The sequence below is a fragment of the Montipora capricornis genome, chromosome 11 (assembly GCF_036669925.1).
Source record: "Montipora capricornis isolate CH-2021 chromosome 11, ASM3666992v2, whole genome shotgun sequence".
Taxonomy (NCBI): domain Eukaryota; kingdom Metazoa; phylum Cnidaria; class Anthozoa; order Scleractinia; family Acroporidae; genus Montipora; species Montipora capricornis.
In genome coordinates, this window is record NC_090893.1 from 42633296 (window position 1) to 42700483 (window position 67188).

The following is a 67188-nucleotide window of genomic DNA, read 5'->3' on the forward strand; positions in this document are numbered from 1 at the left end:
ACTTCCCATTAATGGCTTGTGTATATAAAAGCATGATGGGATTTTCAATTCCCAGTATTGGTTTTATCGAGTTTATTTCCATTGATGGGATTTAAACATTTAACACAATGGATTGCACTAACAAAGTCACAATGGGATTTTAAATTCCCATTATTGGTTTCATCAAGTGTATTATCATTAATGGGAATTTGTTAATAGACATTAAGAAGACTAAATTTACATTAATGGTTATTGTTTACCACATTTTTATCTTGGAAAATTTCCATTAATGGGAATTATGTAAGAATGGGAGTTTGCTAATTCACATGATGGAAAAGACAAATGACATCCATGGTTTTTTGGAAAATTTTCTTGTGTCAGTCTCCTGATATTCATAGTCTGGTGTATCTGTGGCATGGAGCTCTGTAGTTTCAATCTCCTGATGTTCATGTCTTACTCGTATGGCTATTTCCTCTTGCTCCACAGTCTCTAGCCACTTAATTCTTGTTCTTAATCTGGCGTACTTGATCAGCCAATCTCTTCTCGGTGACTACTGTTAGTTCGTTGTTGATGTTATGGGCTTTCCACAGGTCTAGCAATCTTTTTCTGCACCCTCGCCTCTCTGGTTCACTCCTGGTGTAACATTCAAACAACCGTTTGTTATCCTCCTTTGACCATCCTAATCTCTTCTGTCGTTGTTCAGCAGTAGCAGGATGACGTCATTAGTGTGAAATTCAATATCTGACATTCTCTCATCAAATGAGGTTGTTGTAACCTTAACACTGGTGGCTTTTGGGTTGTTGACACTTGCCAAATGGTGCCACCCAAGACTCTGGTGGGCGGAAGCGTCTATATTCCCATGGTAGGCTAAGGCACCAACCAGTTCTACCCCAGTGCCCATTTATTATTATTATTATTATTATTATTATTATTATTATTATTATTATTATTATTATATTATAGCTCATTTCTTAAAAGTTAAGGTAAATACATCTGATTCTACTGTAGCATTGAGCAAGTACAAGAGAGAAATACGAATTAAAAAGCAGCAGCCAGCTGTTTGCCATTTGCCATAAATGCAAATCTTGATCACTGCAGATGACATACTGTAATTATTAATTAAAAGGTTGTGTTCTATTGGGATCAACCATTTTCAGTTGGTTTGATTGATCAACTTTTTAAAACCAGAGTCAAACTAGGTTGAAACAGTTGAAAAAGCATGGGCAGTGAACACTGTGTGAGTCGTTTACATGCCACTGGGCACTTTAAAGCTGGCTGCAGGCTCCAGCCATGTTGTTTTCCCTCAACTTGTCAATGTGAAGAAGTCTGGTTATAGACTATTCCCAAGGCAAGAGTTACCACATTTCAACCAAAAAAGGTTCAAAAAGTGTTCCATTGGGAAACCTCAACCACTAAGTAAAACTGGTAACTGCCATGCAATGAAATGGTTGGTCCAATAGAACACAACCAAAATCTCTGACTGTATAATTATACAAATGGTCAAACAAACCCTGATGGCTGGCAGTAAAATACAAAACAGGTACACTGTAGCTGTGGCTGTAGACAATATGATACTCATACTTGAAGAATTCAGCATTTACATCTGACTGAGCATCAGAAGACGATGCACATCGCTGTAAAATAATAATAGTTAACAATAATAATTCTTAACTTTTTGTGATAAGAACAACTTCCTAGAAGATGATGTTCAAACTCTGGAGGTCACAGTAAACACTGCTAGCCTCAGCCCTGAACCTGGTGCTTATACTAGACTTATAAGCATCTTCTGGAGTATTAGGGTGGTCCCAATAATAATAACTACTACTACTACTACTACTACTACTACTACTACTACTACTACTACTACTACTACTACTAATAATAATAATAATAATAATAATAATAATGATGATGATGATGCTTAAGTTTAAAAATGAACTATTTGAAAGGCTAAAAATTACATTAATAAGTAAAACACCAAACATTTTTGATACTCTTGGTCATCATCAGGGTAAAAGGCACTCTGCTTAAACAGCATTTTATATCCTAATACTACATGTAGGTAATACCTGATGGGAGAAGTTTTGCAATGACATTTTTTTTGTATGAGTCAATTTCAATGTCTATTCAAACTCCACTTCAATTGTTGGATGATGGCGCTGATGTAAAGATTTGACCCTCCAGAGTATGTGCCAAATAAAAGAATGCAAAGAATTCTTGCAAAGGTGATGGGCAGATTTGTCAAGGAAGAGGTCTACACGTAGATGCTCCTCAACATTGAATTTGATGTTAGGATGGTAATAATGTTTAGATGCTCAAGCCTCATATTTTTTCCTTCTTGGAGAAACAATCATCAACATACCAGTCAGAGAACATCAGGTTAAAGGGTCGGACAATGTTGGCCTCCAGTTTACCCATGAATATATTTGCAAGAACTGGAGACAAGGGATGTGGTATGGGTAATGGTGTCACCCCATCCCTATCTTTAGGTACAAGTACATACAGGGACGTAACTAACAATCAAGATAAATCCTTACATCACCATCATCTTCCTCCACACCCCAGCTGTTGTCTTCATTTATAGTTTGTTGTCCTGTCTCACCTTCAGTCACTGTAAAGTGCCTCAGCTTCACTTGGTGCTTGATCAGGTATTTTACTTTTCGCTTTCCCTGAAAAAGGCATGACACTTTGGCTAAACAACAGTGCAAGAAACAGAACCTAATTATTATAGCAGGGGTTTCAATAATATTGGCCGAAGCGAAAAATACCCATAATACTCTTTGTTTGTCCACCCAAATTTTGAATAAGCATTGTAACAGTTTTTGTTTTCTCTTGGGACCATTGTAAGTCCCATGAGAAACAGGTCAGGACTCAATGCTTACGCAAAATCTGGGGTGGACAAACAAAGAGTATTATCATAGTGATATTTTCTGCTTCGGCCAAGAGAATTTGAAGTTGGCAGCTAAGTTTTAGTAGAGTATGTAAGTTGACGTATCAAGGCCTCTTTCTCAGGAGGAGGCTACGGGCATGCTATTTTTTACAGAACACTCGCAAACGCCACATTTCAAAAGCAAACTCGACTATCACATTTAGATGTCACTTCATGTTGTCAATGCCAAAATTGAAATTGCTAAGATTCTAGAGACTGTGAAAGACTGCGGTGATCTTCGACAATTACACTGGGGTAGCTAGCTTACTCGGTGTGAGGTAATAGACAAATCAAACTCCAGTGATAGGTGGCAATACAGTACGTGCACCAGATTTAATCAAAGTTCAAAATTCTCAGTTTCCTTGAGTTACAACGTAATGACAACTTGTAAAATTGACAATAATCTTACGATAGAACAGTGGTAGTAGTTCAAGTAGATAACGATGAGCAGTAAAAGTAGCAGAACAGTAGTAGCAGTGGTAGTAGTGGTGCTGGTGATGATGGTGGTGTGTTCAAACTGAAAAACGATAATTCGGTATACAATTGATTTCGAAAGTACTAAACTGCCGGTAAGCTAGTAATGCAACATGCAGCATAAACATGCTAACTTGGTGATAACTGAATTTCAATAACTACTTAATAACCAATCCATAATCGGCCTATGGGCATTACCGGAGAATTATAATGCCCTAGTGCTTAGCTGCTCTTAGCCAGTCAGAGTGTGCATTATATCGGCCAGAAACACTAGCCATATAATAATAATTAATATTAGAACCTTAATAAATTATTGTAAGTTATAACTAGCAATAGCGACAAAAACTAACACTAAAATGAACACAATGCGCAGTAAATCATTAAAAATCGATTGCCTTTAGGAAAATTCTCAACAATCACACATCTAGTGCAATTCATGCCAACAGTAAAACTCTAAAAAATTGACCATAATTATGCAGTACTAAACTATGACGTATGAAAAGATAAAAACTTACTTCAGACAACGACTCACACCAAACAATAGCTTGATAGGATATCCACTGACAGATAGCAAGTAGCAGAATTTCTATGATCGCTGAACAATACCTTAACAGTGCACAATTTTATAATAAAGCATACATGAACAAAACTAAGGAGTTGTCCAAAAACATGCACTCTACAGTTTTCTAAACTCCCTCACGGAACATGTAGTAGCTATCGATAAGCATGAAACTGCAAATTCCTAAGGGAAATTGTAGTGTTGAAGCAGGTTAACCCTTTAAGAGACTATTTATAATCACGAGAAAATTCGTGAGAAAAATAAAAAAGGAAAAGTAGGCGTTTCAAAATTAACATTCTGGCTCATTAAAGGCGTTGTAATACGAGCCTTTACAAAACTACATGTATACTACTAAGGTTCGAAATGCAAATCTTACATTAAATTTTTAAATCAATAAAACGGAATGTTCATAAATTATTACTATTCAATGCTCATCATTCTCATTCATAAAAAAAAGTTTAGTCCTTGTTCGACATCTCAGTCTGCACTTTCCAGTAACACAATCTTGTCGATTGGTCACACCAACTCCGTGTACTAAACCGTCTCCCTGGTTGCAGCACTCGTCCCAATGGCCAAACACTGCAGAACGTATTTTCATCAAGCAGTAGTACTATATCATTCACTGCAAGGTTTCTGCGTTGCTTGCTCCATTTCTGACACTGCTGTAATTAGGGGCAGGTATTCTCCAGTCCAGCAATGCCAGAAAAAATTAACATCACTGAGATACTGCACTTGACACCATCTGTGGCAGCTGCAGTTGTCGCCCTTAGAGAAAATTCTAGGAGGAATTGCATTTGTCGCTCATAGTAACAGCAGGTGGTTAGGTGCTAAAGCGTGAAGATCCTTTGGGTCATCCAATACTTTTAATTGGTAAATTTTGGTGTGCCATTTACTATAGATTGCACTTCACACATACAAGTGCTTAAGCCTTTGTCATCCAGGATTTGCTGCTTTTAAAGTAGTAATGCCTTGTTCATGACCTTTCTCACAGACCTGATACATCTCTCCCACACACCTCCATGGTGCAATGCAGCAGGTTGATTAAGTGGCCATGCAATTGATGTCTCGTCGCAGGAGGAATTCATGGATTTTTGCTTGATTCTGGGACATTGTTCAACAGCCTTGCAAAGTTTCTTTTCGCCCTTAGCAGAGTTTCCTTCTGGTTTTTCTCTTCTAGCATTGAATCTATGTAGAGATTTCATGAAAGATTCAGTGTTGTCGTAGAAGGAATAAATTCAATAAGAACAGCTGGAACAGCAAAACAGGTAAAATAATAGTACGCCCTATCTCTTTGCTGTTGTTCTCCCGTGGCGGACAGTAAAAGGACTAAAACAATCTACTCCTACACTGGTAAATGGCAGCTTAGGAGGAGTCACACGATTCTCTAGAAGACTTGCCGTTTTTGCTGCAGGGCAGGTGCTTGACGTTTACGATCACGAACACTTGATCGTGTGCCAATAATCCAGTACTTCTGCTGAATCAATGACAGAGTATATTCCACACCAGAGTGACCGGAGGCTCTGTGGCAGCAGCTAACAATCAGCTTGGAAACGTGGTTTTTCTTTGGAAGAATCATCGCATGCTTCGCATTGTCACTAGTACGTGCTTGCTGGAAAAATCCTCCTAATAAGATACAAATAAGCTTGTAAATAATAATTTTATGACTTGATTTGCTGAATGTCTTACGTGTACTTCTTTGGTGAAGAACAACTAATTCTTCCTGAAAGCTTCGTTTCTGAACAAACTTCAAGATTTCTTTCTCTGCTTCCTTTAGTTTGGAAATGCTGAGGGGTGGGATAACTTGGATGTCTGCATAGTCGACTAGTTGCTGTTGATCTGATTTGCCTGGTGGCACCAAACTTGTTTTCATAAATTGTTCTTGTACTGTAGCATAGCACCAATGCTATGATTTTCTTTAAGCCTGCCCAAGAGGAATTCCTTGATAATTTGTTTGAATTGCTCGCTTGCTTGGTTCATGAATGTTTCAGATTTTTTCTTAAGTTCCAGATCATTGCTCGAGATTTCCCCACTGTCAGTAAGTCATTGTGGCCATGTATCTTCTAGCTGGTTTAGGAAAGCTGGTCCTTGCATCCAGCTTTGGCTATTTAGGAGTGCGTCTACTGTCACCCCTCTGGATGCTTCATCGCATTTGACGTCTGCCAAATTTGATGGCTTGAAACATCGTGGTATTTCAAATCGCTCAAGCGTGGGCAGGTCTTGAAGCCAAACTCTCCAACCTTGTTTGTGACATTCTGGAATCTCGTCATCCCAACCGAGGCCCTTGAGGCATAAATCTTGCAAGATTTGCTTCACAGGACGCTGGTAGAATACACAGTGATACGAAACCCAGTGAGTCGAAGATAGAAGAAACAAATGACAGAATTCTTCTTCTTGTAGTTGGCTTCTCCTTGTTCACGAACAATCTTGTAACTGAAGGTGTCTTCCTTAAGGTTCCACTGAACGCCGCCTAAGGCTCTCTCTCTGAGTGACGAGCTCCTATCAAATCTAAATCCTTGACAGATGGTGCTCTTTCTGATTCAGGGATGGAGCCAATTACTTCTCGTGAATTAGAAATCCACTTGGTGAGGCATAAACCTCCCTTAGACAATAAGTCACAGGGTTAACTAACCAGGCAGACGGCTTTTGAATTGGTTGCGACTGATTTGAGGCAATTGTCAAGACAGAAATTTTGCTTCACTGTGTCGATTGCTACTTCATCAAATTCTTCAGGCATAGTTTATGCCCCTAGGGGAAGAAGCATCACCAAGCAAATGAACAAGCATTTGGTATTGACCTTTGGTTCCATAACTAATTTAAAATCTCCATCTGGCCACCAAACAAATCACAAGTAATTGCAGTCGCTTGGGTGCACTCTAACTTGATAGAACATTGCTTCTATGTCTGACATGAAAGCCATTCACTTTTGACCGAATCGTGTCAGTACACCAACTAGCGTGCTGGTTAGATCCCGCCCTTGTAGAAGCTGGTCATTGAGTGCGGCGCCACGATACTTTGCTGAACAGTCGAACACAATTCACACTTTGTCTGGCTTCTTGCTTAGCAGGTTGGCCATAAATTCCTTGTACTTCTCGTGTAGAGTTGGTTCTCTCAGTCTGTAAACGCTAATCTTAGCAGTTGTAATCTATGTTCTGCTTGAGAATGGTTGTTTACAAGGTGAGGAGGTTCACGTTCTTCCATGGTAGAGCTATTTCATAATGACCACTCGCAAAGTTCACGGAGCCTTGCCTCATTTCAAGTGCACGCTGTTGTTCTGTGACATCGATATTTTAGCTTCATAACTCGAATCATTAAACTCTAGATTGCAATAATCTTCAAATTGCTTGCTCAGTGTAGCGTTAGCATCAACAAAATTCACAGTTAAATCTTTTGGCTCCTTCCCGCCAAGAGGTCCGTTCAGCACCCAGCCAAATATTGTGCACGCCAAGAACAGGCCACCATCTTTACTTTCTCTTGATTCTCTTGGTTGAAGTATTGATGGCACATCACTGCCTATCAAAAGACCAGCTCAAATACTCTGTATTTTCATGCCCTTGAGATGAGGCCATCGCTTGACATCTTCCTGGTTTCCAATGGTGTCAGCTGATACTGGGAGACTGGGACTGGAAAACACATTTGGTAGCTGAATTATGTTACTGTCACTAAGATCGGAAACTTCTAGATTAACAACAAGTATTTTTTTGTGTAAAAGACGCAATATGATGTCACCAGAAATGTCATCAAAAGCTTAATGTTTATGTTCCTTGAAAAAAAAGGACAGTACAGCAATCAGAAGCCATTATGCCAGAGGCTTATGCAGCGTAGGTCAGAGTACAGAAATTACAAGAGGTGCCTGCTAATTAATAATAATAATTATAATTATAATAACATGATAAAGAAAGATTGAGATAGGTCTGTAATTATTGGTGAAGTTTGCTTTGTCATCACTCTTGTAAATTGGAAGAACTTTGCTAATTATTAATTTGTCAGGGACACTGCCAGTGCAAAAGGAGACATTACAGATATTGGAGAGAGGAGCTGCGAGGAGGACAGCAGATGCCTTAATGATCCTGACATGAATTACCTCCAATCCCTTCACTGTTGCTGGTCTTAAGCTTGGAGACAGTAATGATAATTTCATCCGGAGAAGTTGGGGAAATAAAGAAACTATTAGAGTAGGTACCATTAAGACGTACTTTGTGATCAATCGAAGGAGAAGGAATAGTTGCAGCAAGATATGGACCAATGTTGATGAAGAAATCATTAAATTTACTAACAATTAATTGCTAAGGGGTGAGTGATAAGGGTTCCCTTGTTGCCTTTCATTGGCACCGGTGTTGGCCCACTGTTAAGCTGATTGGAAGAAAGTAGGAATTTAATAACAGACCATGATGATCTCAATGAAGAGGAAACAGATGTAATTTTATCATGATAGAACTTTTTCCTAGTGTAGCGGTGGAATCCGTAGAAAACCACGGCACACAGCTTAAACAGACTTTCCAGGCGTTTATTCTCACAGCGAGTACGGGAGGGCTCCGCAACTCCACATTATATACCTAAAATACTCTTCAAAACAAAAACTGACACACTTCGACCACGAGTTATGATTAACCCTTACAGGGGTTCAATTACAATGCAATGCAAGTACCCTAATTGCGTGACCTACGTTCGTGCATGAGTCACGCTTTGAGTTAGGCCTCCCTTTTGCAGTAAATGTTTTTACAGGGAAACAATTCTCGTAAATAGAAGAAAGGATGCTGATGAATGAATCATATTGAATGAATTAGAAGGTTTGGTAGTGGCTATAAGAGAACAATTCATGAAATATGGGCAGATGATCAGAAATATCAGATACATGGTTTATTTTGTCATTGAATTCCATAGAAGTGTCACTGCAAGGCTGCAGAATTTAAATAAAGACTGACTCAGCTCCATTTGTATGGACATTTACTTAACACCGACACAGCGAAATGAAGCACCAAAACACCATGTATGACTCCCACCATACATTGAATACTCGACAAAGGCCTAATTAGACGTAAAACGTTATTGTTCCTAATCTCAGTCTTACTCTGAATCCTAATTTTAATCTCAACGAATTAGGAGTAATAACGTTTTAGGCCCAAATTAGGCCTAAAACGATATTTAATCTCAAATCCAACCTTTGTCCACTCAAGTGTTCAATGTGTGGTGGGGTCATACATGGTGCTTTGGTGCTCCGTTTCGCTGTTTAGTAGCCTGCGAGCAAGCTCTCTTTCGGGGTGGGTGGGCGGGCGAGGAGACAGAGAGAGACTTTCAGCATTTGGTTTCCTTCCTAAACAAAGCTTCTTCGGAGTGTTGTTGGCCATGCGGTTCCCGGGGAAATCCTTGCACAATGTTTATTTACATTGGGTTCATATATTTCCGGTAAGATCTGATTGGTCAGAGTTTGACAGCTCAAACGCTTAGATAATGCGGGGGGTACTGGGGGCGGAATTCAAATTTACGAGACATGATCGCAAGCTCTCTCTCTCTCTCTCTCTCCTCGCCCGCCCACCCACCCCGAAAGAGAGCTTGCTCGCAGGCTAGCTGTTTAGGTGTTTCGGTGATTCGCTGTTTCGTGGTTTAGTGATGCCACATTTTTATCTGGGACTTCCAGATCACATCTTTTCTTAGACTCAAAACCTTGTCGAAGGATTTACACGGTTAACTCCTCTCACTCTCTTTGTTTCTCTGTGATTGGAAATAAAGTTAAAATTATCCAGGGAAGTTATATAAGTCATTTGAGATCTTATGAAGCCAAGTTTCATATAAGGCAATGACTGAAAAAGATAAATTCAAAGCAGAAAGGTATTGCTGTACATCCTCAGAATGCTTTTCAAGACTGCATATGTTTAAGTGAAATGTAGAAAAGCATTCTGCAATGCCGGATATGAGATTACATAAATTGATTAGTATTCACATAGGAAGATTTTTTGGACAGTGAATGTGACCTGGGTGTAAAAATATTAATGTCAGGATCAAAGTCAGAATTGAGGGGTAATGAATAAGAATCGGGATCTGCTAAGAAAGGGTTAACATATTTGGAATCAAAGTAGGAACCATCAAAGCTTGGTGAAAATTGAAGATCATGTATGGCAAAATAGAAATCAGTATCGGTGGGAGTATCAGCATCAGCGTTATAACATCATCAATCATCCAATCCCTATCAATTCTCAATATTTGAAGACTTTGGGGGTTGACAGCCCTGTTTACAGTTCTGTGCTCTGTTACCAGGCCTTTGAGTAAAAGCAAGACTGAAGTTGACCTTGCTTTGATACAAATCTCACTGCTTTTCTAAGGCATATAGAAACTCGTTTATTATTAGCATTACAACAACATGATTTACATCAGAAAGGCAAAGGAACAAGGTCAAGTCCAGCCTCGCTTTTATTCAAAGGCCTGGTAACTGATCATAGAACTGATCATTAACACATGACACCATCGTGAAAAGGTCTGCAGTCATCAAACCTGCGAAAGCTCGACAGTCCAGGAGTCTTCTGCATGCCTTGATCTATCAATGAAGTCCTGTAGCTCATTTTCAAACTCGCTGTAAGATAAGGTGCCAGTTTTCCACATGCATGCGACTAAAAGTGCAAAATGTGACAGGCTTTTTTCATTTGTTAGAGGGAAACTGGGGACAAGTATGGGCTCATAGCAACCAGAGTGAAAACTGGGTAGGAGGCTTTGCTTGTTTTTATTCCATTTTTTTGACAGCACTTTTCGAAACAAGAGGACATATCTGGCAGTGGCAAATGCCAACAACAATAACTATACTTTTGTTTGAGGCCAAAGGCGAGAAAATAATCGACAGGAAAAAGAAAGTGTCGATCCTCAAAAGCACCCGCCTTCCGCACAGGTATATCCAAACGGAAGTGAAAATGCACAATATTGACTTGCAAAAGATGACCGTTTTAAACAAAAGAACAATCACAGCGGAATGTTTGCAATCAAACGGGTCCAAACGTGAATAAAAAATCGTATTATTATGAGCATTTTTCCGCGGTGCACCTGTCTCGTCATGATAAATTGCCGAATTTTGCAAGATTATCCGATCAGAACATGGTTTGTTGTTTTTGCCATTCGAGTCAATGAATGGTGTTTCCAGCGTATTTTAAATAACTAAACAAGAAATAAAATGTGAGCGATCGATCGTCGACTCTCGATCCTCTGCTTGTCTGACCTTTTTCAAAATTTACGGATGTGACGTCACACAGTGGGCTGGCCTATCATTGTAAACAACTGACAAGTCATTTACATAACCAGCTGCCCTATAAACAATGACAGAAGAAAAAAACCGCGCCACACGAAGAATTTGGGCTTCCACTATGATGAGAATCAGTTAAAACTTAAAGCAATTTTTTCTTTTTTTAGAAAGTTGTAAACTTCTTTTCAAAATCTGCTGTCAGCCAAACGAAAGTGCGTGACATTCTACGCGTGAGCAACCGGATATCGAGGTCATTATACGTTATCTGTCTGTGGAACACGAACTGATCGAAAGTCCCACAACTCATTACAAAGTTCGCATTTATTATATATACCTTGAGTTTCTAAAACATTAAGAGAAATCTGAATTCCAGCTATGGTAAAACGGTAGGTAGCCTGGTGAAATTTAAACGACATTTTTAGGAATCGATCCAGTTGAAGAACTTGGAGTTAGAATTCTGTAAAATCACAGTTCGTTTGTTGGAGACACCCGATCGTCGTGGTGGAAAAAACAAATGCGAAGTAGTATCTACAATTTCTCTTCCCTTGGCAAAACTAAAAAAAATTGTGGAAAAATATCGATTTCATGAACTTGCGCAACACGTGAATTTTTATGAGATGTAAGGAAATGTTTAAACCGTACTGGACTTGCGGATAGATGGATAAGGGAGTGATGCATTGCACTTGTAACGTGTAGCCAATTAAATTTCGTAAAATCCGTTCGTTCACCTTTGCTTCTGGGACTGAGACTAAAACGGAAAGTCAAAATTCCACCGGTATATCGCAATTTGAGCAGTTCCTTAAATATTACATTGAACGTCAGTCCCCGAAAAAGTCAGAGAGTGAATCCATACTTGCGTCGCAAATTTCATCGACCCGGCAGTTTCTTTAATTTGAAATAGAATATTGAAAGATCTACTCCGGCTACGGCGACAAAAGCGTCACCTCAAAATATAGTTGCACTATCGTAAGTCTTTCGCGATTATTCCATCTTTTTCACGTCTCACAATGTGGGCGAAGTATCCTAAAAATAGATTGGTATGGGCGGTTTCAGGGTAAAAATATAAAATAAAAAGTTCGCATTTGTATACTCCTGTTGTCGCGAAAACCTGAGATTTGGTGATTTCACTTCGTTGTTGCGCAGAAAACCGCAAAAATATGAGATAAAAAATGCTTGCCTCAAGTGCAGCACGTGAAGAACGATTGTTTTTTTCCTTTAACCAATGATATTATCGTTTTGTGGCTTTGTCGTTGCCGTGGGAACTTAAAAACACGACGACGGCGGGCTGCGAGGATGTCATTCCAAAATACAAGTTCCAGTTATTGTCATCACGAAGCAATTGCTTAAGGTCGTTCTGAGTATAAAATGTGGCAGTTGTCATGTGCTCACGTCCTCAACAGGTCTTTAAATTTAGTCAATTTACGTCGTTGCACAATTGAGGATAGCAAAGAAATGTACCAAAATGAAAAACACACATGATGAGAGTGCAAATCAAATCAGCTTACATCAAATCGTAGGTTAGTTTTTGAGTGGCCTGTTCCACGCTCCCAGACAGTCGGGAAAGCGAAGTTAAACTGCGAGTTTGCTTTCGTTTTACCAACTATCTGGGGGCCTGGAACAGGGGAGTTTTTGAGGAGAGCGGAAAGAGCCAGCAAACACAACCCACATATGATGCCAAGTCTGGTAATCGAGCCCTCGCCACATTGGTGGGAGGCGAGTACTCTCCTTGTGATTCCATGAGCGCGCTTTGGCTATCAGATGGCAAATAGCCAATGAAGCGCATAGTACCGAGTTGGCTGTTATAACCAGTCTGATATCCAACAAGCGCTAATGGAATACTTGTTTTATTGAATTTTCATTAAATTTTTGGACACTTGGAAATTAAAGCCAATCATTTTCCACCTTGGCAACAGTACACTTGACGAAGTCAGTTTCCATATTAGGTCATCCCTTCCTTCACGACGTAATGCAAACATGTCTTCAAGGAGAGGAAGATCGGAGCAGTGGTAACAGCACTTATTTTCCTCCAGTGTGTCCCGGATTCCATTTCTGGACGAGGCGATAAATTGTGGGTTTTCTACTCGAACCCGAGACGTTTTTCCTTGGGTACTCCGACATACCCCCCTCACCAAAAACTAGCATTTCATCTGGATTTGATTTCCAGTCTCCCTTATTAGTAGAGAGGTTTTGCTCTTGTTAGGCTCGGCTATAATATTAATAGGATGACGAGAGAGCAACAAATGCGGCCACTCTACAATTTCTTCATAGACCTCACCAAGGCCTTCGACCTCGTAAGCAGAAGAAGTTTGTTCCAGCTGCTGAAGAAGATCGGCTCCGCTGTCCCCCTCAGTTACTCAGCATGATGTCTTCCTTCCACGAGGATACGGTGGGAAATGTCAGCTTTGACGGCGCATCATCTGATGAGAGTGGCGTAAAAGAAGGCTGCGTCTTCCCGCTAACATTGTTCGGCATCTTGTCAAGTTCTCCCTGCTGATCAACTTCGCATTCAGAAGGCATCCGCCTCCATACCAGAAGCGATGGGAAGCTGTTCAACCTGTCCCCTCTGAAGGCCAAGAACAAGTTACGCACAGTGCTAATCAGAGAAAGGTTGTATGCGGATGATGCAGCTCTGGCCTCGCACACTGAAGAAGATCTCCAGCGCTGGGTGGTGGACCGGTTTGCCCGTGCATGTAGGTATTCGGGCTTACAATCAGCAACAAAAAGACCAAAAGTTATGGTTCAGGACGTCCCTAAACCACCATCGATCAGCATTGATAACAAGGAGCTCTAGATAGTAGACCATCTCACCTACCTGGGTTCAACCGTTGCCAACAACATATCACTCTCATATCACATATCTAGGAGCAGGCGTGGTTCAGTTGGCTACTGCGCGGCTTTCGGAGCAAGAGGTCCCCGGTTCGATTCTCGGTGACTTCAACGTCTGTTTCGACTTTCCTCAGATCCGCGTGGCTATAGCTTTAAATATCCGTGAAACAGAGCACTGACAGAGGGAGGGGGGTCAAAGGTGGACCGTCGGCTTCCATTGATACCAGTTTCGTAACTGAAGGAACTACCAACGTTTAATAATGTGCTATTTACTTTACTGTACTTTACTTTACTTTACTTTACTTTACTTTACTTTACTTTACTTTACTTTACTTTACGTTACTTTACTTTACTTTACTTTACTTTACTTTACTTTACTTTACTTTACTTTACTGCCTCAAAGCGGAAATCTCCACTCGCAATGCCAAAGCTGCCGCAATTATGGCAAAGTTGAGGGAGACAATGTAGGACAACAAACAGCTGACGGTTAACACCAAGCTCAAGGTATACCAAGCGTGCTTCTTCAGAGAACCGTCTGCATGGAGGACTACTACTTTCACTGCCTCAGTCGTATCCTGGGAATCACATGGCAGGATAAGTTCACTAACCCCGATGTATTGGAGAAACCTGGATCTCTCAGCATGCACCTCAAGCTCTGTCAGCGTCGACTGCGATGGCCGGAGTATCTGCACCGTAAGGATAATAGACGCATCCCCAAGGACCTCCTGTATGACGAGCTAGATTCAGGACACCGCCCAACATGTCGTCCAGTGCTACGCTTTAAATTAAGGATGTCTACGAACGAGACACGAAGCTGACTGGCATCGATCAATATCATAGCTGAGAACTGAACAGTGGCAGCTGATCACGGTTGCTGGCGTTGTGCTGTTCGTGAAGGAGTCAAGAGTGGCGAGGGGAAGAAGAATCTTTAGCTGGAGGATAAGACGGCAGAACCAGCTGAACCCCACCCACCCCCCCCCCCCCCCCCAACGAGTCGTCAGTGTTTGAGTGCTACGTCTGTGGAAGAGACTGCCTTGCAATACTGAGCGCACATCAGTCGCTGCCCTCAACAAGACGGTGAACTGACTTACCAGGGAGCTGCCGTTATCTCTCGAGAGAGACTGGTGACTAAGGAAATAGGATGACGACTTTGGGATGCCTGAATTCTCTCCATCGATTAGAGAAAAGTGTTTCAGTGTTGTGTTGTTAACGCTGCGAAAATCCTTGGGCAATTCTAATTATGAGTGCAGCGATTTAACATATTCGGCAATTTTCTACTCAGTCAATCAATCACTTTATCTGTCTGTTAGGGGCCGTATTTACATGAGACCGTGACGAACTCAGACCGGTATGAACATGTACCGGTATGAAATTTTTACATCCTTTTACATGAAACCGGAACGAAATGCTTGGTGCCTGGTTTCGGGATTAAATGATATATTTTGACTAAAAAATATATGGGCTGATCAAAAAGCATACAGGCTTGAAATTTCTGGACGCGGTCTGAGATTTTTTGTCATTTGCATGACACCGGTACGAACTCAGATCGGTGGGTGAATTTCTCGTCTCGAGAAGAAGTCAGACCGGTATGAGAATTTCAGGCTGGTCTCGTGTAAACGCATAAGAAAGAAATGTATAGCTGCCGATGTTGTTTACTCGGTTTGTGTTATGAAGAACTGATCTTTATTTGAATAACTGCCTAATTTATATAAATGTGCAGCGGTAGTGCTTATGCTAATTAGGTGGTTGTGCGTGCTGTGCGATAGGTGCTAGTGAGAAGGTGTGAGATATTTACATGGTGTAACACCGATACGAACTCATGCCGGTCTGAGTTCGTCCGGGTCTCATGTAAATACCCCCTTAGTTAGTAAGTCAGTCACTTTGTCAATCAATCAGCCGGTCGGTCAGTAAGCGTCAGTCGTTCAGTCCTGAGAGAGTCTCACTGACGCCTAAAAGTTGCGCTGTAGGGGATGCGCAGTAACAATCATAACTCCGCTGAGCGAGTTTTAACTCAGTTTTTGTTTCTCTCTTGGAAAATCATGCAGCCGAGGTTTACTCTCAGGAAGCACCAGGGACAACTTCACTTAGTGGTTCAGACCGTGAATCCGAGATGTCCCGCCATTTCAAGACAATCTCCTCAGCAAATCGGCCAAGCGACCTCAAATTTTCCTTAAGATTGATAGGAACCTGCTTATATTTTTTTTAAAATTTTGTGCACCAGTAATGATGAAAAATTTTTAGATTGTTTTGTGTAAACAAAAAGCTTTCCCACCTAGTTACAACTCGAAAAGCTGCACGTATTTTTGCATATACCCGAGATTATCATCATATCTTTCTTTACCTTCGCCGACAGTGTAGAGTACCTTGTTGTAGCTACCATCTTCCCAACCATGATATACCTCAGACAAATATACCACAACACCGGAAACTGCTTTCCCTACTGCCCTTTGGTAACAGCGTGTGGGTTCTTTTACGTCCCAAAGGGTTATGATCTTTGAAGGTATGAAGGTTTAGGAATAGCCAATTTCCGAGTTGCTGCTTGCCTCGGTTTCAAAGTGAGTCCTGGTGCACAACCATTCAAATGAAAATGAGTGGTGTATTTTCGTGCAAATCAAACTCATTGGTTGTGCACGAAGACTCGTTTTGAATCAGAAGCAAACAGCAATTCGGAAAGAGCCTAATGGCCTGTGGTTTATCGTCCTTATCCAAGAAGACTGGAGAGTCTAACCATTTGCAGATGCCACTACAAAGGCAGAATTTTATCCTCAGTTATTTCAAGACCCTGAATCAGTGCTGGTCCGGAGTTTCCTGTTCAGTAGTCAGGGGCACCCAACGAGAATATAGTTCAAAACAACTTAAACATAGCATTGTTAAACGTATTTTAGTATTTAAACGGTAGATATAGGCATATTTTTATCCCCTAAAAATTTTTCACCTGTTCGTATTTCCCAGCTGAAAGTCTAATGATCCGAAAATTATATGGATGAAAAGTTACCTTTTCGAAATTTTCAGCCAGAAAAAAGGCTCCCGAAAATTATAGATGACCTTTTTAGGGTAAGACTCCGTTAAAAATGGGCAATTATACCATTTTTTAGATGTTCGAAAATCCTAGCACAGGCAGGCAAGCAAGAAATTTTACAACAAATTTTCCGAAAATTGACGTTGGGTGCCCCTGAGTAGTCTTTACGCTTCACTAAATGAACCAATCGGCCAGTCGGCGGTCGAGTTAACTAGTCTTCTACAGTACAGTTGGAGCTCTTAGAGTTGTTGTGTCTTGTTCTATTGGCCTTGAAAAGCCCGCGCACCGGTGTCTCAGTTGGTTGAGCACCGGGCTGTTACGCGGGAGGTCGTGAGTTCAACTCCGGCCGAACCAACACTCAGGGTCTTTAAATAACTGAAGAGAAAGTGCTGCCTTTGTAATTACATCTGCAAATGGTTAGACTCTCTAGTCTTCTCGGATAAGGACGATAAGCTGGAGGTCCCGTCTCACAACCCTTCAATGTTCATAATCCTGTGGGAGAACCCGCACACTTGTCGCAAAGAGTAGGGCATGTAGTTCCCGGTGTTGTGGTCTGTCTTCTGTGGTGTATCATGGTTGGGAGGTTAAATGCTCGGAGATATTAGCTACACCAAGCTACTCTAAAAAATCCGAGGGTAAATAAAGATGTATGATATATATGATATATGATAAGTTATCGTTATTATTGTATTTCGGCTGGCCAAACCGGTCTTTTCCAACTACGCTAGGAATTCGCATTGGAGGGCTTTTTGTGGACATTATTTAAGGCGTTACACCGGAAATGCGTAATATAAATGGACAGTTAAATTAATGATGAAGCTACTCATTATTATTATTATTAATATTATTATTATTATTATTATTTATTCTTAATTATGCTATCAGATCACCAGTTTCATAACGGTAACGGTAATTATTATAAATTTAGAAAGAAGCGGACCACATTGTGCAGTTGCGATGAGTATAAGTCCGGAGTATAAGTGTAGTTAATTGAAACAATTTTCTCTTCAGCGCGCGCCTTTTGCCGTGAGTGCTGTATTGTATGTATTGTATGCAAAGTATGTAGTGTTTAAATCGTATTGTTAGTATTGCAAGTAGCGAAGATATCACTCTATAAATAAGACATTAATATATAATAGTGCTACTATTACATTGTAAGTAGTGGAGGTATTGTACTGTACTGTACTGTACGTATTCAAATTGCAAGTTGTGCCTCTGTTTTTGCAATAAAACATGTCATTAATTAAAAATAAATAAATAAAAATTAAATAAAAAAAAAAAACAGTTTATACAACGTATCATGACCAGTAGGATTATTAATTAACCGTACCGTTGAGGTGAAACCATTTTTAAGCGAGTTATGTTATTGGTCATCAAAGCGAAAAGGCGATGCTTAAATTAGTTTTTTAAAAACTTGTAAGATAAGACATACTTGTAGACAGATTTTTATGCAAGGGCCAGCTGAACAAAGTGAAAGAGCTGGATCTTTGGAGATGTAACCAGCAAATAATTTGTAGATTTAAAAAAATATTAATACTGCAAGACTGGTTGTATACGGCTGTGAGGATATATATATATTTTTGATAAGATAAGACATGTAAAATTCAAGAAAGCAGCCTCGGACAATGACGCAGATTTTGTACACAAACATATGTTCCATAGTCCAGTCCTGTTGAATATTTTCAATAGATTTCGAACTTCTTGCCAGTTGGCCAATCAGCGTCAATATACTAATGGTTTCTATAGTTACCGAGCGCTAGGCCCCGGTCTGTGACGCGGACCCAACAAGCCATGACGAACGCAAGTGACACATCTTTGACAGGGCCAGCACAGCATGTACTCCAAAGGCAAAGCGAACACGGTGCCCTCCGATGCTCAGGCACGCGAAAAGTAAGCTCTAGTTGATTTTTCCTGCAAATCTGTTTACAGAAATGGAATCAGCGTTGCCGAAAACGGGGGATGGTGTTTAAAAACTAGGGCCATTGCGGGCGAATTTCCACAGTTTCATCGCCGGGTCGAGCGAAGCTTTTGTGCCATAACTGTCCACCATGTCTGTGCATTCATAAGATGTAACAAGTTTGTTTTCGTCCGTATTTCGTTCTTCGCAGGCTGGCCTTGTACGTCTACGAATACCTTTTACACGTGGGAGCTCAGAAGAGCGCACAGACTTTTCTTAATGAGGTAAAATGTATGGTTCACTTTGGTGAATGTTGGATGCAAGTTGGCTTTTATTGTGGACTCGTACTGAAACATACAGTGTGTCCTCGCGAAATGTCTTGCGTTGACGACTATTGAAGGAGAATTTCCTTCTTTTACAGATACGATGGGAAAAAAATATAACTCTTGGAGAACCTCCAGGCTTTCTTCATTCGTGGTGGTGGTAAGTTCGCCAATGACTGGACTAATTAGGTAGTTGTTGGTTCGAATTCATTACCTTTCTAAAAAGATCTCCCAAGCTATGATTTTTGTAGTCGTTCGTTCGCATCACAAGCGGTTCGTTTTCTCTTGGCTTCTAAATTAAGATATTGGTGGCTTTGATAAACCTTTCCTCTTTGTGAAATCCTAGTTGTTTTTTAATTTCCCGCCCAAATTATAGCTGTTCGCTTCATCTCATTTTTTGGTGTTTGTCTTTTTTCTTTCTTCACTGCAGCGTGTTTTGGGATTTGTATTGCGCGGCCCCCGAGAGAAGAGACAGTTGTGACCACTCGAGTGAAGCCAAAGCTTTCCACGACTATGTAAGATCATATTAGAATATACTTTTTAAACTCTATATTCAATTTCCACCCTGCTTCTTACCAGAGAGCGATTATTCGTTTGTCGGTGTGCGTACACCATTTTTGTCACGCTAGATCGACGAGTGTATTGTTACATTATACACGCGCGGAAACCAGTCAAGATCACCGATTTGAAACATGCTTCATTCTTCGGCGCGATTGTTATGGCTGGCGAAGAATTGGAACATCAGAACCTGATTTCCATCTAGGTGATCGCTAGCCATTTAAAATTAGAAAAGAACACGCAGATGGGAGGGAAATGTTTTTTTGTACACTACGGCCGAGAATTGCCTGTCCTCGAGTAGTGTACCGTTGTCATTTTCCTTTCACAGAGAATGCAGATTCTGTCCCGTGAGAATTATAATCGCTCTCTTCGTGAAACGTAACTGATACTCAACGCATCTTTTATTGTTTTTCTTACTTTTTATGATCGGATAGATGCTTAGAGGTCTTTAAAAGGTTGCCAGCTTTTAGTCTCGAATGCTCACAGCCAATATTCAAATTCCTATCGAGCCTCGCTGGTTAATTTTTCATCAAACGCAGAAAATATTGCTCCGTGGAAAGGACAGGGTAAACTTTGATTTATCATATACAGCAAACTTTGCAATAGACCGCTTCCTATCCGGATATAGTCTACCTTTCTTATTCTGTGATAGTTTTGTGTTTTAAAACTCGAATACGAACAATGGTCTTTGTAGCACACTCGCCACCAGTTGCTTTTTTATTCGCCAAATTAGACTTTCGCCTTCCTTAAAGTTAAATAAAGAAAAAGCTCACGGCTCGATAATGTTATTAATTTTCCAAAATATGGAATGTTCTTATTCTTAACATTTTAAAACCCACGTACACAACTGCTTGAATTCTCATGAACGCTTCATTTTTGAATAAATTACACCACGGTATAGTTACGACAGATCGGGTCAGGTGTAGTTGGTGGAAGATGTATATATAATGAGATCAATGATTCTACAATGAAGTGTTTTAGTTTATATCAACGATGAGTAAACCGCTTAGATCCTGCTAAGATCGTGTAAGCAAAGATCAATCGAACAAACGATCGAATCGAACGCGTGATCGGCTTCGAAACCACGCGACTGAGTCGTCGGTGACTATTTTGTGTTGATAAACTATGGGCGAGATTCGCATTGAGGTTTCCCAAAATTTGCATAATTTCAGACAAGAATACATCTATGTTATCACATTTTAGGACTCATTCGTCGATTTTGAGCTCTCGCAATTCCGCGATCTCGTTAAAAGCTTCTCTTCCAGCCAACTCAATAGAGTGGAAACGGTTTTATGCCGCAATTATTCGCTCAATTTCTCGTTACGCGCGTGATAATCTGTGGCCATTGACGCGCGAATGTACAAATTTGCATGCCCAAAAATAGCTCCGGTTTTTTTATTTTTTCAAGGTAGACAAACTGTCAAGGCGTACGCCACGACATGGGTGGTCGGTAGTATTTAAAACCATGCACCCCCGCTTTCCATGTTCATGGCTGCTTGAATTAAATAAAGTGGTCCAAACTAGGCTTTACAAGTTGTGATTGCTGCTCTATCAATGCAAACCCCACTGTATCGCAGGTGTTGAATTTCCAGTACGAATCGAAACATTTTGGGAAAAAAATCTGACAGGAATTCCTATTGTCATCCGGCCTATAGGATTGCTTAGTCTTTCAATTGCTGTATTAAAGTGTGGTTGTGTTTTTGAATTAAACAAGATGCTTCTTTCTTTCTATTTCATGCGGGTCCATCAATTTGCCAGACATGACTCCAGCTTCATGTTTTAAATAGTTTTGAGCATATGTTTCAAAAATTTCATTGTTTATTTAGCTTTGTGAAAACAGGAATTCTTTTGTTAGTGTTGACAAGATGAATCAGGGCTTTGTGTTGTAAACATGTTTTGAGTGACAAAGTTGTATTTTTAGTGTGAAGTCTCTGTTAGTAAATGAAAAAAAAGTATGTGGTTTGGACATCAACTGAAAATGGGGTCACCAAAATACAGAGAAAAATTTTTTGAAAGAAAAATTAGGGAAACTATCGATGTGATTCACTGTGTTAGCTGGTGCCCTGAAAAATTTGTTTTAGTTCGATCAAGTAGTTTATGGACTCCAAAATCTAACTGATAGAGAGGTATTTATGGAATGTAGCATTACAAGGCCACAGTGATGGAGTGTTTACCCATGTGATCATTGTATAGCCACCAATTATAAAACTTAGCTGATCAGAATCTTTCAGTATTTCATATTATGTAGCATTTTGATTTTCCCTGCTAGCAGAGGTATCTTTTCTTTTGTGTTCGATGGGCTTATGAGTACAGGAAAAGAAACCTCTGCCATGGGTCAAAACTCACTTTGATTCAAAGTTCCGCTGTGACCCATGAACTTGGACAGGACTGTTCAAAACTGGCCATGTCTCATGATATGTTTGGTGACTGTGACTTGGGTGCGCTGTGTCTCTCGCATTCTTTCAGTCATTCCGTTGTTGTTAAAGTGAGCCCGTAAAACACGTGAAGTAAAACGTGAGGATTTGGTCACTAAGTAACCACTGCACATGCTCAACACAGTGAGTTTCGACCCATGACAGAGGCCTCTTTTCCTGTACTCGTAAGCCCAGCAAACGCAAAAGAAAAGATACCTCTGCTTAGCCTAGTACAGGAGGTTTAATTTTCAACCAATCTCCAGGGAAAAAGATCCATAGCAATATTGTAATGTACAATTGCTGGTGGACAAACAAATTTATAGAGCTATACAGCTGGTATCAATTTATAAACGGACAACTTGCATCTAAATTCTTTAACATTAACAGTTGTCCTGAATTTATCTGGGAGAGAGTTCAAGTATTTAGCTGCAGAATATGTAAATGAGTGTAGGCCATATGTCGTAGCAGATAGTTTCGGAAGTGAGAGAACGTTGGTTCCTCTTAAATAATATGATAAAGATTGTAGTTTAGCCATATCTTTCAAGTAGGTTGGATAGTTACAAAAGTGCAGGCATTTGAAAACACATAGAAACTTGTTTTCTGAATTCGCCTATTTCTGAGAGTTGTTGTTGCTGGCTGGGTCCAAAAGAGTATCATATCCAGAATCGCATTGCCTCCTGGGCAGGAATTCCGGGAAAGGGGGGGGGGGGGGGGGGTTGCAGTTGTCACATGCAGTCTTAATCCTGGGAGTCAATGGATTAAAGGAGACATTTTTGAGTGGATTGGGAGGTTGTTATTAATCCATTGCTTCCTGAACTGCTCCTAATACTGACAAGTAAAATCATCTGGAATTAGACAGCGTAAAAGCTATCAATTCTTGCTCCTACAGTGTAGGAGTCACAGGGTTCAAGGGGTCATAGCTTTTGAGTGATGTAGAGGTTGTTAAGATTAGCTGACCTATCATTTCTTTGCTTTGAAAATTGTTCAGTTGACTTAACCCTTTCACTCCTGTGGGATTCCCCATTGACACGTAAAATCGTGTGGCGTTAGACAGAGTAAAATCTTTAAGTGTCACTCTTGGGAGTGAAAGGGTTAAGTGTTGGAACCAGATACACTGTAGTTAATTCTTAATTAGATCTTATGATCACAAAGTTCACATTTTAATTTTAGTCATCAATACACTGAAATAAATTTTAATTTTCTTTCATAGAATAATAGGCCACTTCTGAGTTTAAGTCTGTCTCCTCTTCAAAGCGAGTTTAAGTGCGAAGTTTTTGTGATGCTAATTAGTTCTACTTAAGATATCAATTAAAACTAATTTTCATAAGAAAAACTTCGCACTTAGACTTGCTTTGAAGAGGAGGCAGAGATGAACTCGGAAATGGCCTGCTGACCATTATATATCTGTGCTTGCATTTGTGTTACAAATAATAAAGATTACTATTTCTATTGACCCATTGACCCCTGGGAGGCTAATGCCAGACGATTTTACTCGTCAAATGGGGGTGTCCGTGGGGTGCCTGTGGAGTGAATATATTGACCAGTCAAAAACTGTCATCTTCATTTAATGAAATACACTAAATAATTTGGATAAAAATATTTTTTTAAATTTCCAATGGAATGTTTTCATCCTTCTGCAAAGTTGGCAGTTCAAGTTCTCTAGTTTCAAAAAGTCGCCATGCAATTGGCATGCATTAATAGCTTTTGCTCTTTAACCATGGGGATTGTGATGACACATTTTATAGTTGTTGGAAACCGATGCATTGATGTTAAGGTAAGCTTTGTTCACTCCATGATAATAAGAAAAACTGAAAATGCATGTGCATCCCATACTACGTACCATCCTGAATCAGAGCATGGAGGTCTCCTCATAGGTTCGAGGTGTCAGATTTTAAAAATGTTCTTATTTTAATCAGGATGTATACACAGCTGAAAATATCATGTCCTAAAAGCACAGGCCATAGCTATTGCAGAAATTGAAGTACTGTACTTACTGTTCTAAATTAGGAAACATCCACAGCAGTGGCCCATTTTTTCATGTGCCAGTGTATTCTCTGTTGTCTCTACACCTTATAGAATTTTCAAGTTGGTTGCAGTGTTATCTGGAACTATGAAATGTGTGATAATGATGTGGCATTGATGTAGAGTTAGTTGCATAAAGTATTTGAAGGGAAGCAACAGTGAAAGAAAAGAGCTCACATTTCTAAGACATGTCTTTAAAACTTCTACAGCTGTTTAAGAGACGCTTAAAATCCAAAAGAACATACTTTTTTCCCAGCTGGTATTTTAAGGAGTATTTCAGATAATTCTTATAAGCATAAGTTATATTCTTAATTTATTCTGAGAAAAATGGGACAAAAGGCAGAAAGACAACTGAAACATTGAGTCCTCGGGAGGATTTGAATGTCAAGGACCTAGATAAAGTTGTCCTCTTGCCTGCCGCGTCACGTAGCAACTAGTTTTCCTTATTACCTTGTCAAAAGTAGATTTTGAATGTGTTCTCTGTTTATCATTTCATAATTTCACCGAAGTACTGTATCTATATTTTGGAAATATTCCGATTGAAGTCGAACAACATGATGGTTTGTTGTGGCAAACATGTTGTAGCTGTCTGCTTAACTGTACAAATTCAGAGCTCCGGTGATTGCTCAATGTTTAAATCACCTGACTCCATAAAGCTAATTAATAATTTTAGTGTTTTCACTAGTTAAACTCATCACAAATAGATGAGTTTGGGAACTGGTGCCCAGAAGGTTAGCGGGAAGCAGAAGCCATAAGCCAAAGGGGAGGTATCCATGGCAACCCTGGAAGCGGGAACCACCCCCACAGGCAGCCGCTAACTGGCACCGTCACACCGAGTAATCAGTGGAAACAACTTTCCTGACCCATACTTACCTTGAGATCACCAAGGAAGCAGGAGGCCAGGGCCGGGAAGGGGCGAGAATCTGCAAAGATTCGCTAACAAGAGCAATTGATCCGCAAAGATCAACAAGCAACAATGCATGAGAAAAGCAACATGACACAAAGGCCCTGCAAATCCCCAAAGGGCCACCCCGCAGGTCATGTACCATAAGGGGTGAAACCGCTGACTGCATTACTTCGAGTCTAACTTAGCCTAAATTATATTTAGCCACATTTAAAACCCCCCAGTAAACCACACAACAATCAAGGTCATGGTGATAATTCAGTATGAACTGGCGCAACAAGAATAGTTAGCCAATCGGAATAATTTTAAATTTATGCTATTCAACAGTAGATCCATTTTCAAAGCAACAACAAATGATTGTGTTGCATCAAGGGTGGAAATGAGTCTTTAAGACAGTGTTTAGTTATTCACAGATGAAAGAGGTAGAGTACATGTAGCTTTAAAAAATTAAGTCTAGCAAAATTCAGCTTTATTTGTGCTTAGTATTCAGTTGTCAAAAGAAAACCACACAGTACACTACAAACCTGCCATGAAGACCTAAAAGAAACTACAAAAATTAAATTTGTAGTATTTCCCTGCATTTGCTACATGTTTTTGAAAGACTCTATACTCAAGAACACCATACAAAATGTACTTCTCGAACTCTGCTTTGATAATAGGTTAATGAACCTTGTGGGAGGTCCGATTAATGCCTTTAGCAGTAACAGTGCTTTACCCAGCTTGGGATACCCACGTATGTGGGAGTTTAATTAATATGCACAGGCAATAATCATAATTATTGTTTCTTTAAATATAATTTTTTTTGTCCCTTTGTTTGTGGGACAGTTCTTGTTGGGCTTTACAGGCAATGTTCCCTATAATTGAATCTGCACAATTGGTTTGGACATAAAGATAGAAATGTATGATGCACTGTTGTATGCTCATATTTTTGCAACAAAAAAACTTAAATTTGATTATTAAATTTTCACTGTTGCATTTTGCAGAGTACGGCAAAAAAATGTACTAAAGTGTATGCTGATTTCTAGTTTCGGAAGAAACTGTGGTGGTGCGTCGGTGGGAGAGTGAAACATGAAAATTTAGTTTTATCAAAGAAGTTGATAAAGGTCAAATTCTTTCGTGGTGGTAATTCGACCAGGTTCATTAACTTGTTTGATAAAACCAGATTTTAAAGTGTACATTGTATGCTGCACTGGCAACTTGATTAGTTGCGTTTTACACCAATGATATTAGGGTTTCATGGTGTCCATATTGCTGAAGCTAATGTTGTTGCTTAAAACTCTGCAATTTGTGCCATGTGCAGATTACAGATTACTCGGTAATATGAACCGAGTTGGCCATACCAAATGCCAAATTATGTGCCAGCTACATGGATAAATGACGAGACACATATTTGATAATAACAGCTTAATGAACCCATCATCAGGTGATTCCCAATCTTCAGCAGGGAGCTGTCCCTTCTCCTGGTTTCCCTCAGATGAATGAAGGTCCACCTGGTGGGACTAACATGCCAGGAGGAATGCCGCCTTACTTTACGGTAAGCAATCTTGTGTTCTGTTTATCCTTGGTATACGCGAGTAAAGTAGCTAGGTTTTCCACTCTCTTTTACACCCACTGGAACCTTTCTGGGGTGTTGTTAATGAAGGGTGTGCAAATGGCTTGCTATTGGCTCCTTAGATACTTCTTAATAGATTTTTAACTGCACAAAATACTTCAAAAAATCTCAAAGGAAATGCAATTACATGTACCTGGGCTTGCAGCACCCTGCCGAGATGACACCAAACAATATTATTTGGGGTGTTAGCAAGAAAATGAAAGAGTGGGAAATATTATCTTGGCTTAAAGGGAAAATACGGTCTAGAAAAAGTTTCTCTGAATCCAAAGTTCTTTACCTGTATTGTCATACTTGACCACTCATTTGGACTAAGTGTGTTTAAATAGCCAACAATAAAGCTTCAAAAATAGGCAAATTTAAATTGAAATCCGCCATCTTTGTTTTTGTGTATGCAAAAGAGGCTATGACGTAGCAATAGTCAAGGATTTTTCCGGATGACTAAATGTACTTGATGTAAAGAAGAAAACCACAGGCGAGGAGAGCAATGCTTTGTAGACTTGAATTTTAATCCAGAGGCTAAATTGTATTGAACACGACCCATGTATGACCTCGGAGCACAGCACCACAGCCTGATGGAATAGGCTGGGAGTTGATTTTGAGGAGGGAGGAAAACCGGAGTACCCAGAGAAAAACCCTCTGAGTCAGATTGAGATTGACTGAAACTCAGCCCACATACGATCCGAGCCAGAGTTGAACCCTGGTCACAGAGGTGGGAGGCACAGTTGATGACCACTAAACCACACCCTGACTCCCCGCTCTGTTACACTGGCTCATTTTTTAAAATTCTGTTAAGATATTTATGAGAAGGCTGTGCTAAGAAAGGGAGTGCTTCAGCCTCTGTTTTTCTTCGAATTCATTCAAGCATGACGGATAATCGAAGATGGCAATCAACAAAAAGCAACACTGACAAGAAAAGCGACTGGGGATTTCAAAACCAGAATGGAGGATAACATCTTAAACATAATTATTATAACCGACACATTACATTGTTGCTCATATCTCTGTGGGCATCCAAAGTTGATTGAGAATGAAAGCATGTGTCTCTAAGAAACCATGCCTTTATGCTGCATCTTGTGTATTATATATAAATGTAGTACAACAGAGTTTTGGCTACAACTTGTCAATTGCATTTAGAAGTTGAACGTCATGTGAGTGTCAGCCCAAAAGTTTAATTCAGGTGGTTGTTTATAAGAGGGAAGTTGTGGCGATCGACTTAATTGAATGACTTTAGTCATTTTCCAAACTTCATTGTTTGTGATAGGTGCATGGTCAGTAAATTGAAGTTGCTTGCTTTATTATAATATCTCAATCTTTGTATTTGTAGTCTTCACAACCACAAGCGTCACCTCATCAACCTCCGTCACATCAAACTCCACCCGGTTATATGCCTAATCAGGTAATGGTAAATATTGTCAAGTACATAGTCCATGCCTGTAGTGTGGAACTGACTCCCTCTGTTCAAGTGTCTACAAGTCAAATGTCCTGACCACATTAATTAAAAAATGATGGTACCTTTGAAATCACATCCCTGGGACCGGTTGTTCAAAAGCCAATTAACTCAGAATTAGTGTGAACTTTTGTTTCATGTTTCCAACCTTTTGGTGAAAGTTTATTTTTGCTTGTTTATTTTTTTCAAGATTGACTTCTTCTACTGTAAAGGCTTAAATAAAACAGAAACATATGCAAATGTTTTTTTTTTCGTTAATGGTTCAAGCAAATGAGCATGCGCAAACAATGCGCAAATCCTTGCACAATGGAATTTAGTAGTTCATTTTGCTGCCCGTGCAAAGATTTTTGTTAGAGAGAAAAGGATCAGGACTCTGATAATGATAATCCTGCAAAACATTAATTTTGTCCCTTTGACAAACTGCAAATAATTTAGTTTTTTTTTACTTGAGGAAGGCCAAGAATTTGTCAAGGTGGTACAAAAGTCTTAAATTCCTTGTATGAAAAATGCCTGTCAGTAATAGCCTTGATACATGTATAATCAGAGTGTAAAGTTTGATTTTCCATTACAGCGATTTTCATAACTCTACGGAATCTCACCTTAGTATAGTACTAAGCGCCAAACTATCAATCAAATTTCTGAACATAGCTGGGACGATCGACTCCACCTTCGGAAAGTGAATTGGAGTTTTTGTTTAATACACAGCTCGATCGAATACCATTATGATATCTTTTTTAGAGGTTGTTCAGTAAAAAGGATTTGTACTGATTCCATGGCTTCCCATTGGTGCTGAGTTCAATGTAAAAATGTACCGACGTGGCAACTGAAGATGCTGGTTGGAAGGTTATGTCATGCATCAATTGATTTCAGGATCTGTGGTTTCAGGTCAACTCTTGGCTTGGCATACACCTTATTCCAAAATGGCCGCTATTTCAGTATTCTTTTGTTTCCATGCAAATTGGCCCTTATGGCCCCACTTTCAAACATAAAATTCAAAAGAATATGTAACCTTGAATGAGGCCATCATGTAAAATGGCAGCCATTTCGGTATAATGTGTCTTGGAAGTTTGACTGATGGAAGCCAAAATGCAGTTTAGCTGTTAGCGCGTGAAGATGAGATTCCGCAGAATTACGGAAATTGCAGTAATCTTAGCAAGGTGTAACTTGCAACATTAACCATACTTTTGTCACGTTTTTTCATAAGTCTTGTCTAATATTTGTGTTGCACTTAATTAACAATGAAATATCTTAACTTCCAGCCACCTCAAGGATACATGCCCAATCAGGTAAGGTTCAAACCTTGATTGTGTTTAAGCCTATCATGCCTAGTTAGCACTGGCAGGTTTAAAGCACAGGTCACATTCCACAGGTCACTTGTTACAGGTCATTGTTTTACCTATACTAAACCAACCCAAAACCTTCAAGTTGGCAAACCTTAGGCATAAACGTTGTCTTTAGGCCTAATTGAAGCCTACTTTTAGCTTTGGTAAAGGTTTTGTAACAAGCGACTTGTAGAGAGTGACCTGTACATGTACTTAAACCTGTTGTATTAAAGCACATGCTTTGAGTCTGTGACACTTGTTAAAAATAATTATTTGTTTTTTGTAGACACCTTATGCCATGTCAAGATATAATCCAGCAACAAATAGACCGCCTAATGTTAGGATACCAGGACAGGTACTAGATAATTTTTTAATAACCTGAAAGGCGTGCAGGGGGAGGGAAAGGGGGGGGGGGGGGTGTCTAGGAAACTTTCAGTGCAAACTCCAGTGTTTAAATTTTCACCTTTTGAAAAAATTGTCATCATAATTTGTGCACATGATCATGTTTTGTTTAATGCTGTAGCAATGATACACACTGTGAATTGTGTTAAAATAATGTAATTTAATTAACGGAGGGGACAGTTTTTCAGTGGTTAACCCATTCAGCTCTTAGGCACCCTAGGATGCCCCCATGCGGTTGATGAGTAAAATCGTCTGGGGGTACTAGACAGTAAAATCTGTCAAATTCACACTCTTACATGTAGGAGTCAATGGGTACTGCATATCTATCCCTTTTCCTCCAAAGAGTGACATAATTATGTTTTGCCCTGTCTAACACCAGACAATTTTATTTGTCAATGGAGACCTTGTTATCTCTGTCTGCTAAAACCATGTCCCTTTTCATCCTTTTCTGTGTAAGAGTGACACCTATTGATTTTATACCAATGCCAGACAATTTCACTCGTCAATAGGGGTCACATACATGGTAACTCTTTGACTAAAGGTATAATTAGTTAATTTGATTTTTTTGCACAAACGTATCACCCCTCCTGCTTCTGTACTTATTGCATACATCGGCTGGATCCTTTATAATTTTATTGTATGCTTAATGAAGGGTGTAGTACATGTAGCTTGAAATAATTATAAGACTTTCATTATTCAGTTAGGGTTGCCTAAGGGGGAGACTATTGCATCCTTAGTAGAACCTTTTAGGTTTTTAACTTCACAAAAATGCTGCAAAATCTTAAAGGAAATGTACTATCAATAAATATTGTTGTTGTTCTTGTTGAAATGGTAGTGTATACATGTAGTTAAGAACCCCAACTGGCAAAGGGCAACTCGGGAGATATTTGTGAAGCATGGTGTTGTTGAATCCAATCTATAGTCAGAGGCCAGTACAACTGCCTGTCTCAACTCATGATCAGGAGGTTGACTGTTTTATCTTTTTTTCAGCCTCCTGGGGGTGTAGCAGGTGTACCTGGGGCGCAACCGTTGCTTCCAAGCACCATGGACCCAACAAGACAGCCTGGAAGTTACCAAGGTGAGCAATGTCTGTCCTTCTTGACCCTTATTTATATTAATTTAATACTAATAAAAGAGATTTACGGTTTAAATAACAAGTGACCTTTTAGGCACCAGCACCCAAGCTCATCTTGTTGATGAGTTTAAGGTACAGTGTATGTTTTATTGCATTTTTTTATAGTTAAATATTAATTTTTACATTTATATTGTAGTTAAAGCATTGTGTCAGCGGGATTGAGGAATGCAAAACAAATTGGGAAAATTCTTACCAATTTCTAAAGAGAGATTTGTTTTTCTATTGTTTTGTCTTTTATCCTGGTGCTGATGCTGTTTTTCTTGACGCAAAGTTTCCATGTCTTGGTGCAAAACCGGACAATCAGCTGTTTAATGAGATTTGAATTACTAACAGTTGATTTCACTTCCTATGTATCTCCTTACAACTCACAGCGGATGCATTTCTGTCACCGGTATTCTCCGGTCTACATGTACATTATATGAAAATTAATGGAACTTAAAATGCTTGGAAAATGGTTCCTTGAAAAATTGAATTTCATGTGCTTTCTGGTTACCATTTCTTTTTAAGACTTGGGAGAGTTTCCACACCAACTGCTGGAAATTAAATAAGGCAGTTTCATCCAAATTTGAGTGATTTACAGACAATTCACAATTTGACCACTATTGACAAGCCCACAGTCATTACTGTATGCGGCTTTTGTTTCGCGGATGGGATATAACACGATCATTTGTATGTGGTTTGATCACATACTGTGTTTCAAATCAACAAGAACAAAATGGTCAAATAGGACTCCTTTGCTCCTGTGCTGATATTGACTCAGAGTAACTTCTTAAAAAAAAGAAGCTAGAATAAGAATTTTCATGCGTCTTGACAAGCAGCAATGTGTGATTTCGTGTATTAACAATATTCATGGAAAAATTCCTCCATTCCAATTGGTTAGCAGTTTTGCACTGCAAAAGGAGGTAACAAACCAAGTATTCTGATTGGTCAGTGATCAATTGAAAGAAACTCACAGATAACCACTCAAATGCAAACCGTGTTGAACCTCATTCAAAACCCATGATAGACCTGTGTTATTATGATAAGTTATGATAATTTTCATGTATAATTATAATTATTAATAAGTAATCACAATGATTTTTCTGGTGTAATTTGGACTAAATAAGCAGTTGTAAATGTTTGCAAAGACTACGTGTACAAATTGCACTCCCCCTTTATTTGGTCTTTGAGAAAAGTTGCTCCACAAAATCATGTGATTATACCTGAATAAAGCAATTTGCTGTCTCTTTATACCAACTTGTCATACCAGGATCTTTTGTTTGTTTGTTTCTGCTGACGTTGTAGTCGATGATTGTATTATGGCAATTGAGGTTATAATGCAAAAGCTCATTATCTGTGATGTAAAGCATTACAAGTTGTGAACTCGTGAACCTGAAGTAAACGCTAACCAAAGCCAAAACAGGAAATCAAATAGTCAAAGAATAATTATTGTGGTAAAAAGTGGATGGTTGTGGGTGGTGGACTAAACAGTCACTAGTACTGCATGAACCCCAGTCCATGGACTACCCAGATGGACTACCCAAATGGACTACCCTAAAATGGCCTAACTCTTAAAAATACCGTTTGAAATGAGTACTGTTGAAAGAACTGAATTGATTAATTTATTCTTGAATTGCACATACCTTGTGTATCTTCGTCCGCACGGCCAAATGCAACTAAATCCAGGAATTGCACCGGTTTCACTTCACTTACTTCGTTGAAGTAATCAGCCATCACAACAATTATCCAAAGCTTTAAAATGGGTGCTTAGACTTATTATACTGTTGATCAACACCGTTTAAAATGGATTTTAAGGCTTAAGTAAGAACTATTTTCAATGCTGTTTACATATACACCAACAGTACTCATTTGCTGGGGCTGTCCATGGACTGGGGGTCAGTGTTTTGTCCACCACCATAGTTGTGATTGTCTGAATTATGTTGTGCTTGCCTGAAGAGATACAGAGTTTTTGTTATACTTAAGTCAAATGTAAACAACCTTTGCAAATTGTAGTTTAAATTAATTAAACAAAGCACTGGATTGAACCGTTTGTGTTCTTGGTTGTTTTTTTTTTAAAGGTCAACCCATGCAAATGAGCAGAATGAATCATCCTCGCGTTCCTGTCCCGCCGGTAAGAAACAATTTAAAAAGACAAAAGTGGCTCTTTTTGGTGATGGTCTTGAGATGAGTACAGTGGTACAGTACATTGTACATTGTATATAAACATAGGCAAAACAACTTTCATAGGCTTAAAGATGAGGGTTGTCATGATGTTTTCATGAAGCTGGCTACACGATGAAAATTATAATCAAGTGAAGCCATGATCCTCACAGTTATGAGCAGAATTTTAGCGATTGTGTAGAGAAGCCTGAAAAATTCTGAACTTCAACAGGGTGTAAACCTGTGACCTTGCGATGCCGGTGTGATGCTATAACCAACTGGGCTATGAAGCTACTGACGTTGAGAACTGGTCATTTGTGGGATCTGATGTTTCCATGATGAATGAATCAGCCAAGGAAATGATATAAATTTTTATGAAGTGAATCATATTTTGAACTGCGATATGAAATCAAGTGAAGCTATGATCCTTGCAGTTATGAATGCAATTAATCAAATGAATATATGATTCATTTCATATATCATTTCCTACAATGAAAGTAGCAGGCTATTTTAAACTGATTTTAATGGAGACATACACTATAATAGTTTTTGAGTGCAGGACCCATTCATCCCTGAAGCGGCCCCCTTTGATGATTAAAATCAATCTTCTTGCATTGGACAGAGTAAAATGTTCAAGTACAGTACCGCCTGAAAGTATTGACCCCTCGGGACGAGGCAATACCTCGTCTTTGCCGCGGGTAGTGGTCGCGCACCACCGAGGTATGCAAATTTTTTCCCTCAGTAAAACCAAGGTGCAATTTGCCACGGGAAATTTGCTGCGAGAGAAAAGACGAGGCTTGCCGTGGGAAAGAACAATGATCTGCTGCACTTGTGAAATAAGCGGAAGACTGTCAAGTTTTTATAGATCTCATGGTGTGAAGAATCGATTCTTAAAGCAAGAAATCTTATTCAAACTGAGAAAGTGCGCGATTTCCGTAAGGACTCAAATTGTATTATCTTTACATATTTTTGTAAAACTGAAGACTTCTGTACTGTAAAGATACAAAGATACTGTTATTTAACTACAGTGTAAGCGAGGCTCATCGTTTGCATACGAATTATAAAGACACAAAACCAGCAAGCGAAACAAACTTGGGAAATTTTGAAATTTCGCCTAAAGAACGACATAATTCTTAACTTGACATAGTCTGATGTTCGAACCATCTTTGCTCACGTTGCGCTTTCACGAGTAACTCTGTTGGCAGCCTGCCGTCACTCGTGATGAATTTGCATAAGCCAGGTCGATGTGCACCAATGATCAAAATGTTAACCAGAGCACGAAAAAAATCTTTTGAGTTGAGATGAAATAATTTTCTACTAGTTCAGGGGTTTGGTTTCCTTGGAATGTTTTTCTTTTTGTAATTTGTTACTGTTAAACAACTTGGAAAGTAATACCGCAGTAGTAAACCGCAAGAATAATAATTACATAAGTCTTACTTTGAACCACGAACGGTTGGTCACGAGGATATGTTGAATGTGTTTTGTAAATTCTCCGTGACCAGCAACCCGATATTTCAGTCAATTTAAAGTGAATCTGCAATAGTAACGTTTTGGACTGATTAGCGACACTATCTAGTTTGAGTAGTTTTATACCTTTCAACACGGGCATTGCAAAAGCAGGTCACCCAGACCCTGGACATATAAGCTTACAGTTTTGTAAATATATTGTCAAAACCCAGTTGTGGGCCACCGTACTCTCCGGCTGCAGGATATCGAGATAATAAATGTATGTTCCGAGCGCTGAGCTGCAAAAAAAAAAGCGGACATATTCTCCCATAAACTGAAATGAATAAAACTTTAAAATGTGATGACGGCAAAGTCCACGCAAGCGGGAAAAGCGTCCACAAAATCGACTTGTCGGACCTTCGAATGAACAGTCCACGAGAAGTCTTCGAAATAATCACTGCAATCAAAATATATATGTCACAAAGGTTTCAAATGTGGTCGGAAGATTCTGGCTACGGATATTCTATTCGCATGTTAAAGGAAAGTAAGGCAACCAAGGTCCATGACGATCGTCTATGAGCCTCGATCTATGTTCGCAATTTTCAACCGAAACCTGTTCAGTTCCTGTTCTTTGGTGAGATTTCAACATTATAATCTGGCTTATCGAAACACAAAGTCAACGGAAACCATTTACAACTCTACTGCGGAATTTTAATTACCGAGGGTTTACCTCGGTTGGCTTTTCCGCGGCAACTTTGGAGCCTAGCAGTAAATTTCCCTCGGCAGAAAAGCGGCCTACCGCGGAAATACTGAGGGAAAGTCGCGACAGGGTGACGCGGCAATGACGCGCTAAAGGGGTCAATACTTCCAGGCGGTACTGTATTATTCTTAGGAGGGAAAGCGGCTGTGGTTCCAGTGCTTTAGTGTGTTTTACTCTGAGTAGTGGGCTATTTTCACCACGGTAGTAGACAGCTGCCGTCTGCTGATGACAGGGATGGGAAAACTATCATCATGCTGTATGTACTGTTCAATGTACTGTACATGAATGGTACCTGGACTTGTTTGGGATTTTTGTTAAGATAAAAAAATTAAAACTAATAATTATAAAATTTGTCTATTGTAAGTAATAAATAAATAGCTAGAACTAAACACTGTGCAAGCAAGTTTGAAAAATTGGACGCGTAAATACTGCATTTATGTAAATAAAATTATAAGATCTCGAAGAGTGGGAACGCCATGCTCCTACAAAACAAGCTGGTAGATCTGTAATGAAAAAGTAGTCCACTCTTCTATCTCTCTCTCTCTCTCTCTCTCTCTATATATATATATCATTATTATATTTATTGTTCAACTTGATGAATATCATCAAATTATTATTATTATTATTATTATTATTTATTTATTTATTTATTTATGTATATAAAAAATTATTGTCTAAAAATTATCTGATTCACCAAAATTTTAATTGTTGCACAGAGAAATTTGTACACTGTATGAATTTATTGGTAGTTATGTTTTTTTTCCTCGTAGCTAATGTGTCTGTCTTTAAAGGTAAAACATTGGCTTTAAAACAGTTTGGTTCCCCGAGAGTCCTCATGTTTCCTGAGACGAAGTGGAGGGAAACATCAGGACTCGAGGGAAAACAAAACTAACTAGTTTCCCGAGGGACCAGACATTAAGTGCTTTGTTATATATTTAGAGTTTTCCTGCAACAATCGCAGAAAAACCTCCGGAGCAGGCAACAACTGCGGAATTGTATCCCAGTCTGGATACATTTGAATTTGATCAGAGCCACGTGACCAAGAATCAACCAATCACAGTGCTCGTTTTGTTGAGCGAAAGTCTAGGTATATAACAATATAGTCTTGTTATAATATTAATACAGTTGTTTCCTTTCCTTAGAACTATGGTGGGATGCGGCCCCCTCCTAACAGCTCAGTAGCACCTGGGGTTAACATGCCAATGTAAGTCTTACGTTAGTACAGTAAGTAGTCAAATTCATGTGCACCGCTTACCCAAGCTTTTGAGACTTGATAATGCAGGTGCATTGCTGTGGTTTGGCAGACACTTAATTTCATGCAACACAACAAAGAATTTTCTTCCTTCCACTTAACAGCGCGGACACTCGAACCATGAATGGTTGGGACTTTTTTTCGCATTTTTCCCCAACACTGACCAATCAGAAACGTCCTAGAAAACAATAACGTCGACATTCTTTTGCGATATCCAATCATAAAGCTGGCTTAAATTCTAAGTAAGTCATGAACTACGGACCAGCCAATTCCAAGGGTAAGAACGATTTCTTGGTCAGAGTTTTGTTTCTTTTCGTAATAATATTGATCGAATTGGAACGCACAATAGAAGTCTTCCACCAACACCATGTCAGGGCACTGTAATGTTAGGATCAATAATCGACTTGGCCTATACGATGAAGGAAGAGCTTTACCTCAGATGTACAAGGAACGAATCCTCAATCTCCACCACGATGGGCTTAAGCAACAATAGATTACTGACACTGTTCGGGTCCCTGTAGGATACGTAAAATTACGAAACCAACAACACTCTCTGCCCGTTATATGTCAGAGTCAACAGACCTACATCGAAATTATCATTGGTACCTGCCATCTTCTTTTCAAGAAATAAAGTTTCCCACCATAAAAGTGTGTGACCTATCAAGGGTTTGAGTTGCCAAGGGTAAACGTGAAATGTACGTGTATGGCAAAAAAAGTCTACATGTAGATCTTTATTGATTTATTACTCTTGATGTTTGAGTTGCAGGAAAACAAAATGTGTTTAAGTTCTATTTGGTTACTGACAAATGCAAACACTTCTCATCTCATCCAATGAACAAACAAGTCCTTTAGTTACCTCGTACTGTTGTGTGCCGTCAATGGGAACTGGAACCCCAGGGAAATATGAAATGACAAGACCAATAAATTAATAAATTTTATTAATTTCAATGTAATAAATTATGTTGATATACAGTATGGCATTCTGTGGGTGTCTTTACAGCTGATATCCCTTCAAAAGCACTGGAAATTGTAGCCATTTTAGTTTGTTTCTTTGTTAATGGGGGAAGCAGAGAAAAACGTAAGTTGTCATTTTACCAGCTTGTAAACAGGCGATGATTGACTGTTAGAAATACCACTCTGGTTTCTCTGCCGGTTTAGTCACCATTTCACTGCTGTTTTCAGTCAAGAAAGCTTTAACAGACTCATAATAACATTATTAATACTTCTCTTGTTACAGTGCGACGAGCCTTACCATGGCCACCCGACAAAGTTTTTTACAAATTGTCCACCTATCAGGATGTGTAAATTTGATTGGCAGTGACGCCTCCTTGAACACCGTTGCCTGGGTTTTGAGTTGATGTATTATTTTATACGACGTAATTTTCAAATGTGAAAATTTGTTGGGTGGCCAGGCGTGTTGCACTGGAAGTCCATTTTTGAATTTTTGTTGCTACACAATAATATTTATTGACATACAGTAGTGTTTGTGAAACAGATCTTAAGAAAACAACCAACAGTTCTTCCACATTTTCACATTCTCGTGTCTTTGGTAGTGTCCAGCCTGTCTAAAACAGCTTTTCTCCTCTTATCAGTGTTGATTTCTTTCCAGTTGTGCATATCATGTGCTAAGCAGCCTTGAATGTTTCTGATATGAATATTTAATGAATACTAACAATACTTGTGCAATATTATCTGCACTGGATACACGTAATTTCTCTCAAGTTTGGTGATAAAGACACACATGAAAATTTAATGTTTTGGTCGGAGTTGTCCCATTCAGTGCCATTTAACCTGGCAGCGGTCGTGCAGACTACACAAAAATTATCTTTTCGCACCAAAAATTGAGGCTCTAGTGATTCAAATCCTTGCAAGTGGAAACAAGTCAACTTGTTGCTTGCTGTTGTGACACTCGCACAACTTCATCACTCGACTCAAAGAAGTTGACTAAGGGCAATTAAGTCTAAATTATACTTGGTAACCGTAACTAGAGAATTATAGTTTGAACCTTATTTCAGTAAATTGAATTTTTTAGAACTGAAAACAATTTAAAGCCAATCAGTTTGAAGTGATGCAACTATAATTTGCAATGCAAGAAATGTATTTACTGCTGAACGTAAAGTGCATGTAAAATGTTTCTGTTCCTTTTGTAAACCAATCCATCCAAAGCAAACATGTCACCATGGTTCGCAGAATTTTGCTTTTTCTGTGCCATGCAAGTCTCATAAACTTGGCAGAACTCAGTAATTTGGACCCATGACTGTTATGTGAGAGGCATGGGTCCATTCTTGATTTTACATCCCAAACTGCTTTGCATTCTGTTTTCGAAGGAATTTTGCATCGCAAAGCAGTTTGTGAGGTAAAATCGAGAATGGACCCATGACTGCTGGTTTTGATAACATTGCGCATCTTTGCCAGGCAGATAAAAAGCAAAATTTTGAGGTAAGTATGGTATTAAGAAACATGTTTACTTTTGATATTAATTTTGAGTTTAGTTGTACTTTAAAATTTGGTTTACCTTCACAGGCCAGGCAGTAGACCTTGGAATCCCACAACATCGGTAAGGAGTGAACTGTGACTCTGAGCACTGACTTTTAACCTTGACAAGGAAAAAAGTCCTGATATCACAAGAAAATTCAAACAACTTAAATGTTTTGGATGATTTCAAATAACTGAAATAAATGGCCATTTCTCGGCTTTTAAATATTCTTCTAACTACCTTTGATGTCTCGTAATTATAGCGCAGGTGATGATAAAATGTTAGCCCCATCAAGTGAATGAAGAATTATATAATATAAGCTCAATAATAAATGCATTTTGATTGGTTCTCACCTATGATCTACATTATTAGAGGACAGACGCATAGCTGGCGTCAGCATCAAGAACTTTTTAATTCTTTGTTGAATAAAACAAAGAGATAACATTTTGCTTTGCATCTGTTTAGTGATAGATCACAGAAGACCTCAAAATCTGGTAAGAGCATCAGTGACAACTCAGCTATTGCCTTGTGTGCCACTTTTTTGTTGTTACCACATTTTAATGTCATCTGTGATCTATTACTGAACAGATGCAGGGCAACATGAAATCTACATTGCATTTGTTAAATGTATCTTTTTTAATATTAAATTTGAATTATGGATATCAGATTTCCAGCATTTTCATTGGCTCGCCGGACACAGGCTATCAGTTCAGGTCAAGGAACGTGTATGCAATAAAGCGAGCAGAAAACATTTTTGTAGCTGTGACAAAAAATGGCAGACAAAAGCCATTTTGGACTGGAATTAGCCGAGGCAGGAATCGATGCTTTAGTCGACAATACATGGAATAGTTGTTGATCCTCGTTGGTTAGCAATCGCTTCGTATCCAACGCGTCCTCGTAGAATAATTGTAGAATAATCAATGAGGAATCTTGATGCTCAGAAAAAATCTGAGTGCTCCTCATGATCAGCAGGGCTCGAACCTACGACATTCCGATTACAAAAAAAATATATTCTGTTCAATCATTTACCAGGGTAAACATTTCACCATCTTGACTTGAATTGTGAGCACTATTCAGACAATCTCAATCCTAGCGGTAAAGTGGGACAATTGCCACATGAACCTAGTTTGATGGCCTTGCCTCCCTGAGTCTCCTATAGCTCAGTGGTAAAACCTCTGAGCTATTCGTCAGAAGGTTGTAGGTTCGACTCTGCAAGGGAGCACTCCAATTTTTTTTTCTGAACATTCTCTTGTCACCAGGTTCAAGGCTTGTTCTGACCACTCGTTGAATTTGTTCCTGGTGGTCCCTGGTTCAACTTCTTGGCCACACTTTAAATCGCCAACTGGTTTGCCTCCAGCCAGTTGGGATTCGTAACAGTTGTTGTTGATATTGTGTTCTGTTGTTTTGTTGATTGTGTTTCATTGGCTCTGGAAAGCGCTTATGGGGAGTGGTAAATTATGTATTGTATTGTATTGTATTGTGCCATGGACAAAAATAGACACATTTCTTCATACCTTTAATGTACTTATGAGATAACTTACCTTTAGAGTTTGTCATAAACAATTAAGTTTTTAAATCAGTTGTACAGTCCTATTTACCTATCGTTGTCTTGTATGTTACTTGTCAGTAAACTGTCAGTTGACAGGTTACCGACAGTCCTGGACTTTTGGTTTGTGAAGCTTTTCAAAAATTATGCAATTTTGTATGGGGTAATTGATTCGCTTTGAAACAATACAATCATGTTGGTCTCGTGCTATTAACAATGATAATTAACACTAATAATAGCAATGATAATTTCATACCAAGGAAATTTTCTGACAATGTTGCTTTTTGTTATGACAGGTCGCTGGTCCACCAGGCACACCAATAATGGCCAGCCCTCAAGGTCTGTAAATGATTTTTTAAAGTTTAACCCATTGAGTCCTGAACGCCCCCCCCCCCCTCCCCCCTCCCCCCTTCCTTGATGAGTGAAATCTTGCTCCAGACTATCACGTTGTGACCAGCTGTCACCTGTTTCAGACCCAGCAAGTACTGGAAGTGAATCCATGTATGCAATGATGAAGTCTGTCCCTGGAGGAAGCATTCCGGCGGTAATAATTTTATTCTCTTTGCGTACATGTACATTAATATTATTTTATTTTCTATTGTTTTCCCAAGGATTGCCCCAATACCCACCCTTAGTCCTTTGTTTCCTGTCAGTGTGTTTGCCATACCGTCATGCAAGTTTTTGTTTTCTGTTGCAGTACATGGGAGGTGGTCCTGAACCCCCGCTACCTCTAGGAGCCCAGGAGGCTCCTCTAGTCATGAATGGTAAGAGAGAGTTTAAATAACAAATTATGTATTAATTTTATTAACTGGAACTGGCCCCCATTGAGGAGTAAAATTGTCTGGTGTTAGACAGAATAAAATCTCTAAGTGTCAATCTTAGGAATGAAAATAGTTTTGCGTGGTTGTATAAATATGCTGCCAGGAAAAGCAGGTCTTAAGTTCAAGTGTTCTAGAAATCTAAAAAGAAAATTGAGGGGAACCAGGCATTTAAATTCAAAGATAATTGATCAAGAATATTTGTTAAAAGCTTTAAAATACAAAGCACTGTATTGTGTTCCCTTCCAAATTGAAGCTTAATCATCTATGCATGGTTACCCCCCAATTTTCTTTTTGGATACCAAGAGCACTTGCTAAGTTTGGCTTTCTCCACATAGTTGTAAGCGGTGCCAAAATATCACAACATTAGTAAACACTACCGATAGGATAATCCGAGCATCTGGAGATGTGCAGGACGTATGTGCAATAACAATAGTAGGCACCATCCTTAAAAGAATACAATACAATACAATACATACTTAATTGACTGCTCCCCATAGGGGCTTTTCAGGGCCAATGAAACACAACGAAACGACAGAACAGAACAACAGCAACTGTTAAGAATCCCAACTGGCTGGAGGCAAACCAGTTGGCTATTTACAAGTGCGGCTGGGAAGTTGAACCAGGGACTACCAGGATCAAATTCAACGAGTGGTCAGAGCGGGTCTTGAACCCGGGATCTCCGGATCTCAAGGCAAGCGCCCTAACCACTGGGCCACACTTTTCCAATGAATTAATCACTAGCTTACTGGCTTAACTATGATCAGGCTAGGAATCTTGATGAAGTATTGTTACTTTTGTATAGTTCGACTCACAACCATATTTGGTAAATCATGTGACCAAAACAGAGAATGCCTAAAAACTCAGCGAGTTAACTGTTTTTCACAAATTTTTAACGCAGCAGTATGAGAACATCCTGACATAAAATAGATTTTACAAATTATTCTCAAAAAAATTATGATGTCATAAGGCCCTCCTTTGATACACTTTTCAAAATATCAGTTCCTTTTTTTTTGTTTTATTAGAAATTTCATGCTACAGTTCATGAAAAAATGCCTCTTCCTTTCGTTTCCTGGGAGCTTTTGCCTGTTTTTCACTGAAATGCATGGCACCTTCTGATTGAAGTAATGTCAGATTTCCATGATTGAAAAAGATTCTTCATAGAACCATCCATGCAACCTTTTTGTAGGGCTCTTTGACTAAAAACCTTCCTAAGCAACCATTGTCTTTCTGTAGTTAAGTGCCACCCCCCCCCCCCCCTTAAACATTCAAAAAACTCAATGTGGTGGAGGTTGATACAATCTGTTACTCTACTCAAACCAGCTGCTTATTTAAAATTCTATTGAAACCCCTGGACTTTCAAATAATCAATGTGTTAACCCTTTCCTGCCTGAGGGGGGCCCCATTGACGAGTAAAGTTGTCTGGCATTAGACTGAGTGAAATCTAGAAGTGCCACTCTTGGGTCAGGAAAGGGTTTAAATGGGGACATTTTTTGAGTGGACCTAATTGATGTTGTTGACCGTTTCCTGTCTGATCTGTTTTGATTGTTACTGTGAAACAACCTGCACTTTCATCCTTGTTATATTTTCAAACAAGACGGAGAATGTTGAGGTACTTCTGTAATTATGTTCATTGATGATTGTAAAGTAACATTTTGTTTCAGATTCAAACCCTGATATGGATGGCCTTCCTAAGGTATTTATACAGTAACTTTCTTGTAAATTTGCTGTTTCTGTTTTGTGCAAAAAAAATGCGTGTAGCTTCATTTCCTGTTATTTGCTCGTGAGTTTCTAAAAAATGGCAGCTCCATTGCTTGACTGATACCTTTTTATGGATCTCCTCTTTCTTGTTGTTGATGCCTTCATCTTCAAGTAAACTGCAGAATACCCGACTACTCTTTTGTTCTTGTACATAGCTCTCCGTAACGTGGAGCTCGTGTTCATGTTTATTGTTTTGCTGAAAGTTGGATTTTTATATCACTAAATTAAACGATTTAATTTGATTTTAAAGAAGACTGCATGTCTTTAAGGAGGGAAGGGTTAATGAGCGAAATTTGATAGCGTTTGATGTATTAAACTGACCAGTACATGTGCTTGTGTTGTCTGTAGGATAATCAGAATGATCACAATCCTGGTACCCCTGGGGAGGGGGATGGACAGTTTGGCAATTTACTGCCATTCTCACAAGATAATGTAAGTGTGTTCTTTTCTGATAATTTTAGGGTTAAAATTCTGGTCGATTATCAATTAAGATATTTGAAACGGGAAGCCGTAACTTAGAAGAAATCTAATAAAAAGGAAGATCGTTATCTTAGACATCACGAGGAGTATTGTCCTCATCCCATATTCGAAAAGAAAAAAGAAATATCGTTATGTTAAACATAATCAAGTGTCCTCATCCCTTAAATCAGACCCGTAATGATAGTCGGGGAGCCACAAATGTGACCCGTATGCGTTAATTGCATGAGGTAATCATTAAACCATGTGAACATTAGCACTTAAAAACTGACACGGAGCACTGTGTGAAGCTATTTTATTAAAGATTTCAGTTGGAACACATGTACAACCAGGTTTTAACCAAAACTTGTTTCGATAGAGCCTGTTTTTTCACTTGACAAGTTGAACTTTGCTTATTAACAAATGTTACGTGAAAGATCGCCAAACAAATTTTGCGAAAGGTCTGGGTTTAAATTCTGTCGAGTTAGTTCATTTGTTGAAAATGGTGTAGCTACCGCGCCTGGAATTTCAGACCTTGTTTCTATTTTCTTGGGGCCAAGTAGAAACAAAGGCATGGAAAGTCAGCCTAATGAATAATAAATAATATGGTTAAATGATCCTGGGTGGAATCCATGTTCATCCAGCGTCGAAGACTGACAATCCGTTTTCCTTTTTCCTCCGTTATGACAACAAACATTAAATCAATAGCTGTCAAAATACTCCTACAACTGTAGCAACCTAACTCTATTCGCTCTCCTGCCAGACCTTGAAAAAGAAGAATGCCGTATGCGTTTGTCGTATCCTATCGGGAACATTTCTTTACTTCTTTACCACGGACTGCTCTTATCAGAGCCGCAAATCTTAGAAATAGGTCAAAGTACGTCATCTGAACCCAACAGACCATGTGACTAGTGGAATGAGAAAATTAAATGACTGACTGACAATAGTTGCTCCGTTTCTGGTGTACCGTATAAGTTGTACGGGCTCCACCCTGGATGATCACCAGAAAGTGACATTTAGGTTAAAAGGTCGAATGCGGAGGTGTAAGCTCGAAAATTGCGGCACACGCATTTTATTTTTTTTGAAAGGGAAGGCAACGGTGAACTTTGTGTGACTCTTCATGTCCTCGTTCGTTAAATCTGGAACACACATGCGTTTTACCTTATTCCAAAATGACTGTCATTCTGATACCCTTTTTTTGTTCAAGTCATTTTCAGATGCCTCTGATCAAAATTCAGAAAGTCAGTAAACAGCGGCCATTTTGGAATTAGGCCAATGAAACATGGAGATGTATAGCTGTCATTTCCATATTAATAATATAAATTGAAAAAATTTGTCAGTTCTGATTGTCTAAGGGAAATGCAGTTTTCAGGTGACACAGCGCAGAAAATAAGCAATTCTTTGCAAAAACAAGTATGAAACCAAGCATTCTGATTGGTCAGTGAGCAAAGGCAGTCACAAAAAGCCAATCAAATGCGAGCCCTAGATGTCGCAGTTTTTGCGTAATTGCGTGATACTCTGCTTAACCATTCCGACTTTACGTCATCGCGGCCATGTTGGTGGACAAGAACAAAAGATGTCTCATTTGCTCCTTTTGTTCTTCCACCAGCACTTGTACTTCACATCATTGTTATCTTCGTCTCTAAGAAATATATAATAACCCAAGTTATTCGCGCATTTTCTTGCCTATGATCTATTAGAGGACAGACGCACGATTGACGTCACCATCTCAAAGTTTTCCGAATAAAGTTTAATTCTTTATCATATAAGACAAATAGATTCCACGTTGCCGTGCGTCTGTTCAGTAATAGATCACAGAAGACGACGTCAAACTGTGGTAAGAACATCAGTGACACATTCGGCTATCGCCTCGTGTGCCAATCTATTTGTTAATTGGCGTGCTTGCAGGCAGTTGATGTACTTTTCTTTAGAGAGGGTGTGAAAACGTAACCTTTTCACATTCTCTCTAAGGAAAGTATGCCTGATCGCAGGTTATTGTCACCACGAAACACGTATCAGACGCCATATTGGAAGAGTGTGGAAAAGGTCTTGGCCGGGTGACAAAACGACGGGTTGTGGAGTGAGAAGAGCGGAGAGAAAAACCGCCTGTCCGAAAACCAGCCTTTTCTCGGTAGCTGCGTCCATCAACGGACGCGGCATTCTAATTGGTTGGCTCAAATGGTTTAAGTCTCTCCGCTCTTCTTACTCCCCACCCCGTCATTTTGTCACCCGGCCCAGACCTATCCCACGCTCTTCCAAATATGGTGTTTCGTGGCAACAACAACATCTACCACCTGCAAGCAGGCTATTAAGACATGGTCATTCATTCATTCATTTAATTAGTTATTGTTATTAATTAATTATTTAATTAATTAATTTACATGAGATCACGCACTTGGGCCAATATATTGTGTTCTTCACTGAATGCGGCTCGTAACTTGAACAAGCAGCGTTCAATGCTCTGGTGGTTAAATGGGAGAAACCTTCTTAAGAGACGCAAAATGAGTTCAGTGTCAACTGTATTTAGCACTGGGGTACAAATTGGGGACACTTGACAGAAATCAAAACCAATTTAAAACCTCTCGGAGGGTAGTAGAGAACCAACAAACTTTCCAACTCTGATTTGAAACGCGAAATGTTGTTTGCTTCTGTGAAAGTTGGGTGACCAACAAATAGGCAACATGTTCTCGAGAGTGGAATTACGATAATCATATAATATCACCCAACGTTGAATATATGATATCATAATCATACCATATGCACTGGTCTAAGTCCCAGGACTTGTAGCAGATAAAAAGAAAAAAAAAGGTTAAAGTATTCCCTGGACAGGATTTGAACACGGAGCTTCGGCTTAGAGGAACAGCTTCTATACACTAGACCACGATGAACAAGTTACAAAGTTTCTTCAATACGTATTTCTTATTTGTTGCCTGTTATCTAGATTAGGATCACAATAATTCATCAATGATTGAGCCTTAGCGCTAATTTCAAAATGGTTAGCTTTGTTTTAAGTGTGGTCGGACCTTTCTCGTTAGTTGTCTAAAATAAGTTCTTAGCGAGTGTTATCGCACGTTAAAAGCCCACTCTTATCACAAACAAATTAGATTATTGTGTTTAAAAATGTTGTCTAAGCAAACGGCGACTCGGTGGTTTAGTGGTTCAGGGCGGTGACAGGTGAGCTAATAATCGTAGCTTCCAGTCCCGAGTCCGGGTATCTGGGTTGAATTTTAAAAGAAAAACGTTCAATTCGCAGAACTCCTTTCCAACCGTCAGTGTCATGAAATAATGTTAATTGTATATTCAAAGCCGGTTGATACTATATGATTATCGTTATACCAGTCTCGAGGATGACTTGAAGTTTCGTATTCTCGCGGTTAGACTGAATGTAGCATGAAATGGAGGCTAATGCAGGGGAAATAATATGAAAAGATTCCCCGCCACACATTTGCCTTCACTTCATGCTCGATCCGACCCAACCGTTAGAATACGAAACTGGCCTAATCCACGGCTTGAAAACAACCATAGGTCATCTGACGCCATAACCACTTGTAAAAATGATTCATACGTGTATCACACTTCTTTCGTCGTTCGGTTGAACGTACTCTAATCCCCACGTGCACCATGCTCCTCGCGGTCTGTGGCAGTGTCCTGTTTGCTGACCGCTCGGAGTGCGTGCACAATCGTGCCCCCACCCTTTTTTTTTGTCCTTTCGTGTCACCCCATGCGGTGGTTTGTAATACTTTAATTCTTATTTGTTTGCAGACATTTCCAAGTTAGAGTACTGACCCCTAACTGGCTTTTAAAGTGAGTTTATGAATTATGTAAACGTTGATAGTACGTAAACATTGAAAGCATGAAATTGTGTTTTATCCGTGGTTAGAGCTTACAAATGACTTATGGTTGACAAAATGGGCCGTCGTAAATTTGCAGTCAAGGGACTTAAGTGTTCCTCCTACAATTGAATATACCGGCGTATGTTTTTTTCTGAGCGCACTTTTTTCAATCCAAGTTTGTAGTGACCTCATTAGTTAGTGGGATGGCCCTTCGGTTTATTACCATTGTCCAAGTGATCAGGGATGGATTTATAAAGCTTTCTCAAAATCATTAATAATTCACCAACCAAGTCGACCAATCACAGGATGTATACCACATCACGTAGATGTATTTTCATACGTGGCCCAATAAAAAAGTTGATGAAACCTTAGAGATCTAGATACGATATCCAAATCTCTTATAATTTTTCTCTGCCGTCTCTAGCAAGAAAAACAAAACGAAACAATAGTCGGCCAGTTGTTCGAGAATTGAACCAAGAACTCGTGCTTCGTGTTTTGAAATTCGAAGCAGTAAGTACTCTGCCTTCGGCGTCATGCTTTCATCTGTTTGTTAGTGTTTGGAACCTCGGATGAAACATTCCCACTCGTTATTGATATGTTACTTCTAATATCATCCAACTTGATAAGCATCCTCGCAGATGTTGGTTCGTGTTGAACTTATCGACATCCTTTAGCCAAATATTGACACGGTTTCTTTTACCTCTCGGAAAAGTTCTTCCATTATTCGTCTACAGTCGTTGTCATGTGCACTAACCAAATAAATCCAAATCTGCAGTTACTCAGGAGGAAAAAAAAAACTATCAGGTCGCAAAAAAATATATTCAATTTATTTTACTCTCTGTGCTAATTCCACGAACAGGAAATGGCACACACTTCTGGACAGATAAACAACATGCTGTTTTCAAAGAACTATCACAATGCAAAGCAGTCTATGACGTCAACCCGGTATTAGGCTCGTTCCTCTTCTTTGCTTGGTCGTAGATCAAATTACAACTTTTAGGAGCCTCTAATACTGTGTTCACACTTGGCCGAAACATGATTAGTCTGATCACGAATGAAACATGTTTCGTTATGAAAAGTGTTCACATCAGACAGTGCAAGGCGCGAATCATGGTTGAAACATGATTATTCTGATGATAGAAATAACCTCGCGAGGTAGTTTCAATCATGATCCGACCAAACACGTTCAAAATGGCGGATTCATGCGAGAGGAGGTAAGTGCCCAAAAGAACCAAAATTGGGGCTATTAGGAGGCTAAATGTCTAGTTGATTGAGGCGATTGTTACAGATGAGCTTGTGGAAAACGGAATATCTTGTAACGAAGAAAGCGCAAATGCCGTCTCCTCGTTAAACGCTGCATAGCCCTCCTCCTCCGAACGTCTAGAAATTTAACACTAAACGAAAGAATGAATGCAACTGTTACAGAAGTTTCCAGCTCCAATCTACAGCTGAAATGTAAAAAAATTATGCGAGTGTCATGAAACAGCATAAGTTACACAACCATGCATGAAACGTGTTTCACATGGACACCTGGTGTGAACGACCCAATAAAAAACATGTTTCGGCGAAGCATGTTTCCTTGAAGCATGTTTACTCTAATCATGTTTCGGCTTTAATTTGAACACAGCTTAAAACAGTGACTTTAAAGGAGAGAGTATAGCGAACCAAAAAATTAATGTTTGACCAGTGCAGAGACTTGTTAAGTAGGGAGGGCAGTGCATGGGGCAGTGTAGAAATATCTCGGAATTGAAAGCTCCTTTTTAGTTTTTGTTTGTTCGTTTTATTTAACGAGAGCTTTAATTTCCTTTCAGGATCACTGTGAATCGGTTGCGATCTTAAAGATCAAAGAAAGCATGCAAGAAGAAGCAAGAAGATTTGAAAATGTCGATGGAACGACGGACCATCAAGGAGAGTTTTTCATGCAATAACAGCTAGAGAACTTTCGCCTTTGTATATTTGCCAACCACTACCCAAAGATTTGTAGAAAACAACTGTACTTGATCTACGGAGTTTGCAGTGGGAGAACAACCCCGCTATCGCTAAACGCCTTCTTCTCTTGTGCCAGGGAAGACGCGTCCAAAGTAGATGTCTCTAAATTAAGGTTATATTATATAGAAAGGGAAATATGTTTGTATAGTCCATCGCTTACGTTGTGGCTTATAATTAATAATATACGGACAGTTGTTGGGTGTTTGTGTAGAATAATAGGCGAGTTCTTTGGGACAAGAAAGCTTTCATATCTTATCAGGAATGAATGAGTTTGCTGCTTCGGTGTAGCGTACAATAAGCGACAAAAGGGATCCAAGCCACGTGCTTAAAGCTGGTTGACCCAGATTTCTTTCTTGACCTCAAACGCGTTAAACACGTGACCAACACATGATGGGCTCGTTACGCCTTGGTGACGATTCTTTCTATTTATCCATCGCGTGCTGTAACGTTGTCAACGCTTAGTGAATTCTAGTTCCTTCTTAGTGGTTCGGGTCAAAGTCACGTAACGCTCCTCGGGTGAGGAACGTTGTTTGCGCGACTGCTGCCCGAGTGGCTCCGAAGGAGACTAAGTAACATGTTCCAAATGACGGAGAAACCTCGTGCAAATGGTTGCTTCGCCTTCTCGAGAAATGTTCAAAACCGGAATCTTTTGTGAGACGTGTACCTCGGTGCTCTGTAAAACTGTAGCGCAAGCTGGTGGTCGATGCGTTGGCGCCCAGCGGACCCAGTGATTGGTAAGCTTCTGATTTATACTGAAAAATCAAGGAGCTGTTTGGAATGAAAACTTAAGCTCACTGCCAAGTTTTTCGCAAGGTTTATATTTTGCTTCGTCTTTTAACGTGAAGACGGCTAGTTATCTCATTTGCACGTTTAGATCCAATGTGCGTCAAGTCTCCTTATTTCACGCATATTAGGGAAACAGTCCTTACCGCAAGGTGTCCGCACGTAACAAGAGCGAATCAGTAATTGGCATGATACGAGGTGTAGCTATGTAAAAAGCGCGGGAAAACACTGCGCGCGAGTCAGGTGGTTTTGGTCTGCTTTGTTTAATTAAACGGTGACTCCAGATCGTTGGCCAGTCAAGAACCACAGTCTTGATTCTATGATGCGCTTGTTTGTGATTGGTGTTGTAGCGTGAAAGTACTGCTATGGAACATGGCGGGCTTTGCATGCTGGGAGGATTAATTCTATCAAACGTACGGGACCGATATGAACATTTTGTAAACGTTCGCCAACCAACAAATCTTTCAACTCGTTTAGGAAAGTAGTAAATTAAACATTTTTTTTGTTTCTGAACGAAATATCGGGGGGAAGGGCAGGTCTTGGGTCTGCAAAACGTTAATATGATTGATGTGATAACAATTGTAAGATTATTTGAAAGAACTAATTTTTAAAAGCAAAAAAACTATACCTTGGGGAAAAGTTGTGTACATTACGGATAATGAGACGCTGATAGTATTTAACTCGTGAAGGAAGATGCAATGTTTAATCCACCTCTGTCTGTGTGAAGTAACGAGCAAATTATGCAAACAACAAGGAGGAGAATTTGAGATTTTCGGACACAACTTTTTTTTTTGCGGGTTAGATAAAATCGCTCATCTGTGCCGTGAATAGCAAGATGAAACTGTATAAAGACCTTCTACAATATATAATTCAACTGTCCAGTATATTAATACACTTTGAGATCATGTTGATTAAAGAAATTGTCAATGAAATCCTACTAGTAAGATTCGCCCTCAATCTGTAATTTCTGCTGTCCTGTCATGAGTTCTCAGCAACGTCAACGGTAACTCAGCTGAAATGACTCACAGGCCATTGTGAACAACAAGAAAACAAAGAAATGTGTTTTAATAAGTGATTTTTTACGGGGAGGTCTTGGTTTTCCGGGTCTTAAGCTTCGATCTTCGTTTTCCACACCCCAAGCATTATCCAACCACGTCCTTTGTACTGGGGCCTCACCGCCTGGTATATTAATATGAATTTGAAAGGCTTTGTCAAAACGGGCGAAAAACTTAGAAATTACAGAAAGGAAACTTGGAGGAAGCAACTAAAATCGACCGAAAAAACTACTCGTGATGAATAAAGGACGGCGAAAGAGCTCAGATGAACAATTGTCCTTAGCAAGTTTGTTTCTTTTTTGTGCTATAAAAAAGCATCGTTTTTATATCGGCAAAAATCTCCCTCCTTCTTGCGGGCTTCTTTCTAAAGCTCTTTGGACGAGCAAAGAAAAAAGAAAAGTTGCCAAACTGCGATCCTCGCATGCTGTAGATGTCTTGTATCATACGTCAGGGTCGGCCAGGGTTTTTGGGTATATACGGTATACAGGGACTTTTTAAATCGGGTATACGGTATATTGCAGTTAAAAGATGAGTATTCGGTTTATCACTTTCTTTGAATTTCAGGTATACGGTATACAATGCTTCCATTAATTTTGGTTACGTACATTTGGATGAATTTTCGGTATTTTGGCGAAATTTTTTCGGGTATACTGGTATAACACTACCCCCCGTTTTCAGTCCCACATCAGCTCATTTGTGTAAAAGGAAGCTTCATATAGATTCTTGTGCACAGTTGTACTCAAGGCTCGGGTATACAAATCTGTGGTGAAAATAGGCATCCACAACTTAACACAGTTACTTCTGTATAGTTTCAAATGCAGGAGCAAAAGCTAGAGTGACTGTGTAAACAAAGGCACAAAAACCTTAGCCTCAACTTAAGATTTTGCTCCCGATGGCAAATTTTTGTCGTGTGCAACACAAAATTAAAGCTGTATTTTCAGTCCAAAATATTTTGTTGCAGATCCAAATTCTTTAATTAATGCCCGCATCACAAACTTTGTTGTTATCTTCCAGAATTTTGGGGGTGATTACATTTTTTTGTACTTTGAAATTATTATTATTATTATTATTATTATTATTATTATTATTGTTATTATTATTACGTAATCATATATAATTAATATGATTAAGTACTATTATTATCAATATTATCATTACTATTCTTAGTCTCGCTATGTACACTAGCAATTTAATTCTATGAATGGCTAATTCTTGTAGCATCAACATTCATTTGGAGTAGAGAAGGGTATAGAAAAGTGTACGTTGTTTCGATGTTATCATATTTACGCCTTCTCACTTCTCGAAAAAAAAAAGTACAATGTTGGTAACTGGAAATTACATATTGGTGTCTGCTGTACAGGTATACGACGGAGTTAACTGTTGTTGCTTCCCCCATTCTGTGTCCTTATTTAATCAAAAACCTTTTACTTTCCTGAAGGAACTCTCTTCAAGTCTTAGGGAGGAAGGAAAATCCCTTCTAAGCTCATTTATTTTCGACATTAGCGTGCAGTACCCACCTCCAGTCTCCCAGTGGCTTTTTTTGGATCTTCAAAGAAACAGGACTTATTTATTCTGCGCCATAGACCTCTTTCATAATGGCAGCCAAATAAAATATTCTTCTGTTTTAATACTAATAAGCCTTTCTATCCTTGCTACAACGAGCAAATTTCAAAAGAATATTTGTTTCAAAATGAGGGCAGTAGGTCTAATTAACATAAATGCAACAGAATGTAAAGGAGGTTGCCATTTGTGAAAGTGGTCTATTTCCCTGCCCTTACACTGAAGGCAAAACATTCAAAACCAATCCTTCTAACTTATCGTGGTCAGAGTTTGGGTTGGGGTGGGAAGAGCTGATGCAAAGGGGAGGGGGGGGGGGACATGGACTTTTTGCTCGGAAAAGGGTGGCCTTACCTAAATATGTCAATGAACAAATAGATAAATAAATAAAGAAACCGATAAATATACAGTAAATGAAGAAATGAAATAAAAATTTCAATACATTAAAAGAAAAAGATCGTCGACAAGAACTGTGTGCTCTGAAAAATGAAAACGTTTATGTAATCACCTGTAGCTACAAATTGCGGATAAAAATGAGTCTACTTAAAAGATTGCTCTTTTAGAAGATGTTTGCCATCTTGGGCAACGTAGCATAATATTATAAGGGATGCTCTTGCTCGCCACTATCTCCATCATCTTTTTTTCCTAAAACGGGATAGATCTCAATGTTTTGGAGGGTCAGCAAAATTAAGTGAAGGGTCTCTCTTCGTTTTGATTGTATATCTTACCTTGTGGTACAAGAGATATGAAATGCAATGCCGACATATCACTGGAAAAAAGTTTAACTATAATCTTATATGCTTATGTTATGCTGGATCTTGTTAAAGGCAGAAAGACTCTGTCGTGACCTTTCCTCTGGTAGTGATGGCGTGTGAAACTCATCAAAGAAGAAAGGAGGGGGGTAGTTTCTAAAGAAACTGTGGTGCTGCGTCGGTGGGGAAGTAGTATACAAGAATTTGGTTTTATCAACGGAGTTGATAATGTAAATTGGCCACCGTACAGAGATTCTAAAAGCTGACGTTTCGAGCGTTCATCAAAGAAGACACAATTGTAGATCTCTGATAGTCATAGCCACAGATTTAAAGGATAAAACTATTGGTGGAGGCCGTTTTTTGTTGTCGGGCCGTTGGGATTATTAGCGGGTACCAAATAACAAATGAATAGCGGACAAGTAATTTGATAATTCGTTCAACCCCAAAAGGGAACGCTTGGAACATACACCTTTTATATAGAAGCACAAACAATACAAAAATATCTGCAAAGAAATTATTCCTGTTTGCATAGGCCTCGTGATAGTGTCATAGTATTCAATATGCAGATCGAGCGGCCCCGAAAACGCCAAAGTCAGTGGCATACTACTTTTGTTAGTGGCACGAGGGAATGTCGAATCTGGCTTGTGAAGTCCGTGCGTGCACAATTCTTCAAATTATATGCACGCATGCGTCCGTAAAAAGCAAGTAAAAGTTATTTTTATTTTCAAAATCGAGGCCTCGTGTTTTGCAGCACTAAGTCTTCATGGGTTTAAATATGTTTTTGTCTTTAATTCATAGAAGGTAAGAAAAAGTTGGTTTATAATTTCTAAGTCACGCGTCTAAGCTAAATCAGTTTAATTGGTAGGAACGCTGCAGTATACAATTACAGCTTCTAGCCTTTCATGGTTCATTAGAACTTTCTGAAGTATTTGGTAGGACAGAAACTAGTTATTCTTTCCGTTAAAATGAAAAATCAAACCGGGAACATAGCAGGCACAAGAGACAGTCAACAGTCTTCACGGAATAAAAGACGTTTATGTGCAGGCTCTATTTGTACTCTACTTGTATCTTAACGGTTGACTATCTGAATTTTAACAGGCGCAAAGTCGATAATGGAGGCGTGGCTCATGTATTGGTTGAGAATTGGGGTAAGTTTTATAATTGGAGTCACACCTTAGTTAAACATTTTCGTTTGGATTATGATTGGTATTTGTGGTCCCTTTTCATCCATTTTTATTGATTTATTCAGTATCCCCATTCAATCTTCGACATTCATTTTTATTTGGATTTGTTGTTCAATAATTCACTTGATATTGAGAGCCCTTTGCACAAGAAAAGAGTTCAATCACTTTGTGATTTGGAACTGCCTTTGATCAACATAAACCCTTTCATTCTCACGATCGAAACGTTCATTCTCCCAACTAGTGACATAGAGTTTTTTTGTTGGATAGTAATGAGAACTTGGTGTTGTATGAAGATCACAACTCTTTAGCTAATAATAATGTTCATTATCAATACCTGTTTGACTGACATTTCATAGAAACTGTAAAGAGAATTTACACACCCATCACTTCTCCTACAGAACACAAAGCGGAATTCATTCACTCGATTTGGCTCTCATTCACTGTGATATTAAGCACTTATGATCTACAAGCTCAGTATATGAAGGGGATAGTTGTCTGAAAAACTGTGGTGCTGCGTCGGTGCCGGGAGAGTGAAAGACACTACCACCGTAAAACAAAAAATATTTCAAATCGATGGCTAATGTTTCGAGCTTAAGTCCTTCGTGAGAACGAAGTGAGGAATGAGGGCTGTTTCAAGTTATATTGGAAGTAGGGGAGCGATTCCATTGATTGGAGATAATGTAACGAAAAAAAGCGAGTAAATTAGCTGAATAAGAAGCGCTCATATATAACCGGGATTGAGAGTGCAGAGTGGCTTTTGTTCCAAAGATGAGTTGCTGGCGTTGTCGGGGGCGGGGACGGGGCGGACGAAGGCGTGGATTTTTCAGTCCTCCCCTTCCCCTCCCCCGACAAAGCCTCCTACGCAAGCTCTGTGAGTTTTTGTGTTTCCTTGTTGTACAAAAAGGCCGCAACTGTCATGTTATTCATTCGCTCAACTAAAACGACTGTGCCACTTGGGAGAAGTTATCAGTACCACCGCGTGTATATTCTTTTGCTCTCCTTTCATTGTGCGAATAACTATTCATCTCAGTATGTTCCCATTTGATTGTTTTCCCTCTATAACGAGTTGAAGGCGGCTTTGTGATCCACCTACGTTTCAGACTTCCTCACTCAACACGTAGTGACTGAATATACGATGGACAGGTGGTAGGAGAACAAAACTGATTGACATTACATTTCATCGAAACTTTTTAAATTCCATTTTTAGCGCTTCTAGTCTGTCTAACTGTCATGATCAGCAAAAAATTAACAGATATTTCAAATTCGGACATATAGTTGAATCGTTTACATCAGGCTCTGCGTTTGAAGATAGAGTCTTAAAACTATACATTTTTTTTCTTTTGCTTTTTGTCTAAATATCTTAATTACAACGGTTGGCCGAGAGACATTCACCAAGTTACTTATGTATAAGTTACAAATTTATTTCAGCGCTGAGTGTTTAGGATAAAACGTGAGCAACTATTTAACCGTTTGCCATGTTAACCATGAGTCCTATCAACTTTCAGTGGAAAACAAAACCGAAATTGATATTGACAGCAAATTGTTTCAGAACTTTCTTAATATTCTTTAACACGACATGAGCAGCTGGTAGCCAAGAGGAGCTAGTTTGTCTTTCCGTAAGGTTTAATCTTGCGATGGAGCTTTATCGCCACACTCATTGGTGTAAAGTTGTATTTTTCATCTCCTTGCTGCATTGTGTCTGGGGTGAGTCCGATTTCATGTTTAGTTAGTCATCATGATAAAATATGGAAGACTGTAAGCACGGAAGCTTGTAGGGGACATGCGATATGAGAGATAGGAGATAAAAAAATGCGTCATGCGAATTCAAAAATGCGAGAGGAAAAATCCGATTTGCGGGTTAAAAAATGTGTGATAAAAATATGGAAGATCCTAGTTTGAAAATCTGAGACGAGAAGTAGAAAACGTTAAATAGTAACGGATGTCAGAAACAGGGAACGCGTTAGAGGGAAATCGAGAGAGGGAAACTGGGGGAGTGGGGAGTCTTTAAAAAAGGAATCTCAAAAACGGGACTGAAATCTCTAAAAGGGAGAACTATCAGTGGTCTGATCATCTGCAAATCCTTTACAATGTTAGTTTCCTCATAGCAAAAGTTCCCGTAAGGTCCTGAGCTGTACTGTGCAGCCAATTGAGTCACAATTATATACCTTTCCAGCGGAGTTTTCTTTTGGTTGACATAATGCTACAAAACCGTTTCAAATGTCTCTTGACCTATCACACACATCTCAGTTAAGCAACAATTTCCTCTCAGTAAAACGGTGACAAACAACCAAAGCTAGCTAGTTCTTTTCGGATTATTGGCAAAAGCCAAAGAAAACTTAAATTCATCCATATGAGTTGACTCAACATCTGGCTGCCGAGCAAACTATTTTCAGTGGTTTTCCTTCCATGTGGAACATTTTTGGGAATATTTGGCCTTGTATTTGGTTTTCATACTTTTCGTTATCCACTGCACATCCCTTTTGGTAATGGTATCTTTTTTCGTGCTACCGGAATATGTCAAAACCAGTATTACACAACTTACAATAACGAAATGACCTTAAAACTATTCAACCCAAGACACCAGGAGGCATCTTTGGACTTTATACATTGTCATCAATATTTAATTCTATTGAACACTAGTGCTTCCAGTTTTACTGATCAAAATCCTTTGAAGGAGCTGTTAATAATTGTATTTTGAAATATATAGCAGCTACCGAATATAGTTTTGTAGGCATTCGGTTTCCGCGAGGGTTATTCCACTTCTCATGCAATAAGCAAAAACAACTGGTCCAAATGAATTCTGCGCGATCGCAACAAAGGACGCTCGATGATAGTCGGTCCGTTATACTTCGTTATCTATATTGATGATTTTTCTTGGGGAATTGCTTCAATAAATTTTTTTTCTCTTTGCTGACGACCCCAATTTCTTCTTTAAGCCTTGTGATCCAAGCGACTTAATTGAAGAATTGACTGAATATTGAGCTTGAAACTGTCTCGCACTGGTTTAGGTCTCTTAATATTGAGAAAACCAAACTCATAGTTTTCAGACCTATGCCGAGTGATTTAGGTCATGTAATTGAACAAGTTTAAAGTACAAAATTTCTAGGTGGTTATTAATTTGAAGACTCATGTAGACTTTCAGACATAGTTTGATGTTATTCTGGTTTGAAGAAATTTGAATGTAGCTCAGAAAGTTACAAATGATTCAAAGAGCCAACTTTTCGACACTCATGTGGAGTGTCTTCATCAGGGGTAATCCATCGTCATCGCAAAGGGTACAAATAGGTGTCACATAAACCAGTTTCTAAAAACGAGAATTTCGAAATTAGAGATCTGGGATCATTATTTACCTTGCATTTACGCGTGTACATCACATTAAAGTGCCGGATGTGTCGCGGCATTGTGGGCGATGAATCGGGTGATTCTACAAAGTCAGACACTACTTACAGTCTAAGTCACTCTTGGCTTTGCATTATGCGCTAATTTATTTCTCTTGATGTATTGTATGGTTCTTTACATACATATCTCACCTACATAGGACTGTGAAGTCCAAAACTTACACTCAAAGTTAACAACCTTTGGTTAAAAATCAAAGCTTAAAATTTTTTGCCAGTGAAGTGTTAGCAGTCGCACTTTCAAAATCTGAAGAAAAAAAGGTATAATTTTTGATCATAGTAGCACTTTAACACGGCCCCTTCATTATGATATTTTAGGTGCTTTTGTAAAAACGTGATCCTCGCCATTTCGCAAATTAGTGGTGACAATTATTATTAGTCCAATAAGCTAAATGATGATGTATAGGGGAACTGACGCACATGATAACGCTATCATTGTTGTTTATTTATTATGCAATCGAAACCGCCAAATTGTATTGAGAACTCGGTCATCATCTCTTTGTAAGAGCTGAGAGGTTCCTTTGTATAACATACAACGACTGAAACGACTGTTCCACTCGGAGAAGGTGTCAGTACCACTGTGTGTATATTCTCAGTTGAAATTCTTTTGCTCTCCTTTCATTGTCATTGTGCGAATAATTATACAGCGTCAGTTCTCGTTCGATTGTTTTCCCTCAATGAAGGGGATGTATGTGATCCACCTGTGTTTCAGGCTTTCCTCATTTAACATCTAGGAATCAAGAGTGAATTAGATAAAAGTCTATCACTTTGCGGCCTTGCTCTATAGCACAGTCACAAATGGATTTATTTGTTTTCACATACACTTTGCGCGCGAAACAAACAAAGGACCGCCAATTTTAACCAATCAGATGAAGCGATGTCACGCGTGACTGGTTCTGTCATGTTTTTTCAGGGACATAACACCTGATATTCGCGGGAACGGGTATTCTAAAAATAGACTCATTTGTGACTGTGCTGGGGAGCCCACCCATGCCAGAAGAACACTCCTATGTAATTCACTCTTGCTAGGAACTAAATATACGATGGACAGGTGGTAGATGAACGAAACTGATTGACATTACATTTCGTCGAAACTTTATCAGTGATTCCAGTATTAGCGCTTTTAATCTGTCTAACTGGCATGATCAACGAAACATTTACGAATATCTCAAATTTTCACAAATAGTTGGAGCTTAAATTGTTTTTGAAGGTAGTCTCTAAATTGCACATTTTTTTGCTCTTTGCTTCTAACGGCCATAGAAACATAATTATTTTAAGAAGGGAGATTAGCTTATTCCCCTCTTCTAGCATATACTTAACAATTATTCCATGAGCGCGCGTTGGATATGAGATGGTAAATAGCCAAGGAGGCGCGTAGTGCCGAGTTAGCTATAACCAGTCTCACGTCCAACAAGCGCGAATGGAATAATTGTTTTATTACATTCCTTAAACTCCAAAAGATTAGAAAGTACGAAATACGAGTGAAAAAGCGAGCAAATCCGAGCGAGAACGAAATAAAACTTGATGACAATTGATGGGATGTTGTGTTAGACCTTTTGGTCAGACAGACGCAGACTCATCACAAGAACATTTCTTGCCTTTTCGCGTACTTCTAAACGTCGGAATTGATCCAAACTTTCCACAAAAACGTTTTTTTGTTGCTTTATTCAGAGAGAAATTTCGTTTTCTGGCGAAAAAAAAAAAGTTTAGCTTAGCAACGCTTAGAGCAATCATTTACCATATAAGGTCAAACTAAGGTATGTGAGCTGCACAGTAAGTTCTGTTTTCTGGCAAGGGGAATGAAGCCCGAGGTTTCTAAAACAAAACATCAATACTTTTTGCCTATAGTTGCGCGTTTCTGTATTTGGACCAGCAGAAAACATGACCGATAACCCGGGGCAGGCCTTACCTCTTTCCTTTCACATTACAACTCCTCCATTCGTAAATAATAAAAACTGTTTTTTTTCCTTGCTTGTGAATAAGTAAGCAGTAAAAATGTATTTGTTGAATGTAATACAGTATAGTGTAGTGTAGTGTAGTGTTTTGTGTAATATGCAGTGTACTATATGTAATGTATGGGTAGGGTAAGAATGTAAACAATAATAAGTAAACAATTATATTTTAAAAAACACACAGAAGTGAAAATCATCAAGAAAAATGTTGAAAAGAAGAGGGCCTAGGATGGACCCTTGTGGCACTCACAAGAGACTGCTGACCAGTCAGAAAAACTGTCAAAGGTGTTAACACGTTGTCTGCGTTCAAAGAGAAAACTTTTCATTAGACCAGGGCCCGGTTGTTCAAAAGCCGATTAACGCTAATCCCAGATTAAAAATTAACCAAGGAGTTTATTTCTCTACTCCTAAATACTTTTCAACGCTGATACTCTGCAAAACTTTACATTAGAAGGAATCAATCCTGAAAAACGAGAATAAGAAAATAACCTTTCACCAAAAAGTTGAAAACATGAAACAAAAGTTTACGCTAATCCTGGATTAAGTTAATCGGCTTTCGAACAACGGGGCCCAGTACTCTTAGACGAGAGTCCATAAGCAGCAAGTTTAGCCAGGAGAGGGTCAAGTGGCAGGCTAGCTATCAAACGTTTTTCTTAGATCTAAAGATACTACACCGACAAAGCGTTTGGAATCCAGATTAAACTTAACTTTTAGTGCAGTATCACATCCATGATGCTTACGAAGTGCAGATTGACGACTAACTAATAGTACATCAAACGACTTATATAACTGATGGTAAATGCACTTTTCAAAAGATAGCATTAAAGATTGGTACTACACAGATGGGCCTCTAGTTTCTTTTATCCGAAGGCTAATCACATCTGAGTGAAAACTGGTGTAACCTGGGCAGACTTCCACGCCATCGGCACAGCTCCCTTGCGAATGCACGAGTGAATTAGTTCGGTTAGCGGTGCAACTATTGCTTTAGAAGTTAATTTAACAGCTAGAGCATTAATGTTGTCAAAACCAGGAGATTTTGATGTCTTGAAAGATTCAATGATAACAGACACACACCATAGAACTAACTTGCGACCTCGTCAAAGGTAAATGAATGGTTAGCAGTCTTGCATGAATATCATGAGTGCCTTGTGAGCTTCTTGCAGTGTTCACGAAATTTTTAATAGACAAGATGCTGGGATGAGATTCGAAATAATCTGAATTACTACAATCAAGATCAATAGGTGTATAGATGTTGACAAAATAGTCATTAAATATTCGTGCCAATTGACATCTGTCTTTAACTCACATTCGCATTCTCCTGTAAAACAAACAATGTCATTTGTTGACTTAGAACCTTTTGTATGCAAAAAAAGTTTGGTGAATTTTCTCCAAAATTCACCGGGTTTCTCATTTGCGTCCTTAGTTACATTTCGAAAGTGAGAAGCAATAGCTTTCTTCTTAATTTGACGATTAAGCTTCGTCGTTGTTTATAATCAACGTGATTAGTAGAATCTCAAGATCTTTGATATTTGATTCATAGCTGCTTACGCAAGCGAATTGCTCTCCGAAGCCCTCGATTCATAAAATGGTACCTGTTTTCCTTTGAGCTTGACGTTCTTTAAAGAAATGTGATCGTGTTAATTACATTGGTATACAGCTTCTGCCAGGCCCAATGAATGTCATCAATATCATCAAAGATATGAAAGATATAAAATGGAGCGCAATTTAGATCTTTGATGAATTGCTCCTAGCTAAAATCTCTTGTCTTTTCTGTAAGTCAAAAACTTAGGTCGTGATCGCGGAAAATGAAATTTCATGGCAGTGCAGAGGTTTCTATGATCACTTGAATGCGATTCCATCACATCAGCTTCAGGAAATCTGAGGCGATTGTTAGTTGGAATAACATCGATAAGCGTAGCATTATTGGCATTAATTCTTGTAGGGCTGGTAATAAGACTGGAATCATAAGTTAGGTATTTATTTTGGCAGTCAGTCCTTGGAGTTAAACGTCTCAGTCCCGGCTATAGCAACTATTACTGAACTGAAACCGTTTGACTGGTTAACCATCTTACCTTTCACTTGCGAATAAAGTTTCGAGAAATTAAATTGACAGCAATTATTGCAAGACTTTAGTCCTAATATTCTTTAACACGAGCATCTGGAAGCCAAAATAAGCTCCTTTGTCTTTCCGTGATGGTTGATCTTTCGATAAAGCTTTATCACCACATTCCTTGGCGTAAGTAAAGTTGTATTTTTCATCTCGTTACTACATTGTGTCTCGGGTGAGTCCGATTTCATCTTTAGTTAGTCACGATTATACAAGGAAGCGTGCGAATACGCGAAATTTTGTGGGAGACATAGGAGGCGTAAGTTATAAAATCAGCGATAAAAATGCGAGATGCGAGGTAGAAAATGTTACATTAATTTAAAATGGCTCTCCATAACAGGTTATGGACAATCGAGGAAGCGAAACTGAGTATGGGGAGTCTCTAAAACAGGAAATCTCTAAAACGGGGAATTTCTATGACGGGTAATCTCTACTGGCTTCCTGAAAAAAAGTTGAAATCCGTATGGTCCTGAGCTGCACCGTGCAGCTAACTCACAATAGAGAACTTTGCAATGACAACGGCGACAACAACGAGAACGTCACAATTTTGCATATTTATTAGGCAAAAACAATAGCTTTGCACGCTCTGCACGTGCGTTTTTCACTTTTGTCCATTTCTTTGCCGTCGTCAGCAAAACAGCAACGTGAAATAGAGAAAGTTGAGGTTTTATGAAGAACGTCAGCACTTGAGGATAATTTTTCATTTTCTCCCCTAAATTAAGCGCCGTTACGACCAGTGTCATTTTTGAGGAACTACCACACCTTTTGTTGTAAATATACTAAATCACTACAAATACTAAATTTCAAGGGTTGGTAAAGTAACCTTCTCACCAAGCTACTGGAATCTTTAACTTACAAATTTTAATTTTATCGCTCATCCAGTCCTAGGGATTAAACTTCTGCACCAAGCCGTGAAACTATTAAATAGTTTTACATGTTAACCATGAGTCATCTTACCCTTTAGTTCCAAATAAAGCTACGAAACATTAAATTGACAGCAATTATTGAAAAACTTAAGTTTTAATATTCTTTAACAGGAGCAGCTGGCCGCTAAAAGAAGTTACTAGTTTGTCTTTCCATGATGTTTAATCTTGCGATGGAGCTTTATCGCGACATTCGTTGGTGTAAAATTGCATGATTTTTTTATCTCGTTACTACATTGTGTCTTGGTTGAGTCCGATTTCATCTTTATTTAGTCACGATTATATATGACGGCCTGCAAATACGGAAGCTTTTTGGAGAAGTAAGAGTTAGAAATGCGCGATAAAGAAAATGAGAGAGGCGAGTTAGGAAATGCGAGTTGCAAGATATAGAAAATCTGGGATTTAAAAAAATGCGAGGTGCCAGGTAGAAAATGTTAAATAGAAACGGCTCTCCATAATAGGTAATGGAGGATCCAGGGAGGGAAGTCTTTAAAACAGCGAATCTCTAAAACGGGGAAATTCCAAAATAGGGATTCTCTAAGACGGGTGATCTTTAAAAGGAAGAATTGTTAAAGATCTGATTTACTACAAATCCTTTACAATATTGGCTCCCTTAACAAGAGCTTCTGTAAGGTCCTGAACTGCACAATACCTTTCAGAGGGCTTTTCTTTTCGTTGGTAGAATGCGGAAAAAAAACCTGCATTAAAGGCCATCATCTTGAAGGACAATTTTCCTCCTTGCGGAAACTGCGACAAATTACCGAACATAGCTAGTTATTTTTGCATTTACCGGCAAGAGGTAAAGGAAACTTAAGTTCATTCTGTTGCTTGAACCTGATCTGGCTGCCGGGTCAATATATTTTCAGTGTTTTTTTCTCCATCTCGAACAGTCTTTGCCTAAAATTGGCTTTATATTTGGTCTTCATTATTGTCGTTATCCACTGGACATCGCAGGCAAACATGATTATTCAATAGATAGATTAGTTTTGTTTTGCCTTCTTGTTGTAAATATACTAAACTACTACAAATACTAAATTTCAAGGGTTGGTAAAGTAAACTATTCACCAAGCTACTAGAATCTATAATTAAAAATTAATTCTACGGCTCAGTCCTTGGGATTAAACTTCTGCAGCAAGGAACTATTAAACAGTTTTACATGTTAACCATGAGTCACATTCCCTTTAGTGTCAAATAAAATTATGAAATACGAAACTGGCAGCAATCATTGAAAAAAACTTTAGTCGTATTAATATTCATTAACACGCACAGCTGGTCCGGCGCTAAACGACGCTAATTTGTCACTTCCTGTCAAGTTTCATCTTGCGATGGAGCTTTATCGCGACATTCATTGGTGTAAAGTTGTATTTTTCATCTCGTTACTTCATTGTGTCTGGGAAGTGTTAGTTTTCATCTTTAGTTAGTCATCATTATATATAAGCTTGTAGGAGAGATACGGCATGAGAGACGCGAATTAAAAATCGCGTGACTCGACATAAAAAATGCGTGATGCGATTTAGAAAATTTGTGATAATTTATGAAAGATCCGGCCTAGTTGAAAATAGGAGATAAAAATGCGGGATGGAAGGTAGAAAATCACGTTGAATAAAAACGGCTGTCGAAAACAGGGAACGGGAAATTGAGCCGAAGGGAAACTGACAGTGGGGAATCTCTAAGACGGGGGATCTCTAAAAGGAAAAATTATCAGAGATCTGATCAACTACAAATTCTTTACAATATTGACTTCCTTAACAAGAGATTCCGTAAGGTTCTGAACCGTACTGTGCAGCTCATTCTAATACCTTTCAAACGGAATTTCCTTTTTACTCTGGCCGCAGGAACGCCAGAGTTGAGATTGTGGCCAGTTTTTTCGCGTTTCCACCACAAATCGGCAAAGCCTGCTGACCAAAAGAATCGTCGGCTCTAACAAGGTGATGTTTATCGCTAAATACGGGAAGGGCTGAAAATTGCAGTGGATAATTTATGGACAGAGAATGCACTGTTCGGAGTGAATGCGCGCTAAAAAGTATTGAGCGGTACAGGAACGAATCGGTCAGTGAATCGAAAATATTGCCAAGTTGCATTCAAAGTATGTCACTAGTGATCATGAGTTGAGATTATCTGTGAGCACAAAATGCGAAAGTGATGAATTAGTTTCGAAAGTGACAAATGTCAGAAGTATTACGGAAACCTATAACCATGCAAAAGTGTGTACTACTGCAACTAAGAAAAATAATGTTGATCTACGCAAGAAGTACAAGAACGAACATTATCTTGTTCTGAGAGATAAAGTTTAAAGACGCCATACCGGAATCTGTATTATGATAATATTTGTGTTTCTTGTAACTAGTTGTTTTGAAATGTGGAGTACCATCGCATGGATCATCTACAAGCAGTACATAAGTTTACGTACAGTATACATTTGCGATGTTGAGAAACATTCAGGTGTACAAAATTATTCAACGCCGCCCCAATAAAATTAATAAAGAAACTTATAATCAGGTCTTGTTATGAGATGTTTGTTTACACAATAATAAGAATTTATTCGAACGCCGTGTCCAGAAGCTGAAAGCGTTTTCTTTTATAAAATTCGGAAAAATACGCCAGTATCATCCTAAATACATCGCTATCTTTAATTTAAATCGAAGAGGCATCGAAGAAGATATGAAGAGATGCAGAAAGTTAAAAAAAAGTATTTTCGTTTATTTGTGCTTTATGCCAAAAGTACAGGAGTGATGATCTGTGATTCAACCTTTGCCCCATATACATTTCCAGGATAAATGCATTAGTAACTTTTCTACCTATCATATACCTATCATGCTCACAAAAATGACTTGCTTTTTCTTTAGGGGTGTTAGCATTCCGACGTTTACAAACATTTGTGAGGCTGACAAAATAAAATTTGAATACATACTTATATATTACGCATTGCAAGTTCTTTTTCCCGTAATTTATTTAATATTTACATGTACGAAATTGTTTCATCAGGGGTTTGCTGACTTGCAGTTTAACTTTCCTACTTATTTACTTAAAACCAGCCTTTAAAAAAAAAAAGTCACCAGCAAAGATGATTCAACTTCATCCTAGCATTTCTTAAATAAAACATAGGAATCGGCCAGAGGATAGGCCGAATATGGCCTCTTGTTGTTTCTAAAATATGACAAAACCGTTTTAAAATTCCCTTAACCTATCACATCTTGAACGACTATTTCCTCTAGTATACTTTTTTTGCCCTTACTGGCAAACGCCAAGGAAACTTGAATTATCCATGTTGACTTAACATCTGGCAGCCGGGTCAATATATCTTCAGGGGTTTTCCCTCCACCTGGAAGAATCCTGGGGGAATTTGGTTTTCATATTTTTCGTTATCCACTTTACAACTGTTTCGTAATGGTTTCTTTTTTCTTGCTACAGTTATATGTCAAAACTGGATTACACAAGTTGCAACAAAGAATTGACCTTAAAACTAACCGAAAACATTAGAAGGCATCTTAGGACTCTACGGTGGCCCGTAAGGGACATGGCATTTCGTGATCAGTTTCCTGCTTCAAATTTCAAACTTGAAATTTTGAATATACAAACTAGAAATTTTGCGTTCACAAACGCCGACGAAATTTCGAGTTTGGAAACTGGTCAGTGTAAAATGCAGACTGCAGACTAGGGCTAAAATGCAAAATATTGTCATAATTTAACTGTTGAAAAAGCCCAATCTAACCTGCAAAAAGGACCGTAAAGTCCGAAACTTACACTCAAAGTAAACAACCTTTCAAGAGCAGCCAAGGAGTAAATTAAGCCAAATGAAAGCCTTTGGGAGACGTTTCTAGGCTCCTTGTAATGTATAGAGACTGTCTAAAGAGATTTTTTTTTATCACCTAGCAGAATTTGATCCGTTCGGATATCTTAGCTGAAAATTAAAGTGTCCGAAAATTTAAGGAATGATATCTTCATTTCAGAAATTGCTAG

The 67188-nt window shown here is 38.9% G+C and overlaps 2 protein-coding genes across 9 annotated transcripts in view; one reads left to right on the forward strand and one right to left on the reverse strand.

Annotated features, from left to right (window-relative positions):
* LOC138025027 (ubiquitin-like-conjugating enzyme ATG10) overlaps positions 1-10558 on the reverse strand; it is a 22377-nt gene extending 11819 nt beyond the window's left edge. Inside the window, exons 1-3 of the mRNA XM_068872257.1 lie at positions 10428-10558; positions 2517-2648; positions 1490-1613 (exon numbers count right to left, since the gene is read on the reverse strand). Coding sequence (XP_068728358.1) covers positions 1490-1613; positions 2517-2648; positions 10428-10535 — 364 coding nt within the window. The 5' untranslated portion in view covers positions 10536-10558. The remainder of the gene's footprint in view (positions 1-1489; positions 1614-2516; positions 2649-10427) is intronic.
* An 8233-nt stretch (positions 10559-18791) lies between these two features.
* On the forward strand, positions 18792-51235 carry LOC138024872 (single-stranded DNA-binding protein 3-like). 8 transcript variants are annotated; one of them, XM_068872059.1, is made up of 19 exons: positions 18809-18898; positions 19117-19189; positions 19327-19388; positions 19659-19743; positions 26550-26660; positions 28063-28134; positions 29445-29471; positions 29794-29862; positions 30900-30987; positions 33102-33154; positions 36532-36593; positions 39165-39198; positions 40960-41002; positions 41137-41207; positions 41361-41427; positions 43146-43177; positions 43591-43674; positions 47461-47502; positions 49343-51235. In XM_068872059.1, exons 1-18 carry the CDS (start codon positions 18843-18845, stop codon positions 47473-47475), a joined length of 1104 nt encoding a protein of 367 aa, XP_068728160.1. In that variant the 5' UTR covers positions 18809-18842; the 3' UTR covers positions 47476-47502; positions 49343-51235. The 8 variants fall into 8 exon arrangements, 6 of the variants coding, with proteins under 6 accessions (XP_068728163.1, XP_068728162.1, XP_068728164.1 ...); XR_011127078.1 differs by lacking the exon at positions 43146-43177 and having other exon boundaries at positions 18797-18898; XM_068872060.1 differs by lacking the exon at positions 41361-41427 and having other exon boundaries at positions 18801-18898.
* Positions 51236-67188: the final 15953 nt, after the last annotated feature.

Coding starts and splice junctions, on each gene's coding strand:
- LOC138024872 (XM_068872058.1), top strand. CDS start 18,843: ATGTACTCCAAAGGCAAAGCGAACACGGTGCCCTCCGATGCTCAGGCA. Junction 30,988..33,101: donor ACAGCCTGGAAGTTACCAAG/GTGAGCAATGTC, acceptor TTTTTTTTAAAG/GTCAACCCATGCAAATGAGC. Junction 43,178..43,590: donor ATATGGATGGCCTTCCTAAG/GTATTTATACAG, acceptor TGTTGTCTGTAG/GATAATCAGAATGATCACAA.